The sequence below is a fragment of the Panicum virgatum genome, chromosome 7N (assembly GCF_016808335.1).
Source record: "Panicum virgatum strain AP13 chromosome 7N, P.virgatum_v5, whole genome shotgun sequence".
Taxonomy (NCBI): Eukaryota; Viridiplantae; Streptophyta; class Magnoliopsida; order Poales; family Poaceae; genus Panicum; species Panicum virgatum.
The window spans coordinates 32,286,536-32,358,624 of NC_053151.1; the positions used below are offsets into that span (position 1 = coordinate 32,286,536).

A 72,089-nucleotide genomic window follows, 5' to 3' on the forward strand; every position below is an offset into this window, starting at 1 on the left:
ACCTCCGTGAAGCCGACGAAGCAAGCTACGCCCCACCGTGGGGCGCAGCTGAAGGAACTGCTGCACTAGGGAAGATGAGAAAGGCTCTGAGCCCCTCATCTGGGCCAGCAGCATAAACTAGCCCAGCCCCAGCCACAGCACCAGTAGCAGCCAACTCCAACATCCGGAGAGAGGCCGCCAGCTGACGAGGACGATGAGGATCCCTCGTCGGCCGACGGAGACCTCCAACAGATGCCGGCTGGCTGGGGACTAGCAGTCCCCGAGTAGGAGCAGCAGCAGCCCTAAGAGCGCCGCTCCGACTGTGCGTGCAAGCTTGCAAACATCTGCCTCCCTCATAGTGGAAGAAGACGTCAAGCCGGCGACACAGCGGAGCAGAAGCTCCATCAACAGTTCGCGCTGTAGATTCCAACAACAGATGCGGATGCAGCGGGCATGGGTGATCTGAGGTAGAGTGCTCGCAGACGCACTGCTTCCGCTTCCCGGGAAACGAGCCCCCCTTCGACCCCACTCGGCTACACTCTAGTCAAAGGGGGATGCATGCAAAGAGGAGCTTCCCGGGCTGCTGCCGGAGACCTTGGAGGACCGCCTCCTCCGCGCTTCAAGGGCGTTGTGGCTGCCCAGACCCATGGCGCCGTTTCGACCCAACTCCACTACACTGGAAGGATGGGGTGCAGCAGCTCCCGGGCCTTTCTGCCGGCGGCGAAGAGCCTGATTGCAAGGGCAACCCCGGGAGGAGCTCCGGGGTCCCGCATGGAGCTTAAGTCTGGTGGCTTGGCCATCCTTGGGCTTGAGCTAGAAGAAGCACCCTGCCTGGCTATTTATAGCCCAGCAGAGGTCACGAGCGGTCCGACCGGGGTCTCTGCGTGGGACCCTAGAAGGATCCATGAGTTTTAAGGATCACTCACGCCCCTGCTCTCGCCCAGTCCCTCGGGCGGCACGGTGGCAGGGTGATGTGAGCACGACAGCTGCTCTAGCCCCGCCACGCGCCCCGGTCAACTGGATTGGCAGCGGAGCATGGGCGCCACGAGGGGCAAACACCTGGTCGGGTCCGGGGCATGCGCGCCACGATGGCCGCCACCCTGACTCGTCTCTCTCGTCACATCAAGTGGAGCGCTGCAGGCCTCATCGCTAACACCCCCGGGTGGTCCAGCACGGCGAAGGACGCGCGACACTCAAACAGCTCCCAAGGAGCATATCGATGAGCGATAAAAATATGAAGAATTAGGTGAGCTGGCCAGGTCACTCGCCGCAAAAAGAAAAGCACTTCGACAAAAAGAAGTTCTTTACAAGCGCTCACAGGCGCTAAAGGTCCCAGCAGAAGCAAAAGATACAAAAGATAAGGGCCCTAGTGGCCGGCACCCTGCTTGTCCTCCGGGTCCTCAGGCTGGGCTGCTGCGTGGCCAGCGGCCTTAGGCACGAAATAGGCACCAGGTTCTCTGCCAGGAGGCGGGTACGGTCGCGCGCCGAGGTCTCGAGGCCAAAGACGACGCCGTCCAACACCTCCTCTAGGAGAAGGTTGGGGATGCGGCTCCACAGGCTCGCCAGCACGAACTCCACCGCCTCTATGGCCAATGCCCGAGAGCTGTCCTCGACAGCCTGCCAGAGGGCACCATCGAGCTCCCCCAGCCGGTCACCCAGGTTGCGCATGCTCGGGAGGGGGTAAAGCTCATCCGGAGGGAAGTCACTATGCGGCAGAAGTTCGACCTCGCCAAGGCCCGTCGACTCCCAGACCTCCTTGAAGTGGCGTTCCAAGGCGCGCACTCCATCGGCGAGCTGGAAGAGCTGGCCCCGGACTGCGATAGCCTCCGAGGGCTCGGCCACATCCGGCTGGTGGCTGGTGCTGAGTGCCGCCTGCACCTCTTTCTCCAAACAGGCGTCCTTCTCCTCGGCGGCCGCAGCGCGAGTCAGCACGCCGGCCGTCGCCACCAATGCGTCCGCAGCACGACGGTTGACTTTGTGTAGCTCGGACATGAAGCCGGCGCGAGCCTCACTGACCTTGGTGGCGGCGGACAGCGACGCCGGGGCCTCCTCGCGCGCTGCCCGCTGAGCGGCAGCCACTCGCTCGTTGGCGGTTGCGGCGGCAGCCATCTCCTGCTGGACCACCTCCTCCCGGGCAGCCAGATCCTGGGCACGCCCGCCCAGTGATGCCTCATTAGAGGCGGCCTCCGCCTCCCTCTACAGAAGCTTGGCCTCCTGGGTGGCGAGGACCGCCGCCTCCTCTGCCAGGCGCCACTCCCGCGTCTCCATGGCCTCCTCCCGGTGGGCAGCGTCGACCTAGCCGAGCTACAGCTGGTCGCTTTGTCGATAGAGCTCCTCCTCGCGCTCCGAGAGATCGCGCTCCCATGCCGCCAGCCGGGAGGGATCGTCGAGCACGACCCCGCACGCCTGGAGTCCGCGCAGAACCTGGACCGCTGACTTGACTGCGACGGCGAGCTGCGCCATGGACAGGGGCGCTGCCAGTGCCTCACCCCAGATGACGCGCCTCCCGTGCCCCTTGGCTCCTGTGTCTCGACAGGTTGGGGCTACGCCATGGGGGCGGGGAGGGCCTCCCGAGGCCCCATTCCGTCGCTGACACTAGGAGCCGCCGCCACCTGCTCCACGGACAGTGCCAGCATGGGGGCATTCGCCTCGACGTCCAGAAGGGTCGACGCCCCGGTGTCGGCGATCTCGACGTCGGCGACGGCAGGAGGCACGGACGGAACCGTGGCCGGCGCAGCCACTATCTCCACCGAAGGCCTCGTCCGCTACGTGGTGGACGACGTGCCAGTCGGGGCACCACCGATGGTGCTCCTGCTCAGCCAAAGAAGACGATCAAGATGATGCCCTAATAAAAAGGGGGAAGAGACTAGGGTCCACGGCATACCTGGCTCCCGCCGGAGGGGGCCGCCTCCACTTTGAAGAAAGGACCGCCAGCCACTTTGGAGCAGGCGCTAGCCCCAAGGCGGCCGGTGCGGCGGTGGCGGAAGAAGAAGCCCCCTCCAGAGCGCGTCCCAGGGGTGATGGCGCGGGCGACGCCGACGAGGAGTCCACCGTGATGGGGGAAACCGCGCGCGAGCTCTTGACTCCCCCTCTCCCGGCTCGACTCTGGCATGCCCCCGCTCATTCCAGCAACACCATCTCCTCCCGAAGCCTGAGCGCGACCGCCACCGCCGGGAGGAGGGGGCGGCAGCTGGGCCAGTCCCCGCTCGTCCGTCACCAGGAGGCTGTCGAGCACGTCCTCCGCCGCCGGGTCTTCGTACAGGGGCACTACCCCCTCTAGGAGGAAGGCCACCACCTGATCCTTCTCCTCCAGGACCTGCTCTAGCCACTGTGCCATCGTGTCGGCATCGTGGTTGAACTCCGCGCCATGCACTAGGCGGGCGGCATCGTTGTCGCCGGTGTAGACCCAAGCCGGGTGGGGGCGGGCCTGGAGCGGAGCGATGCAGCGGCGGAAGAAATATGCGGCCATCATGGTCATGGTGAGGCCACCATGTGTTGTTTCAATTGGAGATTCCCTCAATCGGCTATGACCCTTCATATATATACGGTGGGAGGTCTGTTTCTACTAAAAGTTGAAACCCTAACAAATTCCGTGTCAAAATACAACCCTAACTCGGATTGGACTATTCAAACCGGTCTGACCGGTCTACCAACCGGTCTAACCACCCCTTGATCGGTCAAACTGAGGTGCAAGTTTTCTTGGTGGCATAACTTCCTCACCGGGAAGGGCAGGTAAGCGATCGCCGATATGTCGATGCCGATCAGCGGCAGGACGGCAACCATGATCCCAGTCTCCTGGAGGGCCTGCGGACAGAGCCTGGAGCGGCGAACAGGGGCGAATTGGAATGGGTGACGTTTGTGGCGATTATTCCAGATTGAGCGATTTGCGAGTCAGCGAACGAGGGCATCGAGTAGCCAAGCGATTGGTCTCCCTATATGTAACTTGTAACTGCAATTTGGTGGCCTCGTGGGATTGTGGGAAGCGGGCTTCACCCTCCCGTTTAGACTTGCTTAAGCTCTTTCCATATTTGGGTTTTATTGGATTGGAATTCTAGCAGAACCAGACCTTAGTGTATTTACTACATATATCTTTAGGCTTTATTTAGTTCCCTTCAAAATTCCAAAACTTTATAAGATTCCACATCACATTGAATCTTTGAATGCATGCATGAAATATTAAATGTAGTTAAACAAAATAACTAATTACACAGTTTGTCGATAATTTGACGAAAGTGCTACAGTACTTTACAAATTCACTTTTATGCATCTAAACAAGGCCTAGATAGGGTGCCTGACTTTTTGGGGTCCAGGACGGTCGTTCCGTTCGAACTGGATCAGGGCCAACCCTACGCAGACGACGATGATGATATCATGCGCGCCCGCTGCCCGCGATTGCCACGGAGAGATGTGATCGTCGAGATCTCGATCGGCCGGGCTCCTGCAACCTGGTAACGCCACCGCTAGCTCACTACCAGAAAATGGCTCATTAGTCCCTACACGTTAGGACCGGTCGCACTTTGGTCTGGTACTAATAGATCAATTTAGTACCGGGCGGAACACATAGTGCCCCTGGGAGCCTGTTAGTACCGGCTGGAACCCCGAGCCTGCACTAAAAAGCTCCACAGGCACGAGCAACACAATGGCCAGCGACCATTTAATACCGGCTTGTGGCTCCAGCCCGTATTAAATGACACCCAAAATATTTAGTACCGGGTAGAGTCTACACCCGGTACTAACACGAGCATGTCAAAAAGAATCTACGGGACGAGTGGCCACGAGCGGCTCTTTATCTGTTCATCTCCCTTCTCCTCTTTCCCTTATCTCTTCTCTCCTTCCATCTCCCTTCTCTCCTCTCTCAGCTCGAGCGACCAGGCCACCGCGGCGGAGACGCACTGGGTGTGGCCTCCCGCGCACTGGGGAGCCTGGGGGAGCGGGCCAGGGGCACGGCCTCCCGGCGGCGGAGCGGGCGCCGGGCCACCCCGGCGGCGGAGCGGCGCGGAGCAGGGCCGGGGGCGCGGCCTCCCGGCGGCGGAGCGGGTGGCGGGCCGCCCCGGCGGCGGAGCGGGGGCCGGGCCACCCCGGCAGCGGAGCAGGGCGGAGTCGGCCACGCGCGCGGCCTGCCGGCGACGGAGCAGGCTGGGGTGCGGCCTCCCGGCAGCGGAGCGACGGCCAGGCTGCCCCGGCGACGGAGCAGGCCGGGGGCGCGGCCTCCCAGAGGCGCACGGGCAGCGGAGCGGCCGAAAATTCGGCCGGGGAAGTCCTGTAATTATTGTGAATTCGGATCCTGTGATTCTTATGTAATGAAATCTTGTGATTGTTGTGTAATGTGTAGTCTTGTGATTCTTATAATTTGTCAAATGAATTCTTGATTCTTGTGAAATGGAATGTTGTGATTGTTGTGAGATTGTGATTTATAATTCTAAAGTTTGTGATGGCCGGCGCTCTTGGAAGAAAAAGGAAAGAAAATGAGTAAAGAAAAAGAAACAAAAAAAAGCCACGAGCATGGCAGGCATAACAATTTAGTACCGGTCACCGGTACTAAAGAGGCATTTTGGTCGGTACTAAATGCAGACGCATTTAGTACCGCCCAAGTGGTACCGGGCGTCCAACCGGTATTAACCGGGGTTCCGGCCGGGTACTAATATCTATTTTTCTAGTTGTGGCTACTTTATTTGCAGGCCACCTTTCAACCGATCTGTTTAATGCCAAATCATCTATCAACCCCCGGAGAAAACAAAGTTACTCTTTCCATCCAAAAAAAATACAATTATCATTTTTCGATAAGTTAAACAATTTAAATTTTAGTTAAAATTATATAAAAATAATAACATTAATGATGTAAAGTAAGTAACATTATATTAGTTATATCATATATTTTAATATTAAATTTATTTGGAGACATAAATGTTAATAGTATTTACTATAAATTTGATCATATTTTGAACTCGTTTGATAGGCTTGCGTTCTGCAATTGTAGCTAGCTTACATTATATTAGTTTTCTTGGACGGTATAGGTGGCGAGAAAAGCTCCCGCCACCCGCACACATGTATCTATCCGACGTCGATGCTTCTGGCCGCGTCGTTCCCGCAATCACATGCACGCACGCACGCACAGCGTGATCCTGTATTCTTGTTGGATGTTGGCATTGGGTGTTCGTACGCACACACAGCGTCATCCTGTTTGTTGGCCTGCACGCGCCGCTCGTGCACCACGTGCCTGCTCGATATGTAATAAGTTATCTCGTATCGCACAAGAAAAAGGAGCAACGGCAGTAGCTTCTTGGAAAATCTAACCAAACATAACCAAGTGCGTAGCTTCACCGTTAAACCTGCGACAGTGTTTGTTTCTGGCCCACTGTCGATTTAAACATCCTCGGCCCAGGTATAATTGATTTTTTACATTATAGTGTGTGTTAGTATTGTTGGGGAGCCCAAATTGGGCATGCCAGTCCCCGCGCTCGACGCGAGCGCCGTTAGGCTGCGGTCCGGGGTTGCCGGCGGCACGGTGGCCGTGGACGCGCCGACACTGTGGGGGCGATGAGGGGGCATGGTAGGAATGAAAGCAAGAACGCGAATATTCCCTATTAATCGACACCGTATCTCGTATATACCAATCGTATATCATATTATTAAAAAAATCAAAATAGGAAAAAATATAGAAAAACAGTCAGGATCGAAAACACGTAGACTATTTTCCGAACCATTTAGTCGGATCCCATATTCTGTCGGGATGGAAAACACGCAGACTATTTTCCGAACCATTTAGTGGGATCCCATATTCTGTCAGGAATTTCTAGTATTTCTTACCCAGTTTTCCCGTTGCTAGTCAATAACTGTTAACAAGCAGTTGCCAAAGCCTTGTTATGTAGAGTGTCTGTGCCTATTGCTGTTCTTGGCTTGGTGATATGGGACTAAAGGCAGAAGCACAGCAGCAGACCAGCAGTTTGCAGCGAAAGAGGCGCTGTGCTTGCTCTAGCTTTATGTTCAGCCCATTTAGTGGTGCTCTGTTGACCCACAACAATGGACGTGAGCAGCGGCTTTCTTTCTCGTTTCCATCTTGTGTTCTTTGTTTGTAAATATAAATAAATATTTTTGACTGGTCAATTTATATAAGGAAATGTTTGAAGTGGCCATATATTCGGCGTTTTCGTTTCGAGTTCCTGATTCCTGATCGTAATCGGTATATTTCCAGTCGAAATATTTCGTTATTGATATTCCGTAATATCGATTTCGTCTTCCTATCGGATTTTTCCCTTTCCGTTTCCATTTTCGATAAAAAAAATATAGTTATGAAAATGGTTGCAAAACCCTCCTCCACGACCTGCACTTAATGCCCACCTGTCGACTCGTTCGTGGACGGTTATGGCTCGTGCTCCAAGGTGAGTCTGTGGATGTTTCTAGTTGCGCTCACGTTTTGGATGGAATTCAGAATTTATGTGTTCATTAAATAGCATATAGACAATCTAGTAAACATCTTTGTATGAGTTATCTGTTCAGCTGTCTAACATAATATGTGTTTATAAACAGTAGCCGTCTAAACTGTTCTCGTGCGGCGTGTTGCGCGACGGCTGACGGCGGCGCACCCGTGCGGCATCTCTCCAACATTATTCCAACACCGTCTGGCTCCGCGGTGGGCCAAGCTGGATCGGCGGCCTAAATTCGCGTGGGCCGAAATGGGTCGCCATCTGATTTTTGATGGGCTAAATTCAACAGACTTCAAGCATGGTTTGGTTAACCTGTCGAGGGAGGTTCGCGTGGGCCGAAATGGGTCGCCATATGATTTTTGATGGGCTAAATTCAACCGACTTCAAGCATGGTTTGGTTAACCTGTCGAGGGAGGTTGGGCCCGCCCTCCTAGGTTTGGATGAATTCGTTTGGACGTTGCAGCTCAAACAAATTAAATTCGGAGTAGCCGTCAGTAGTAGTGCCAAATATTCTCTTTCATACCTTTTCGAAAACAAAATCTCTTTCACAGCCACGGGCGACTTTATCAGCCCTCTCTGACGTGACAGGGTAAAATAGCTCCATCATTGCCTTGGCGAAGCGAAACTCTGACGTGCATACTTGTCTGGTCTGGGTAGCCATGTCGAAACTGGAAGTTCAGAGACGAGAGTTTCCAGCAGTTTGATGTTAACCCTAGCACGCTAGCACGATGGAGATCCACCAGGATTGTATCTGATCTGCACACGGGCATTATAATAATTGCTCTGTTTGGCTGGGTATAGCTATAGTTGGCTATTTGGCCCAAAGCCGATGGAGGCACGAGGCCCGACCCAATTTAGCCCGACCTGAGCACGGTCCTGGCCCGGGGGTTTTTTTGGCTCTGGGCGGCACGGGCCCGATTGTCGGGCCGTGCTTGGGCCTCTTTGTCGGCCCGTTGGACACGTATAGGCACGACCCGAAATAGACGGCCCGATCAACCCGATGGGTAGCACGATAGACCCATTTAAATATCAGCCCACCCCATTATCAAAGCTAGATATCAAATCACTCAACCCCGTTCCCCATCCTTTCACCATGGAAGACGGTCGCCGCCAGCTCCCTTCTCCCTCCATGCTTGCGTCGTGCCAGCGCGGAGGGCTCCCTTCACCATGGCGGTGTCGAGTCGCAGCTGAGCGGGCGGAGGACGGCGGCTCGACCAAGCGGGCGGAGGACGGCGCCGGGGAGGTTCGGCCACGCAGGCGGAGGACGGCGATGGAAGGGGCGGCGGCGCGGGCGGAGGACGGCGCCGGGAAGGTGCGGCCCCGCGGGCGGAGGATGGCGGCGACGAGCTGCGGCCGAGCGGGCGGAGGACGACGCCGGAGAGGTGCGGCCAAGCGGGCGGAGGACGGCGACGGCAAGGCGCGGCCGCACCGGCGGAGGATGGCAACGGCAAGGTGCCCCCGCGCGGGCTTGGGTCGGCGGTGAGACGGGGCCACGCTGGCGAGGTCGGCGGTGATGTGTGGCTACGCGGGCGGTGAACAACGGCAAGGAGGCAGCCGCGGCACGATCAGGTTGTCGGGCCAAACGGGTCGACCCGGCACGCTTAAAGCACTTTCGGGCCGTGCCTGGGCCGGCAGTTCAGCCTATGGGCAGGCATGGCACGACCTATTTATTAACTCGTGTCTAAACGGGCCGTGCCTAAACAGGTCGTGCCTAAACAGGCTTGTACCGGGCCGTGTTGTGCCGCCCGTTTGGCCATCTATAGCTGTAGCTAGTAGTTAGTGCTGATTTATTGTTAGAGAAAAATATTGATTTGGTATGTAAACTGGCTGGCTGGTTGACAAGCTTGCTGAACCCGGTGAATAGAATCTGCTTATCGCCAGCGTGACCGCCTTGCTGTTCGTTGGGTGTAGTGTTCGATCTTGCTTGGCGCGAATGCAAGCTGCCGTTGGACCGTCCACATCGCTGCAGATCCCCGGCTAGCTAGTACTATCTCGTCTCATCTCCTGAGATGACTACCGACTGGTGCTGGATGCTCCATAATTCTCGGCCGTGTTTGGTTTGGTCCGAAAAAAATTTCGCGAAAACTTTTTGTATCTTTGACTAAAAATTTAGAGTAGTAAACGAAGTCTAATTACAAAACCACCTCCACAATCTCCCGTGAAAATCGCGAGACGAATCTAATGGGACCTTTGACCGCTTGATTAGAGAATGATTACTGTAGCATCACTGTAGCAAATCATCAATTAATTACCGTCATTAGATTCGTCTCGAAAAGTTACATTCATCCATAAAAAGATCTTACAAATAGACCTCATTTAGTACTACATGCATGTGAGATTCTTTTTTCGAAAAACGTGCGCGGAAAAAACGTGGCCAGCGCGCGCCCTCGTGGAGAGGGCACGAGTAAAGAAACTGCAGTAGCGCCGGTCTCGTGCTGCGTAGAATATGGCTTCTTCCCTGGCGCGGGATGTAGACGGGGTGTTGCTCTCGCTCTTGCAACTTGCAGCTAGGCATAATAATAATGTCCTCTTTCTTTATTTTTCTGTTTCTTTGAATTTGAACAATGTGTTTGGTTGTCCCTTCACTTGAAGATGATTTGGAGCTCAGAAAAAATCATCAAGACAACCCAAAAGTCCAATGCTTGTGCACAATTAATTTGGTGCTTGATCCAATGATTGAGAACACTTCAACGGGAACAGTGGCGGAGGACGAAAAAAAAATAAGGTACGGCGAAGTCGAATCGTTGAAAAGTGAAGATTTCTAATTAAAAGTAGTACTACGGAGTATAAAGCAACGTCATCTTTCATCAATTCAACATAGCAAATAAGAAAATAAATGAAAAGTAATTAATCGAATTGCAATGGTGCGAAATTCATTGTGTACCTCTAATCTTATCCCCTTAGCCTCGCACCTGCCCCATCCGATGAGTGCCAGTTTTGCTGCCACAATCGCTGGTCGTCCATGCACCGGCGTCCAACCCCTGCTGTGCTGCTGCCTGCGTCTGCTCGGCACGGCAAACCGTCGCCAGAAGCCCGGACGCTGATATGCTGGTGACTGTCTCATCGAACACCAAGCGCAGTTGTGGTATGGTTCGTCCTTTCCTTTCGTCTCCGTCTCTCCAAATGATGGATGGATGGATCCTGTGCGTGCGTATTGGTCACGGAGAGAGGGACATACTACAGATGCAAACAAGGCAGAGTTGGCCCGTTAACACAACAACAAAGGAGCTAGGCCCACAAGTTGGCCCAATTTGGAAAAAAAAACGTTCGACCTCAGTAATCTAGTCCGATGTGGCTTCTTCTTCCTCCGTGCGTCTATTTTCCTGGCGCTCAGGTCAGGATCGGATCTCTAATGGCGGCTGACAGAAAGTACAGTTCAAGATATACGGTTCTCGCAGAAAAATCAAGGTATGCCGACCGCCATATCTCGCCATACCGTGTCCTCCGCCCCTGAACGGGAAGTATAAATCATAAGAAAACCCTAGCCTCTCTCAGCCCCATCCTTAGATGTCACTTGAGAGTGAGGAGTGAGCAGAACACACAAGACAACTAGAGAGAAGAGAGGAAGAATAAGGAGAAGGAGATCTGATCAAATTTGGTGGCTATGAACCGATCGGCTTTAAGTCAAACGTGCTTGGATTTGCGCCAAACTTGGTGAGCTCGTTCTACACTTGATAAACTTTTCTTTGAAGAACTTTTCTTTAGAATAACAAATTACATTTCATTTTTAGAAGAGTGATTTGATAAACTTTAACTTTTCTAGGAAAGGTATTTTCACATTTTTTCCTAACACAGTTGGCCATATAATTTTAATCACCAGATAAAACGGCACCAAAAAGAAAAAGTAATTAACACACCACCGTACTTTTTCAGAACAAGTAGTTCCTTATTCAAATGAACATGATCAGATCCAGATCGTCCAGAATTCTGGCGACAGGTACAGTAATGACAAGCTGGCTGCTCTAATTGCACGATAGCAACAGAAACAGTATCTTAATCTTCCCCTCTAGACCTCTAGTAGCTCGCTCTACTGCTCTCTATATAAACAGCCCCTTCCTCACGCTGTCACACAAGACATACTGTGTACACAGCCGTCACAAGTTCACCTGCACGCCTGCACACCACTGCACGGCGCAGATCGATCGACATGGGCTCTGTCGCCGCCGACCGGCCGCACGCCGTGTGCGTGCCGTTCGCGGCGCAGGGCCACGTCACGCCGATGCTGAAGCTGGCCAAGGCCCTCCACTGCTGGGGCTTCCACGTCACCTTCGTGAACACGGAGTACAACCACCGCCGCCTCCTCCGCTCCCGCGCCGCCGGCGCGCTCGACGGCCTCCCGGGATTCAGCTTTGCCGCCATCCCGGAGGGCCTGCCGCCGTCCGACGTCGACGCCACCCAGGACGTGCCGTCGCTCTGCCGCGCCACCATGGAGAACTGCCTCCCGCACTTCAGGAGCCTCCTCGCGGAGCTCAACGCCTCCCCGGACGCGCCGCCGGTCACCTGCGTCGTCGGCGACAACGTCATGAGCTTCACCGTGGAAGCCGCCAGGGAGATCGGCGTGCCGTGCGCGCTTCTCTGGACGTCCAGCACCTGCGGCTACGTGGGCTACCGCTACTACCGCACCCTCATCGACGAGGGCGTCTTCCCTCTCAAAGGTGACAAGTTGCCAACACCTCTCGCACGGCGCACGGGCACGGCCACACCACACGCATCCTAGTCAAGTTCTCAGTGCTCACACGTATCTTTTTGGTGAGATGCAGAGGAGCAGCTGACGAACGGGTTCTTTGACACGCCGGTGGACAACGCGCCCGGGTTGAGCAAGCACACCCGGTTCAAGGACCTCCCAAGTTTCATCCGCTCGACGGACCCCGACGAGTTCATGGTCCACTTCGCCCTCAAGGTGACGGAGCAGATAGCCAGCGCGGACGCCGTCATCCTCAACACCTTGTACGAGCTCGAGCAGGAGGCGGTCGACGCCATGCGCGCCATGATCCCGCCTGCAGAGTCCATCTACGCCGTCGGCCCGCTCGCCTTGCTCGCCCAGCAGATCGTGCCCCAGGGCGGCCAGCTCGACGCGCTGGGCTCCAGCCTCTGGAAGGAGGACGTGTCCTGCCTCGACTGGCTCGACGGCAGGGAGCCCGGTTCTGTGGTGTACGTGAACTACGGGAGCATCACGGTGATGACGAACGAGGAGCTGGTGGAGTTCGCGTGGGGGCTGGCCAATAGCGGCCACGCCTTCCTGTGGGTCATCCGGCCGGACCTCGTCAACGGCGACGCCGCCGTGCTGCCGCCGGAGTTCCTGGAGGCCATCAGGGGCCGCGGCCACCTGGCGACCTGGTGCCCGCAGGAGGCGGTGCTGCGGCACGAGGCGGTGGGCGTGTTCCTGACGCACTCCGGGTGGAACTCGACGCTGGAGAGCCTTTGCGCCGGGGTGCCGATGCTGTGCTGGCCCTTCTTCGCGGAGCAGCAGACCAACTGCCGGTACAAGTGCGCGGAGTGGGGCGTGGCCATGGAGATCGGTCAGGACGTTCGGCGGGAGGCCGTGGAGGGGAAGATACGGGAGGCCATGGGCGGGGAGAAAGGGAAGGAGATGCGGCGCCGCGCGGCGGAGTGGCGGGAGGCCGCCGTGCACGCGACGCGGCCCGGCGGGGGCTCGTACGCCAGCCTCGAGAAGCTGGTGGCCGACGTGCTCCTGTCGGGTGGCAAGAGGTCTTAATTCATTGCCACAGGGGCTGTCCTGCCACCAGTGTGTGTTCGTGATCCGTGAAATGAATACGGCGCAACCGAATGTCAATTCAATCTGCAGCTGCGCGTGAACCCTAATGCGAGTAAATAAAGTGCTCTCTGTATTGCATTAGTGAAAGAAGAGAAATTATTTTCCTTGCCAAATAGAGTGTGGTATGCACTGTCAGATGATTATTGCAATACATAAGGCTTACAAAATTACTATGTTGTGTCCGACTATCGGTCTTCTACTCACACCAGATTTTCCAAAATTGAAGGAGACGGAAAGGACTTTTTCCTTTCTTTTTCTTTAAGGGTAGATCTTGGTGGTTTCAGGGATGGCAATTCCACCCGCGGATGCGGGTATCCGCGGATTTTAAACCCAATGGATACGGGTGCAGGTTTGATATTTCACCCGTGGGTGGACCCGCACCCGCACCCGCATATTGCGGGTGCGGGTGCGGATTTGAGATTCCACCCGCGGGTGGACCCGCATCCGTCCGGGAAAAAAAAACCACAACCCAAACTATTTAGATAAGGTCAATCCCAACTATCCTAACTACAAAATGAGCACATAACTTATGAATTTATTGTTAGTTTGTCCTTATTACTTTGAACTAATGGATTTGATGCTAGTTTGCTCTTATTACTTATAGAAATGTGTTATTTGACTGTTTAAATTGATGAATTTGTACATTTTTATTACATCTGTTGTTAGACCCGCGGGCACCCGAAACCCGCCCGAAATCCGCGGGTGCGGGTGCAAAAATGCACCCGCGGGTTTGCTCGCGGGCGGGTTTTTTCCAATCCCGCGGGTTTGCCTGCGGGCGGGTTTTCGCCAAACCCGCACCCACACCCGCGGGTGCCATCTCTAGGTGGTTTCGTGGTCTAGCTCGATCGCAGCATCACAAAAGGCTGCAGTCTGTGTATTCTTCGGCCCACGACGATCTAAAACCCATGCAGTTTTTGCTCCTTTCCTGGACCCTTTTTTCGGGATTTTTTTCATTTTTGTATTTAAAAAAATTAAAATTTCAAAAATATATGGCGGTTTCGAAAAATTTCAAAACTATACCCCTGTCGCCCTTTGCCTGGGCGACAGGGGGCATGTCGCCCTCTGGCTGGGCGACAGGACCTAAATGTAAAAAAAATTACATTTAGGTCCTGGCGCCCGGGACGCATTAAACAGCGAACTTGTAAAATAGATATAAAATCGTCGAAAAATCGGAAAAATACAAACTCAACTGTTCTGGATTCTATGAAACAAGATCTACAACTTTTGTTATATAAAGTTTTTCATTTTATCAATGTATCTTGCTCTATTTTAAATACTAGTTAAATGCACTTTTATTTAAATCTCATGATCCATCCTTTGGATGCATGTCATCTTTGGCCAGAGTGTTGCATATGGTAAGCATAGGCTTGTACAAAATTGGTAGGCCCAGAAAACATTTCTAGAATAAGTTTTTAAATTAAATCTTGCAACATGTCTAGTTTAAATGAGTTATTTATCCATGCTGCTATACTGAGTTTTAGAAGCCATAACTTTTACAGTACCATTATTTTATTTCCTAAGAGCTACAAAAAAAGTTTGGTAAATTTTAGATAAGCACAACTAGACCAAATAAATTATTTCAAATTTTTCTAGGTACAAGAACTATTTTTCTTGATTTAGTGCATTTACCTTAGTCATAATTCATTTGAAACTTTTTATATAGAGAAATAACAACAAAACAAGTGTCCTGTGAAATTTTGGTTAATTTTTGATTTAGTTATCTATATTTAAAATTATTTTTGCATGAAAATCAATATATTTAGTTTTAGTTTTAATTTGATCTTTAAATGCATAAAATAATAGGGTTTTTTTTGCATGAAATCATGAACCATAAATTGTTGCATTATTTTGGCAAATTATTTAGTTGGTAGTCACATGAAATAATAGGTTTTCTTGCATAAAATTCAATTTGTTGATATAAATTCAATTTGACATTAGAAACACATGAAATAATAGGTTTTCTTGCATAAAATCATGAAACTTGCAATTCTAATTATCTTTATTTAAGTTTGAAATTATAATTCATGAAATAATATGTATTTTAAATTCGTATCTTATTCTTTTTTTGTGTTTTGCATGTAAAAATATAATTGGCAGAAATTTTTTTGCCGAGTGTCTCGGCCTTTGCCGAGTGCCACCTGATCTGGCACTCGGCAACTTTGCCGAGTGCCCTGATCTGGCACTTGGCAAAGCCCGAGTTGCCGAGTGCCAGATCAGGGCACTCGGCAAAGCGTCGTAATAACCCCCCCTACCGGCTCACGCGCCCTCACTCATTCGCTTACTCAAACCTCGCTCACCCGCCGACCCGCCCCGCCCCGCCCCGCCGCCGCCGGACGCCTGGTGCCGCCTCGCTCCCGCCCCGCCGCCGCCGGACGCCCTCGCACCGTCGCCGCCTGGCGCTGTTGTTGTCGGTCAAAACCCACCGGCGAGTAGTGACAGGCAACACGAAGAGCCGGGAGGTCGCCGGGGCGCTGGCAGGCACTGCTCCCTCGTCAACGGCCCACAATTCCAGCACACGCCGCGGCTTTGTAAGACGCAGGGCGTGCCACCTGGCCTATACCCGATCAGGAAGGTGCGAACGTGCTTGTGACGATTTGCCTGCATACACAAACACGTGGAAACATAAGTCCGAGCCGTAGTCGGCTCCCCGGGACGACTCTTGCATCGGCTTTAAAGAGCCGATCGAGTTCCGGTGTCAGATTGGATCTGCTTGTATCCGGATATTGATAAATAAGGCAAATAACTGTAAAACTACTTCAATTAAATCTAGCTAATCTAATCCACGACGGTAAAAGCCTCACTGCTAGATCGGAACATCCTACACGTAATTGGGCCTAAGGAGCGTAATAAATAACTAAACCTTAACTAGAATAGAGGCCTAAGAACAAGCTAAAGCCGATTCCCGGATCAATTCCCTGTTAAGACTAAGGCAAAGCATCTAATACATCACCGGATCATCCAACCCGTTTGCAAGGCTTAACCTAGCAGATATTACGCCAATTCTTAAGCATAAGAACAAACCGTAACAGATTAGATCTACTAGATGGAAAAGAAGCACTGAGTACGACATCAGATTGACTGCGGCACCAGTGTCAACCAACATCCTGTTCACAGGCTTGCCATCGATGAGGCCCTTGAGATACAATCCTTTCAGGTGCTTGTAGCTTTTCTCCTTGGGCTTCTCGAAGATGAACGGCTGTGGGCCGAGATCCAGCTGCGCGATGGCCAATTCCTCCAGTTGGGGCACCCGAAACTCCGACGGGAGCACGAACACCATGTTCACATCAGCCGATCGCTTGCCATCGGCTCTTGGCTGCTTGGGGCGCCACTCCCTCCTTGGAGGGCGCCTTTCCACCCTCCGTGGGTGCCTGACTTGCTCTACGAGATCTGGACGCGCTTTCCTCAGCACTTCGAGGTACCTTGCTTCCGCCTCCTCGAGATTGCGTAAGCGCTGCACCCTGCGCTTCTGTGAGCGGCTGAGCCCGTCAGGACACCATCGTGGACGATGATACTTATTTTCCTCTTCTAGCTCAAGATCATCCCTGGATGGCCGCCTAACATGGTCGTCGTGACGTGTTCTGGGCCCCAAGCGCTGGAAGACAGATGTCTCGACTGGCTGGCGTCCCCGAGGCCTACACTCCAAGCAATTATCTATAGTAGGCAATCGGCTCATGCCGGAATTCCAACAGTACCGGAAGAACGGGCAATGCCAGTGGTTGTGTATAGCCTGGCGCCTCCCCAGCGTCCTTCCTGTGCGGTGCTCATACTCCTCCTCTTCTGATTCATATCGGCGGCGCAACTTGTGCTGGTACTGGTGTTTTCCAAAAGCCAATTAGAAGCTGGGAGTTGATTGCGGATGTGACACACTTGTTCTTCAGTAACATGTTGCTGCTCTGGCTCGTCTTCATCCTGAGGCCGTTTGCCAGAAGCGGCCTCTTTCCTCTGCTCGTCACGGCGGCGCATGAGTCCCGCCATGTTGATCTGGAATGCCAAGTTCCGGCCCTCAGGTCCAAGATCCGACAGCTCCACCATGTTAGCTTTTGGGAATGGTTGACTGTCCACCTTCATCGTGTGTTGGGCCAGAATTAATCGGCCTTGCTCGATAGCCGACTGGATCTGCCGACGTAGCTCCTTGCAGTCATTTGTGGCATGGGTGAACGAGTGGTGCCACTTGCAGTACAGCCTCCCCTGCAGCTCTTGCGTCATTGGCAGCTTGTGATTCTCTAGGAGCTTCAACTGCTTCTCCTTGAGCAGTAAGTCGAATATATGCTCTACCTTGGCCACGTCAAAGTCAAAGCCCTTCACAAGTCCCTTCTGTTTGACCCACTTGCACGAGACGGGGTTTGCCCCCCGAGTCCACTCTGCTACAGCCACTTCTTGTTCCTTGCCAGAATCATCGGAATCACCTGCTTGGGACATGTTGACATGGCGCTTGAATTTTTCCTGGTACAGATCAGGGTGGTAGTGTTCATAAGCCGTGAGCTTCTGCACCATGTGTGCCAGAGAAGTGAATTCCAATTGAAAAGCCAGATCCTTGATCGGCTTAGCGAGTCCCAGAACTGCCTCCTTCTCTGTGATGTGCGATGAGTAGCATCGATTTTTGACCTCTCTGGAATGTTGCACGTACTCCGACACACTTTCCCCTCGCTTCTGCTTGACTTGGGTGAGGTCAGCAATCCCAACTTCGGCAGCCTCTAAATGATACTGGGTGTGGAACTGATCTTCCAGCTGCCTCCAAGTCCGGATCGAATCTGGGGGTAGCGATATATACCATCCAAAAGCTGAACATGTGATAGACTGGGAGAAGAAACGGACCCTCAGAGGATCCGATACCGAAATCATCCCAAGCTGCGTTAGGTATCGGCTCACATGTTCAATGGAGCTGGCTCCTTCTGGTTCGCTGAATTTGGTGAACTCTGGGAGCCGATACTTGGGTGGCAATGGGATCAAGTCATAATCACTTAGATACGGCTTGGAATAGCTGATCGCCTTTCTCTTGGGCAGGATGCCAAAATGGTCCCTCAGTATTGCACTTACCTGCTCCACACTAAGAACTCCTGGGGCCGAGGGCTCAGCACTCGGCCCGGTAGCGTACTTCGCCAGCCATGCCTATTTCTCCGCGTCTGCCCCTGAGGCCCCTGTACTCCCCAGCTGCCCCGCGCATGTTGGGCTGATGCTGTTAGGTATGTACACGCACGTGTAGCCATACGGGATCTCCTTAGGCGGCTCGTTCAGGAACTGGCCTTCTCCAGGGTCACCGCCGATCTTGTAGACGACGTAGATCGGCGAACTCTGCGGTCCTGCTGCCGCGAGTGAGTACGATACTGGCGGCCTAGATTGCAATGCAGTTTCCCCCCTGTGGGTCCCCAGGAGTGGTCCCGATGGGGAGTACTGTTTCTTGATCACCTCCTGGACAACACGATGTGCCACGCGCTCGAGCTCGTTCACCAGGCTTTCTGAGTGCCGATGAAGCGTGTGAGCCACCATATAATTCATCTCCTGGCGAAGGGCTCTGGTGCGTTCCTCTGATGGCACGGACAGATCAACGTTGTCGAGAGCGCCCTCTGGTGAGAACCCCTTCCACCTGATGCCGTGGTTGCGGGTCCTCTCGAAAGAGCCGATGAGATCGGCTTCAAACTGAGCTTTGACCTCATCATATTTTTGCTTGTGTTCTGGAGTCAGCTCTTCATACGTGACAGGTTTGGTAACCGGCGGAATAGAAGCTTGGTCTTGAGGTCCAGTCATCTCTGCGGCGGGCGTTGTTGTTGATGAAGGTCCCACCGTGCGTGCCAGAATGTGTTGTCGGTCAAAACCCACCGACGAGTAGTGACAGGCAACACGAAGAGCCGGGAGGTCACCGGGGCGCTGGCAGGTACTGCTCCCTCGTCAACGGCCCACAATTCCAGCACACGCCGCGGCTTTGTAAGACGCAGGGCGTGCCACCTGACCTATACCCGATTAGGAAGGTGCGAACGTGCTTGCGACAATTTGCCTGCATACACAAACACGTGGAAACATAAGTCCGAGCCGTAGTCGGCTCCCCGGGACGACTCTTGCATCGGCTTTAAAGAGCCGATCGAGTCCCGGTGTCAGATTGGATCTGCTTTTATCCGGATATTGATAAATAAGGCAAATAACTGTAAAACTACTTCAATTAAATCTAGCTAATCTAATCCACGACGGTAAAAGCCTCACTGCTAGATCGGAACATCCTACACGTAATTGGGCCTAATGAGCGTAATAAATAAGTAAACCTTAACTAGAATAGAGGCCTAAGAACAAGCTAAAGCCGATTCCCGGATCAATTTCCTGTTAAGACTAAGACAAAGCATCTAATACATCACCGGATCATCCAACCCATTTGCAAGGCCTAACCTAGCAGATATTACGCCAATTTTTAAGCATAAGAACAAACCGTAACAGATTAGATCTACTAGATGGAAAAGAAGCAGGGTGTTGTCTCCGTGCAACTAATTCTATGCAACAAGAATTAGCATAAGATTTAAACGTGGCTGCACAGAAACAACATGATATTCGTAGGTGGTAAGCAACAAAAGCATAATGAATCTACTAAAAGCCATGCTACGAACATCAAGATAACTAGTACTACTCGCCATCAAAAATGCTTCAGTACGAGTAATACCAAGGTAAAAGTAAGAACAATGCTGCCCTGATCGCAAGAAGCGATCAGGGCAGCATGGCGCTTAATTGGATGAAACCCTAGAATTAGGGGTGCGATGCGCCGAGAGTTGTTGATTGCAAACGTGATGACGTTCTTCTTTACAAATACCATAGGATACATATTTATAGTCCGGAGACTAGGGAAACAATCTAAACTAATGTGTACATATCAGACTCTATCTCTAACTCAATCTGAACTAAATCTAAGGATACATGGCCCACATGGCCCAAATGCTCACGCAGGAGCCGATTCGTAAGCCTTCTTCAATTTCTTCATTAAGCCCAACTCATTCGCGGCCCATTAATTAACCTGTTAAATTATGGCGATAACAGCTGCCTCGCGCCGCCGCCGTCCCCGCCTCACGCCGCGGCGAGAAGCCGCCGGCGGCTCCCTGCCTGTAGCCCCGCCTCCACGCCGGTGGCCTGCCCGAGGCTCGAGGCCCGGCGCCTCCACGCCACCGCCGACGCCGCGCTTCGGCTCGTCGGCGCCCAAGGGCGCCTCCCCGCCGCGCCGCCCCGCCCCCTCCCCGCCGCCGCCAACTTCTCCCCAGCCGAGGCACCAAGGTATTTTTTTAAATTATTTAGTTCAATATTTAGATGTTGTTTATTTAATTTATTTAAAATGATTTTGTATATAGTATATTTAGAGTGGTTTAGTTTAGGTGCATATAGATTTTATATGTTAATTGTTTATAATACTTTTAAGGCTGCTTTAGTTTATTGAGTTAGGTTATTTTAGATTATATAGATATCGACAAATGTATTTTATATTTAGTTAGTTTATTGATGATTATATTTTGAAGAGTAACCCGCGAATATGTTAGAGCACATACACCAGTTAGGCGTCTCCCGTTCAAAAAAGATACGGTTGGAAGTATGCAGATATTTGCATATTGATGGTCGTATCTATTTCGAATTGTCCACGTTTTTTGACAGCCCGAGGATGCGTAGATGGGGTTAGTTTATATGGTCCACTCCGATCCGAGGCAGAGTTTTGGCATCATCTCCCTGTTGTTCTTCGGATACACAATCTCTCTTTCGAGACGTGTATCTGGAGAACAGCGGGGAGGTGCTGCCGAAATTTTGTCTTGGATAGAAGTGGATCATATAAACTGACCTCATCTACGCATGGTCGGGTGGGATTAGGACCTATCTTTACCTACTAGAGTCTAAGTCGAACGTCTACATGCATTTAAATTTGATAGTAGTCGCTGATATCTTGGAAGATGGATGACGGTGAGTGGATGTACACCGGCCGGGTAACTCGAGCTAGCATGACCAATGAATGGATTGAGAAGACTAACGAGTTCTTGGAAGGGGCATGGGCGCAAGTTGAAGGGTCGAGATTCATGTGGTGTCCCTGCAAGAGTTGTGGAAACCAGAAACGAAAGACAAAGAATGTCATGGGTGAACATCTTGGCAATTATGGATTTACGCCAGACTATACCTGGTGGATCTTTCACGGTGAAGCCCACCGTATGAGGGACGAGGTCGTGAGGCAACGCATCGATGAATGCGATGCTGCTGGTGGGATTGGAGACATGTTAGACGACTATGAGGAGGCACATTTCGGTGAAGGACCGCAGGAGGAGGAGCCAGAGGCAAGCACAAAGGCGTTTTACGAGATGTTGGAGGCGGCACAGAAACCTCTTCACGGCCAAACAAAGGTTTCTCAGCTGGACGGCATTGGACGCCTTATGGCCTTAAAGTCCCAGTTTGGCCTGAGCCGAGACGCCTTTGATAGTATGTTGACCGTTTTTGGGAGCATGCTTCCGAAAGATCACATTCTGCCCAAGACAATGTATCAGGCGACGAAAATCCTTAGTGCACTGAAGATGCCATATGAGCAGATACATTCTTGTCCTAATGGGTGCATCTTATTTAGGAAAGAGCACGAGGCTGAAACTTACTGTCCAAAATGCAAAGCCTCAAGATTCCTGGAGGTGGATGCTGGTGACGGTCAGGCTAAGAGGCAGCTCACGATTCCTGTGAAAATCGTACGTTACCTTCCGTTCATTCAGATGATCCAAAGACTCTATATGACCGAGGAAACCGCGAAACAGATGACATGGCACAAAAAAGGTGTTCGATACAACCCAGATAAGATGGTGCATCCCTCTGACGGTGAGTCATGGACTCATTTTGATGAGATTCATCATAAGAAAGCTAAAGAAGCTCATAATGTACATGTTGCGCTAGCAACCGATGGGTTCAATCCTTATGGTATGATGGCCGCATCGTACTCATGTTGGCCCGTGTTCGTTATTCCCTTAAATCTCCCCCCCGGCGTTCTCTTTCAACGACAAACCATATTCGTGTCTTTGATTATTCCTGAGCGCCCAGGGAATAAAATGAGTGTTTACATGGAGCCTCTAATCGATGAGTTGATCAAAGCATGGGAGGAGGGGGTGTGGACGTACGACCGAGCGACAAAGACAAACTTCGGAATGTATGTGTGGTACCACTACTCTCTGCATGACCTCCCAGCATATGACATTTTCTGCGGGTGGTGTACTCATGGAAAGTTCCCATGCCCAACATGCAAGTCAACTCTGCAGTTCATTTGGTTGAGAAAGGGGGGCAAGTATTCGTCGTTTGACAAACATCGACAATTCCTTCCTGCTGACCATCCATTTAGAAGAGACATTAAGAACTTCACGAAAGGTGTCGTAGTTACACAATCTGCACCGCAGATGCTGACGGGTGCCGTGCTTCATGCTCAGATAGATGCTCTCCAGGTCAATGATGCAGGTAGTTTTGTGGGATATGGCCAAGAACATTCCTGGACTCAGGTCTCTGGCTTGTGGAGGCTTCCCTATATTAATGATCTCCTCCTTCCACGCAATATTGATGCCATGCACAATGAAAAGAATTGGGGCGGGGCTCTTTTTGGAACTGTCATGGACATTCCTGATAAGACGAAGGACAACGTCAAGCCTCGAGTGGATCTGTCAACGTTGTGCGATAGACCAAGATACGAAATGAAGATTCCGAGAACCATGAAGAGTGGTGCCGTATCATGCTATACGTGTTGACCAACCTTTCCGAGGTGGAGTCGTATATTGTGTAAGTACTCAACATTGTGCCCAATTCACGAGTTTCCGTTTCACAAGTTTTCACTACTTAGCATCCAACCCCCTTTGTCATTTTTGATACAGGGAATTTCAACAACTATTTTGGCGTCGCTCAAGGGCTCCAACCCCGATGGAAATGGAGAGTCTTCTTAAAAATGGCGCGGGAAATTCACAACCCGATTTCATTTATTGGTTTCAACAGAAGGTAGTCTTGAATTCATAGTTCTATTCTATTTCGTTGTCCTCAAACTATATGACAAACTATCATGCATACGCTTGCAGGGCCAAACTGATTAGTCCATGAGTGCCGAGTTGAGACAGGTTGCCGATGGTTGTAGCTACAGGGTCAAGTCGTTTAACGTTTATGACGTGAATGGATATCGCTTCCACACAATGACATACGAGCAGAGTCGACCCAATCGAAAAACCACTAATACCGGCATTTTTACGCCAGGTCAAGACGGAGTCGAGTATTACGGAAGAGTTGAAAAAATATACGAACTCAAGTTTCATGGTTCTGTACCGCTCACTCCAGTCATTTTCAAATGCCATTGGTTTGATCCAACATTAGAAAGACATACCCCTAGTGTTGGTCTAGTCGAAATTCGACAGGATTCAACATTACAAGGTGAAGATGTGTACATTGTGGCTCAACGAGCCATACAAGTTTATTATCTCTCATACCCGTGCCAAACCGACCACCGTCTTCGGGGTTGGGATATTGTGTATAAAGTATCGCCACACGGCAAACTAACTCTCCCAAACAACGAAGATTACAAAAATGATAGATAGTTTTTTCAAGAAGAGGGGCTACAATGGAGTTTTGAGATAGACTTATCTGACGAGATTGGAATGGAAGTCGACAATGAAAGGGAAGTTGACGAGGAAGGTGGAGATGAGGTTCAAAATATTCAGGACTTACAATTACTAGAGCGACTACGTTTAGGCAGAGACAGTGAAGACGACATTCCTCCTTCGGATTCTGCTGGTTATGTTGACATAGCTGATAGTGATGATGAGGATTACGATCCAGCTAATCCCGATTATGATGACTACTTCTAAAACATGTAGGACTCGCAATATTTAATATGTATTATGCTAATTTGTAGTTATATTTTCTTTATTTTCATTTATTTGCAAGTATTGTTTATCCTGACTAATTCGTTCACTCCTTTTGATTTCAGGTAACTAAACAAAGATGCCAGACGGTCACAAGATGACTTGGCTGAGCTCCTTGTACAAAGGCAGTGGTGGAGGAGGCGGTAGTGGGTCCGACGCACCCGAGGGGTCCGGGAGCCGTAGTGTTTGCAAAGGTGGTAGAGGAGGGGGAGGGAAAGGGAGACAGAGAGGGAGGGGTGGAGGAGGAGGTAGTGGGAGTGGTGGAGGAGGTAAGGTGAGGAGGGGGAGGAGGGAGAGGACCCCTTCTCCTGTAGAGGAGGAGGAGGAGGAGGAGAGGGTGGAGGACCAGGGGAGCGAGGAGGAGGAGGAGCACATGGAGGGGGACGAGGAGGAGGTCGAGGAGGGGGTGGCAGGAGATGAGCGGGTGGTGTGGTTGCGTGGACCGTCGCAACTCCCGCGGCGTCCGATACCTCTAGCGAGACGCCCGATGATTCGGCCACTAGAGCCTAAGTAAGTATGTTTGTACTTATTTATTATGGATTACATATATTTAAAATTGCAATACTAACTAAAATTTTACCTTAAACACTCTTGCAGGGGGTGGTTTTTTTGTGCAGCCTGGTGAGCACAAACGGAAGCCCAATGGTATCTTGGGTCTTTTGTGCCGGCTGCACTTCCCCGAGCTCGTGATGCATGCCGGGGTGCTGGAGCTGGCATACACATGGGACCACTACATGGCCAGCCCGGACGCTACTGATCGCGAAGGAAGGAACTTTACCACCAAAGCGAGGCGGGTGGTCGGGGAGTTGTGTGTAAGTCATCCTCGCACAAAAATGGTTGAAATATCACATTCTGTTTCAATTTTTGGAATAATGATTGCAATTATCTTGTGGGTATATATGCAGGATTTCTACAGGTGCGAGGAAGGCTATGAGGCCCGGGCAAACGAGCGGGCTCACCAAGCTTGCTACAAGCTGGTGAAGGACATGCACTACGAGGCGCGTGTCCAGGCCGTCGTTGTGTAATGCGCCGAGTTCGAGAAGAGGAGTGTCAAGAAACCAGCCGCAAGGGACATCTTTCTCACGCGAGATCAGTACTTAAGGGTAAATAAATGCCATCTCTACTCATTTATCTTGTATTTGATATTACAATATGTCATGCACTTCATTACGTTTAGGTGCCTCCGAACTGGTGCGCAAACAAGGCCGAGTGCTGGTCTATGATGGTGGACAAGTGGATCAGCGAGGATTGGGCCCGCCAGCACGCCTTATGCCGGGAGCGCCGCTTGATGATGCCGGGTCCGGCACATCATCAAGGGAGCCTTAGCCTCGACGAGTACAAGAATACTTGGGTAAGTTCACTAATTTCTTCATTCTTTCTAAAGCTATATTTTTAATTCTTACTAATCATCATGTTGACTTCTTGGCAGTCAGAGTCTCATCAGGCCAGTCTTGCAACGACTTCACGGCGTACGCCATGTCTCACATGGGTAGGGCGACGTCGGACTTGGCCTACAACCCGGCGGCTCCACTAGAGGCCTACACAAACCCAAGCATCCATACGCGCATCAATGCATACACGGAGGTGGGAAAGACACTCCACGGGGAGACTTGGGATCCGACCACCGCGCCACTCTCCGGAGAAGCCATCATGAGGGCGGGACAAGGTTAGAAACACGGGTGGTACTTGATCGCCAACAACTTCGTCGACACGGCGAGTACGCCCAGTCTCTCGCAGCTTAGGGCAAGTACCACCGACTCGACCCCGCCGATACGCCCATGGCCTGAGACTTCAGTGGCCAGCGTGCACCAGAGACAGGTTAGTTTAGATTTAGTTGCCGTTCTATGATTAAAATGAAACTTTGCTTCGTATTATAACATAGAGGTTTAAATCTTGTAGGCCGAGATGGAGGCTAAGTTTGAGGAGGAGAGGAGGTGGCGAATGGAGATCGAGGCCAAGCTGGAGCAGGAGCGGAAGCTGAGGGAGGAGCAGTCGGTTATGTTGCACAGCATGGTCACCTGGATGCAAGGACTTGGCGCGTCAATGAACTATGCGACGCCGCCTCCTCCCTTCGCCTTACCAGCTCAGCCTTACTTTACTGCAGGACCTTCTAACACTCCTGTGAGTATGCTTTGTTTGTAGATATTAATTATTATATCTTTGTTATTCTTACTCAAATTATGTGTTTCTATTTGCAGAATCAGTCGTGGAACGCATCGAACGACCCTCCTCCGGACCAGAACTCGCCGGCGGCTCCGTAGCAATCTTGCCCCCCTCCCACCTGACCGTGAGTGACACCTGCTCGTAGCTTGTACACTAGTGGACTTGGCGCGTCGATGGACTCTTAGCTTGTGGACATATTTTATGTATTGGACTTTATATATGTGATGGACTCGTTCTATGTGATGTATTGTCTATCGGACTTGTGATATATTTGATGGACTCGTTATTTGTATCGATGCTATTCTCATATTTGTCAATTATATATTTATTGTTATAACTGCCTGTAATGTCCCTGCATTTATATATATTGTTGTTGTATTTATATTGAAAAACAGAGAAAAAAGAAAAAAATGTGTCAACTTTGCCTAGTGCTTATGCAAAAACACTCGGCAAAGTGGCCTTCACACGTCAGCAGAACATCCACTTTGCCGAGTGCTAAAGTCCTGGCACTCGGCAAAGATTTAAAAGTTTGCCGAGTGCCCGGACTCAGCACTCGGCAAAGCGACCACGTGGCGGGACCCTGGGCGGCCGTTTTGCCGAGTGCCTGCCGTTAGGCACTCGGCAAAGATTTGAAAGTTTGCCGAGTGCGACCCAGCACTCGGCAAAGCGACCACGTGGCGGGACCCTGGGCGGCTGTTTTGCCGAGTGCCTGCCGTTAGGCACTCGGCAAAGATGCCGCCCAGGATTGTGCCACGTGGCTCCTATGCCGAGTGCCAAGGCTCTCGGCAAAGTCTTTGCCGAGTGCCCGAAATCTGACACTCGGTAAAGACCACTGTGCCGTGTGAGGCTTTGCCGAGTGGTGTTTGCCGAGTGCAAACTGGCCTTTGCCGAGTGTAACCGGCACTCGGCAAAGCCAGTGAATCCGGTAGTGTTAGATATATATACTCCTATATAGGTTTCGACATTGGAGAATCCGTGCATGGTCAGACACCACGTACTGGCCTACGTATATATATAGAGCTCGACAACGACGTCCTGGTTACTACATGCTACTACTATATGGTGGAGGACGTGTTGTTACTTGCTAGTTTAGCACGTGATAAAACTTGACATTTTACCGTACGTCTTGCGAGTGGCAATTAATTTGATGCTAAGAGCAACTTCATTGGAGTGACTAAGTTTAAGCGACTAAAACTCATTTTAGTCATACACTTTTCAAGTTTAGTCATTTAAAATATAGTCGCCACTCTAGCAGCACTTAGCATTGAGAGGGTGGGAGAAGAAATTTAGTCACCCCTTCGTTTTAGTCACCCAAAAAGAAGCTCTGCTGGAGATGGAAATTTAAGCAAAATGACTAAAATTTAGATTTAGTATCCAAATAAGAGCCCTGCTTGCTCTAAGCCTAAACGATGTCGAAGTCACAACCATCCATCTCATCCTGCTGGATCGATGCTCCCAAATCCCAACAAGCAAGTCCGATCCCCACCGGCCGGCCGCGTCATACGCGGACGACGACCGCTCATCCTGCGCGCTCGACCTCGTTCGGATCGCAAACGGGATAATCGTCACCTGCCTGCCTCAAGCCTTACCGCGTATCGTGTCGTGTCGTGTCGCCCCTGTCAACGCTGTTTATTAGTTGCCCTGTGCCCGGCCCTCTGCCGCCCGGCCGTACTGGCAACCGTGTCTTTTGCTCACGGGCTCAGCCTTGGGTGCACGCACGCCGCCGCCGCGCCGCTTGCGCGTGCAAGGAAGGTTGTGTACTAGTGTTGGTTGGTGGCTATCTATGAGGAGCGTATAGCACTCGTGCGTCACGTTGCCCCCCTCGCTCGCGCGGCAAAGGTAGGTATATATATTGGGCGTGTCAGAGCCTCCTGGTTGCACCAGCAGAAAGCTACGTACAGAGGTTAGCCGAACCGCGCAGCGAGGAGCCCCACGGGTAAAGGGCGCGCGCAACAAGGTCGATCAAGGCGCAGCTTGGTGGCGGCGCGGCTTGCGCGCACGGTTCATCAGCCATGGCGTTGGATGCCGATCAGGCTCTGCGGGCGGCGGCGGAGGCGGCCGGTGGTGCTGGCCTCGGTGGCGGTGGTGCCGGCACCGCGGTGCCGTGGTCGTCTAGGGACGGCGACGGCGCTTCGCCGTTGGCGAGTGGCCGTTGGTCGTCTAGGGACGGCGACGGCGCTTCGCCGTTGGCGAGTGGCCGTTGGTCGTCTAGGGACGGCGACGGCGTTCCGCCGGTGGTGCTCTGGAGCGGCGACGACAGGAGGACGAAGCAGGAGCTGGTGGCGTGGGCCAGGGCCGTGGCGTCCATGGTCGTCAGGGACTACTCCATGCGTTGCTGAGGCATGTGGCTAGTTTGGCCTAGCACAGTAGCACTGGGGACGAGCGATCCATCCATGGCCATGGTGCTGCTTGGGCGCGCGCGCGGTCGCCATGATTTTCTGACCCACCCATTCCTGCTACGCCATTGGTGGCACACTTGTTTATCTCTTTTTTTTTTCTTCACGAGTCGTTTTCTTCTTGGAGGAGTGAATCAACGAATTAATGATCACAAAAAAGATTGCTCGTGTTCACAGAGGGTTGTACATACTTCCGGAAAGAACAGGATGACGCGTGCGCTTGTGGGCATTTTGCCTGCATGGTGTGGTACCACAAAATAAAAGAAACTTTTTTTCCTGATAGAGAGGAATGTACTTTGATGTTTATAGGTAAATGAATGTGGTGATGATATATCTAATGTAATGTTCTCGTTTGCTACTTGCAGCTGATCCAGGATATTTAATTAGAGCTAAAATGTAAAATCATAGTTTCTGTAATTTAGGATTGAAATCATTATTGACAGCCAAATCTGACATGAAAATAGGATGGCCGTCATGACTTTTTTTGGTTGACAGCATATTGGAGTTTCCGACGAATATCAACTGAAGGGTTTTAATATTTTTTGTAACGACTTTCGATTACAAAATGGTCCAGTCCCGGCCGGTGGCCCTTCTTGTCCCCGCATCTGTAAGGATCGGAGCTCCTATGTATCACGATATTCGGGCAATCTCAACCTATAATGTCTACGGATATAGTGTTTATGCTACCATATCATTAAAACACTTTTTAGAAACTGTAGTGTATACAATTTATAATTTTCTTAGTGTGGATTATTCATAATGAATTCAATTGTTCTCCATCCATATCATGGAGACACTAACCTCTCCAAATATAAAACTTGATAGCGTCTATCTGTTTCTCTTTTCATTGTCTCTCTCATTTATTATAGCACAACATAAGCCAAAAAAGATCGTATGTCACCCGTTGTGCCTTTGTTTTCTTCAGTGTTTTTTCCTGTAATGTGCTGGTTTATAATTCCAAAGCAAAAAAAAAGCAGATGTGGAAATAAACAAAGCGACCCTGTTTCGAAAAAGAAACAAAGCGACCCTGTACTCCGTGGTCTTAGGGCCGGAGGAAATGTATACACACAAGAGATTTGACAACGTATGCGATACACTCAATCGATCAGCCGCCATCGTCTCTCACCTTGACAAGAGCTGGCAAATTAAATTAGAAACCTAGCAGGGTCCATGCCAGTCACACCTAGCCCTGCAAATGGGTTGTAAATCAAATTATATCCATATCAATTCATTCTCATTAAAGAAATTAATATTACCCACACCACTCCAAACCACCACCACTACAAACCAATCCAACCCAAACCATTTTCAAAAAAGAATTTATAGTGTAGATTTTGCCACACCACTTTGCACAAAGTAGCTATAAGTTATACTGAGTCATCTCCAACAAATTTCGGTTAATTTCGATAAAAATTTATAGTGTGAACGCGAGGTTTTATTTCTAGGGTCCGGCTCTTGACGTGGGATCCACGTGTGATTCCAGCCACACTGCTTTGCACAAAGTAGCTGCTAGTCATACCGAGTCATCTCCAACAAATTTCAGTCGATTTCGATAAAATTTTATAGTGTAAACACGAGGTTTTATTTCTAGGGTCCGGCTCTTGACGAGGGACTCACCTGTAATTCTAGCCATGCTGCTTTGCACAGAGTAACTCCTAGTCATACTTAGTCGTCTGCAACAAATTTCAGTTCGTTTCGATAAAATTTTATAGTGTGAACGCGAGATTTTGTTTTTAGAATCCGGCTCTTGACGTTGGACCCACGTGTAATTCTAGCCACACTGCTTTGCATAAAGTAACTGCTAGTCATATTGAGCCATCTTCAATAAATTTCAGTCGATTTCGATAAAATTTTATAATATGAACGCGAGGTTTTATTTTTAGGGTCCAGCTCTACGGGACCGACATTTATATATAGTCATACTGTTTTGCATAAAGAATACATTTCAGCCTAACCCAATCCACTCGAATCTATATTTTCATACAACCCACTCCACCCCACCCTATTAGCTAATACAAGCCATTTGAATCCACCCAAACACAATTCATATCAAAACCCAATCCATTAAATTCATTTCAACTCAAACCGTTATCAGGGGTAGTCACACCTTATCATTAGTAAAACAAGATTATCCCCAGTCGCGTGGGCGGCACTGGATCGGGATCGGACCTCTCGAGCTGCCAACGGCGGCCTCGGTTCACACAACCACTCCTGGACCTGGTGGCGCCACGCTCAACGATTGAGACGGACGGACGCGTCGGTCGATGACCCCAACGCCCCTGCGTGGCCTCGTCTCCGCTCCGGGGGAGAAAAAGGTGATGGCGAAAGGGAAGGAAAGCGCCACCAGCGTGTTCGGCCGCGCAAGCATCGACGCGTCCCCCGGACAGCGTGCGGGCACGTCCCAGTAGGATACTATAGCATTACGTTTGCGCTGATGGGAGCACGTGCTGCTCGTACAACACATGTGGTGACTGCTCGCGCACCCCTGGGCCTGGTTGGTATATATAGAGCGCCGCGATTGTCCCGCTGGACTCGCATCCAACCGAAGAATAGGCAGAGGCCTACTACTTCAGCTTATCAGACGCAGCGCGGAGCCTCCAGATCGAGTGCTGCAGATAGACTAGAGCTAGCTTGCTTCCTCTGTGACCCCGATTCATTCCCAAGGACGACTCGGTGGTGGTGCCACTGGTGCGGCGGCTTCAGACTCTCAGTTCAGATCATCAGCCATGGCTCTGGACGCGAGGTCGTCCCTGCCAGCGGTGTCCTTCGGCCCCGTCCTGGACGCCAGCGGCGGCGCAGCGAGGGCGTGGTCCGGGAACGGCAGCGGCGGCGGCGCTCCGTCCGCGACGGCGGCCGCGTCCGTGGACGTGCCGGCGCTGTGGAGCGACGAGGGGCGGATGAAGCGGGAGCTGGTGGCGTGGGCCAAGGCCGTGGCGTCCATGGCCGTCAGGGAATCGACGATGCACGGCTAAAATTTCCAAGGAATTAAACATTTTCGTGGCAGCGAGGTAGGAGCGGATCAATTTTCGCGACGAAGCATCGTCGTCTGACGCGCGGCGGTGCCCCTGCTTCCCGAACGTGCTTGTTTGCTCGATCGATTCCCGATCGGCTTGTACATGACTTCTTTTTAAAAAGGATGGAAGAGAATTTTGGCCGCAGATGTGTAATATATCTTCAGGCCTTTGTTTTTAACGAGATGATTAATTTGACTACAAACTCCCTGTCAAGCCGCGTCACAGCCATCTAAACGTTGTAAGCGCCACCAGTGCAGCAACGGCCACATCGGTGTGCCAGCTTTGGTTCGGTCATGTATCATGTATGGCTCTGGAGTCTGGACGTCAGTTGAGTTCCCTGCTACCGGCCGGTGGTCCCCTTCCCCGCCCTCGATGCTGGTGCCAGCTGCCAGAAGCACGCCGTAGCCGTGGTCCGGGAACAGCGGTCGGCGGTGGCCGGCCGGGGCTGTGTCGGTGCTGTTCGGCGACGGCGAGACGCTGAAACAGTGAAACGGGAGCTGGTGGCGTGGGTCCGTAGCTGTCAGGGCAGGGGCGGAGACAGAGGGCGGACTGGGGCTTGGCTCACATGGTCCCCAAATTTACATTAGAAATTTAAATTTTGATATAAATTTGTATGATTGGCTCCCTCTAATAATGAAAAAATCAACGCTCCGCCCCTGCGTTAGGGAATCAACACAGCTGTTGCCATGCTAATTGTGCAGTCTGCACAAGGACTGGAATTGTGCTGCGGATCACTTCTCATTCTCAGTACCGACTGTCGGGAGCGCCATCGAAATACTATTTCATTTGCACCTCGCGATCTGTTTGTTTCCCCGCGATCGAAGTCCCGATGGGCCAAACTGGGTCACATTGCTACCCGATTTCTAAATGGACTAAAATTAATGCAAGATCAGTCCTCTGCCGCGGGCTGCTGGTCTGGTCTGAGTTTTTGTTTTTGTTTTTGTTTTACTACTCAGGTTGCAGGCGGGGTGGATTTTTATAGGAGCCCGCAAATCCGTTCCGCAAAATAGTTGTTCGCGACACAAGTAGCCTAGTTTGTGGCCCATCACTGTCCATCTCACCAAGCCCACCGGACAAAAGAAAAACCCGCGAAGTCTCGCGTCGCCGCCGCCGCTCTCCTACACGACTCCGTCTGTCTTCCCGGGAGCGCATGCACAACCTTCCGCTGCTCTAGCCCCAGACGGCACCCACAGCATCGGCCGCACCGCGTCGGATGTTTCTGCCCCTGCTCGTCGGCACTTGAAGTCTCCAGTCCGGCGCATCCTCCCTCTTCCCCAAGGTGAGTGTTGGATCTGCTCATCTAGATCCCGCAAGCGTGATTGGCTCATGGAGCAGCCGCTGGGATTTCCAATTTCCAAATCTGTTGTTGCCTGCTCGTCTACACCTGTTCTTGCTTCTGCGAAGAATGTGTGAGGAGCAGATACTACTTGTTGCATCTCGCAGGGAGCCAGGGACTCGAATTGAAGTGTGGGCTTCGATTGGTGGAGTGTGTAAAATATGAGATGGATGTTATGCTAGAGAGATTGCCTCGTTCGGTTTGTGCTGTGCTAATAAATAGTGATATTTTGACCACTAATTACGGTGTCAAACAAAGCCAGTTCACAAAACCAACTTCAGAACCCCGCGCTAGTGATCCTGAAGAATCTAACGGGGTCTTTGATCGTGCGATTAGAGAATGATTACTGTAGCATCACTGTAGCCAATAATCGATTAATTACTATTATTAGATTCGTCGCGAAAAGTTACACTTATCCCTGAAAAAATTGTGCTGGAGCTAGATGCGGAAGCTGCCGACGGATGCGATGCAGACGGCAATCGGCTACGACGACCGGGTCACTTGCCATGGATGCAAGCACGGACGAGGGGATGCCGCTGGGGCGCCATAGGCGGCGAGCGGGGACGATGGTGGACCATGGGCCCCACTGGCGGAAACCCCCAACGCCAAAACAACGGCAGCGGCGGAGCTTGTGAGTTGTGACCCTCGCACGCGCGGTCCTGGGGAGCGGCCGGGGCCCCTGCCAGCCACGCCGTGCATGGCGGCCGCGGCTGCGAGCCTAGCGTGGTCTCCGTGTTGCAGCGCAGCACGCATCTTGGCCGAGTGACGCGAGCGAGACCAGCGCCTAGCGGAAGCTGCCGTGCGCGTCCGCGAGGCGGAGGAAGTCATCTAGCAGCCGGTCCGCGAGTGGCGACCGCACGAGACGGCGCAGCGGCTCCTGGGCGCCTGTGGGTGGTGTAGCAGTTCGAAGAGCGAGACGGGAGACGAGCGAGCGGAATGTTTGCGGATCATGCGGGTAATATGTATCTCCCGCAAATCACGTAATACTAGTGAGCGGGACAGTAAAATTAATGGACAACCACTGGCCCACGTGATTAGTTTGCGGCCACCATTGCGGTCTTGCGGACCGTCCACAGCCCGCCCCACCTGCAAACTGATTTACTACTAAATATGCCGAAACCAATATGATTATAATAACATGTTACATTTTATGTTTTATGTATTTTTATATAAATTTTTGCATAACTAGAGAGTAATAAATGATTGTAATTTCACTGCTGTAAATTTTTGTGTGGTTTTCTGCATAATGGATAAAGGCGATATTAAGTGATATTTTATCTTTAATTTTATATGAAAGTAAATATAAGTAGGTACCGAGCATTATAATAAAAAACTAAACCAATATATATGACATGTATTTCAGTCTCCTCTCCAACCGATCTCTCTCGTATGTGCCTCCCTATTTTCCGTTTATCTATATTTCATATTATCTTCTAACCAACTTGCTAACTGTCTTATATGCAAATGGTAATATTTATTGAATTACTATATTTGCGGTACTAATTTCAATTATCTATTTTTATTGCATAAGTTTCATAGTTATAGAGCCATTAAAATAAATTGTTGCAAATGTAGTAACGATAGTAACCGCGATCGAAGTCCTGGTGGGCCAAACTGGGTCACATTGCTATCCGATTTCTAAATGGACCAAAAGATCGGGCCGGCCAAGGGCTGCTGCTGTGGGTTTATGGACGGACGAAGGTCAACAATGGACTTTTGCAAAATCTTCTGGTTGATTATTATCTTTAAAAAAACTTTCCTGGGAAAAAATATATCTTAAAAACTATCAAAATGTCGAATCTCAAATCTACTTTCACAAATTCACAATGGACCGCAGGGTTAGCTTCCAATATCTGCAACCATTATTTAAAGTCTTACAGATGATAGCTATGTACATAGCTCTAAGGCCTCCTCACAATTGTACCTTTGAATCGCCAAACGAAGAATCCTATCATATTTATGTATGAACATGCAATGGAGCCGACAAATCATTTATACAACCAAACAACCCAGTAATTAACTAATTATTCTTGTCTTTGGACTACCACAACCATCGTCAGGCAGCCTCTAAGTTGTGCCATACAAATCATGTTTCTGGCTTTTCTGCTCTTGATCACAACCCTCTCGTGTGTCAGCGCTGCAATCGATTTACTCCTTGAACCGAACATCAATAATATGATCTGAGCCACGAGGAGAGATAATTTTGGCCATTTTTGTTTTTAACGAATTTGGCCAGGTTTCATTATTCTTTATCCGGCAAATTAAAGTCCCTCACCCCCACGATCACAAGCAAGTTTCAGTCTAGGATGGTGATTGACAGTGTTATATCGTTCTCCTTTGAGAAGACTCTAGTTTAAATCACACGACCTATCTTGTATTAGATTGTATCTTTGTTTTCTTTTTACAATCTCAATTGTGTTACGCTATTAGCTATATTTCTACTTTCCTTATTTTTTTAAGAGAACTATGTTCCTTGTTTTGTTAATTTTTTTTATAAAAACTCATGTGCAAACATAGTTAAATTTAAATCATTGTATTTTTGAAGAATTTTTATTAATAAAGTAAGCCAAAAAAGTGATATTTTGCACAATTTTTTGAATAAGATAAGTAGTCAAATTTTGGAGCAAAAAAAGTCAAACGAATTATAATTTGGAATAGAGGTAGTATATACTTAAAGAATATTCTAACCTAATGAACAATGTAAAATTCACCCAGAAGAGGAGGTTTTATATACTAATAAAAAATGTAAGACATTATACTTCTTTTGAAGGTATACAAGCAATTATTCCAGGTACATATTCGTGCGTGCCCATAAACGCACAAATGGGCGGGTTTGACGATGTCGTTTTATTCATCAATATAACTTCTCCACTAGCAAGTCCAATGCGATACATTAATACATAATTAGGTGATATATGCTTGGGCTAATGGAAAGTTGTTTTAAGTTCGACGACGTACGACCAACTGCCTCGTCATGGGCAGAATGTGACCTGATAGTTGTTTTTGCCGCTGCAAGCATGGGTCTTGCCGTCTTGGTGTTATCGTTGGGGAAGAGGTAGGCGTCGGGGCAGCTGGAGCTCCTGCACACCAGGCCGACGCCGGTGCTGCAGGAGAAGGCCATGGCCAGGTTATAGCCGTCGATCACTGAAATGTCGTAGAAGTCCTGGTTGCCGCCGCCGCCGATGGTGAACTCGGCCAGCGTCAGGGGGGCTGCCCGGAGAGGGTGCAGGAGAGCGCGCCGGCGCAGTCGCCGGTCGCGCACCTCCCGCTGTTGCTGTTGAAGGAGCAACCAGTGCGGCCCCACACCCTGCCAGAGCTGGTGCCGGCAGGCACGCCGAAGGTCCACGTCCCGCCCGGGTTGAGCTGCGTGCCGCCGCCGACGGGGGTGGCCGCTGGCCACACCGTGAAGCCGCAGTTGTTTCTCACGGTGAAGGTGGCCGCGTTGGTGCCGGCTGCAAAGGCCGCGATGAGAAGGAAGAGGACCGACGAGGCAGCCATTGATGCTGTTTTTTTTTTATATATGGATGATGGTTTAGGTGGTGAAATGGTTTGTGGAGTGCTAGGAGGGAGTGCTAGGAGGGAGAGAGCATGCGTATTTATAGGTAGTCAAGAAGGATAAAAGGTTAGAAAAGTAAAGGCTAGCGAGATGACATAATTACCCCTGACTGTTTGGACGACAATGAGATTTGAGATGTGCAAACTGAAAATTGACATATGGTATTGTTTTCCGCGACTACCCTTCCGACGAGCCACTCCACAGACCGACAAACAAACAAAAGCTTAGATATGTGCTAGCAAGTGGGATTTTTTATTTGACCTCTACGCACCACACAACTCACGCAAAACTTTAGCTCCAAGTTGTTGCGTAAACCAGAAATTTGTTGCGCTGCCGTGTTATGTTATACTTATTTAGATTTTTTCTCAGATGGTTATTTATCTACATGTACTGTAGAAAAATTAATCCAACTTGACAAGGACAACACACATGACATCTAGATGTGCTGAACATTTAATCCAAATTGTCAGATGGTACGGTTCGTCTAGACGCGCTGAAAATCTCAGTCTATATATGCCATAATAAAAAAATATGACATACAAGGACTCGAGGAGTAATTAGCATATTTTACGGTGCCATGTTTGTCTACATACTACCTCCGTTCTTAAACATGTGACATTTAGGACAAGCTAATAATTAGTTTAAACATGAACTAAATTGGTTTATTATATATTAGATAGAGAACAGGAGGGGAAATAATTCGTTGATCCAAAATAGCCATCAATCCACACCGTCAAATTGTATCCTTGAGCATCCTCATCGTGATAAAATTTGTGAGAAAATATGGCTAGCGGACAAGTCCACAAGTCAGCAGTCCACCATCTGGAGACCAAAAGCTGGTGGTCGCCGCGCATGCATCATATATATATTCATGTCATTTTCCATCGGTGCATGTGCATATATGCCCAATTATATATACATACATCGACTTTTCACAATATATTCATATAATTATATATTAGATGCTCGATCCTTGCGTTGGTATATCCTACACCTACAGGCATGCATATATATATATATATATATTCGATCCATCTCGAATATTTTCGTAATATAATAAATATATCTTTGAACCTTAGAATATGCCTCTTGCGACATTGAGAGGCTATATATCGATATCAATAATCGATTTGTACTATTCAGTGACCTGTGTGGCCGCTAGTTTTGTGTAGCATGCGGCCCCCTTCTTCGAAGCCTCCAAGAATTGACTGTTTCCTCACAATGCAAGTGTGTGTGCCTTTATTTTCTTCTGGTGGAGCTGGCTTGATTGAGCCACCAGTACACAGTGGTCTCTTCCTTGGCTAGGCCGGGCATACGTATAGTACGGCACAAGAGGTAATAAGCGAACGAACTGAGCGTAGCTAGATGGTAAGATTTCTTGTGATGGAATCCCCTCACTAGGGTTCGAGTCCTCGAGTCAGCACCAGTGTTCGCATTTTTCTGGATGGCGCTATTTTTTCAGTAGTATCAGTGGTAGGCGACGTGCCCCTCGGTATCAGTGATGATTTCGTCAACCTCAAGAATCTACCGGCTCAATCTCTCTGAGATGCTCATAAAGTAGAGTTGCGTGTATGTATTCGTAGAGGTAAGTATGTGTACGTTTGTGAGCGTGTGTATTGTGTTTCTTAAAAAAAAGGTAATAAGCGACTTGTAGGGGGCGACGGATCAGAAGACATGCCGGGTTTCCCGCAATCGTGGAGATGACGTTGCCGTGTAATAGCATGGATGGGCATGGCGCTCTCCTCTCAAGACGCCCGATCGAGAGAACGCATGTTCGTCGGCAAGCTAAGGCCCAGCTCAAGGCGACTGCACGCACGAGTCAAGGCGTTGCTCGGCCGGCCATACTCCGTTTCCCCGCGTAGCACGGATGCGCGGCCGGGAAATAATCGCCGCCGCTTCAGCGACGGATAGACATGGGACCCGTCACTGAAGGCCCATGATAGTTCAACGGCGTCCTCATGGCCTAGAAGCGAGCGAATTTCAAAAATATATGTCCGTTTTGAAAAATTTCAAAAATATACCCTGGTCGCCCTATGGGGGACGATAGTTCCTAAATATAATTTTTTTCTTCAAATTTGCAACAAGGTCCCTGGCCGGGGGGCGCGCGAATGAAGGGGGCCTGTCGCCCCCCTCGAGCGACCGGGGGGCCATCCCCCCCCCCCCCCCCCCCCGCGGGCGACCGGGTCTTACCCCCTATATAAGCATTCTACCCCCATTTTCTCCTCATTTGAGCCCAAAAATTCCACCAAAAATACAGAAAAAAGAGAGGGGGTGAGGAGAAGGGAAGCGGCGAAGCCCTGCCGGATTGCGCACTTGTGATCTGCAGGTTAGTACATTTAGCTTATGTATTTTTCCATTAGTATTGTAGAGTAATTTAATTTAATTAGTGCTATAGTAGAACCATTTAAGTAGGAGTTTAATGATACTTTAGTTACGTAGAAAATTAGTACTACGCGTTTATTATTACAATTGCAGTAATATTAGAGACGTGTTTATAAATTAATTACGATTTAGAATAGAATTTCGCATATGCAGTATAGAATTTGAGTGTCATCACGTAGTTATGAATACTTATATGTTGTAGTTGAAATGCATACCTAGTTTTTACGGATTATTGAATAAGATAGTGAAGTAAAGAGTATAACTCGATAAGTATTCTGTGATATACAGATATGTCGAGCAAGATGCAGTTTCAAATATTTTATGGTGACTACAATGTTTTGTACGGGCCAAATGGAGTAGACCTTTCTGCCTTTAAGTGCACATCTAGCGCCATAGATAAACCTCTGGAAAGGAGTTTTGGTTCCATACGTAAGTGGCTGCAGTGTGAGTTCCGTGTTGATCAGTTGACACATGTGATGACCATCCAGTCTCTTGTTAATTGGGAGGTAGAAAGTGATTTATGAGAATTGATGATGATACACAGCACTGATGACTGGCAGAAGTACATGCAATCAGCTCTAGAGCGTGGGTGGCCTCTGGCCATTCTTGTTCAAATCCGGGAGAAGACACAAAATGAAATCCAACATGGTGCAAATCAAGCAACTCCGAGTATTCGAAGAGAGACCAACTATGTTGAGCAAGATGAGTCAAAAAAGATAGATAACCAAAACATCGGACCACATGGCCTTGCTGATGAGGGAGAGAGGATACATAGCATTGTGGACGAGATGGATGCAGAAGACCAAACTGCAATACAGATGGAAGAATATGAGGGGTCATCTGATGACGAGCAGTACTCATTGCCAAAAAGAGTGGAAGGAGCATGATTTTGGCAATCATGTCGCAGAAGACGTATGAAATCAGGAGTGGGAGTACAGAGGGAATGAGGTAGTGCAAGGTGCAACATATCCAAACATTGAAGCCGTAAAAGATGCTGTGAGAATATGGGCAATATCATTGAAACGAGAATTTAGAGTCGTAAAGTCTGGCAATAAAGAATATGAGGTGAAGTGTGTGAATGATGGATGTCCATGGCGAGTACATGCATTCAAGGAAAAATGGAAATCGAACTGGAAATGTTCCATTGTGACAGAGCACACTTGTTTGCTGTCAGAAGTTCTTCCCTCGTATCGCAATATATCATGTGACTTCGTTGCAAAGCAAATATATGGATCGGTTATGGACAATCTAAATTATGAGCCAAAAATAATTATTCGACACATTGAGCAGACTTACCAGTACACCATTAGTTATTTGAAGGCATGGCGGGCTAAACAAAGGGTGTTCGAGATGAGGTTTGGCACATATGAGACATCATATGATAACCTACCTCGTATGTTATCCCAGGTTGCTGCTAGAAATCCTGGAAGCTTTTATGACACATACCTCGTACCAGCCGTGACTAGGGGGCAAAGCATTCTACAACGAGCCTTTTTTTTTTGCCTATGTGCCTGTGTTAGGGCATTTCAGTGTTGTCTTCCGGTGATATGCATTGATGGCACATTTCTGACTAGAAGGTATAAAGGTCAGATACTCACCGCAATCGGGGTAGATTGCAACAACTAAATAGTTCCGCTCGCATTTGCATTTGTTGAGAATGAGAACTTAGACAGTTGGTATTGGTTCCTTGAACGAGTGAAGGTTCTTGTTGTTGCTGCACGTTCAGATGTGTGCCTTATTAGTGATAGGCATACAGGTCTGCTGCAATCAATACTGAAATTGCAACGTGGAACTGCGACAACGCCTCCATTGTGGCCCGATGTCCAAAACAGGTGGTGCATTAGGCATATGGGTGCAAACTTCTATGACCACTTTAAGAACAAGGATCTTAAGAACATGTTTAAGAGGTTGTGCACCCAAAATCAACAGAGGAAATTCAATGCATTATGGCAGATGCTTAATCAGTTGACTGCAGAGCTAGTCAAGGTAAGGGCATCAGGAGCAAGCACGAGTCAGGCTGCAGAGGCTAGGGATTCAATTGAGAAGCCATTTTCACACTGGATTCGAGGTGCACCTAAGGAGAAATGGTCATTCCTTTATGATACCAACGGAATACGGTATGATATTCAGACAACGAACCATGCATAGTGTTTCAATATGGTTATGCGTTTTTGTCGTGCATTTTCTCTTGTGGGAATTGTTGAGTTCATAATGTATGGGTGCATGAAGTATTTCAGAGAGCGTTACACGGCTGCAAGTATAAACATCAGCAACTCCCAAATTCAGTTTTGCACAAGAGTGACACAATATATGCAACAGAAGATTGAAAAGGCCAAACTGCACCGCGTCATATCGACAGGTACAATGGAGCACATATTTGAGGTTCTATGCAAGGATAGAACTGGTCGTGGTATCCGTAGAGATAGGGTGGTACAGGAGAGTTTGATTACAGTAGTTGGTAAAGCCTTCTGCTTCTGCATGAAGCCTAAGTTATTGCATTTGCCATGCTCGCATCTCATTGCGGCATGTGCAGAGTCTGGGTTGCAGCCAGGAGTATTTGTTTCAGCTTACTTCAGCAAGGAAGCAGCTGTATCCACCTAGGGACATGAGGTATACGGGATTAGAATTGTGGGACCTTTCATTCAGAATAATGAGAATAAGATGTTCATTCCTGATCCAGCCACTAAGAAAGGCAAATGCCGCCGTCAGACACGTCGTATTCGGAATGGTATGGACGAGTCCGAAGCAAGCAAGGCACAAAAGCGTTGCAGCCAATGTGGAGCATTAGGTCACAACTACAAGAAGTGTCCTCGGAATGCACTTCACGATGCTAATGACGTCGGTCCTTTCGGAAATCGCAGAGATGGAGCACCTCCTACGTTCAGATGACCATTGGTGAGAATTGCTCATGGAAGACACTCGGTGTTATGATCCACCAGTGTGCAGTTTGTACCTATATACTAATCGTGCGTGGAGTTTGTATCGAACATATCTGTAATATGTAGTAATCGTGCGTCCAGTTTGTATGTAACATATCTGTAATGCATAAATATCGTGCGTAGAGTTTGTATCGAACCTATCTGTAATACGTAGTAATCGTGCGTGGAGTTTGTATCGAACCTATCTATAATGTATAAATATTACGCGTCCAGTTTGTATGGAACATATATGTACCTATGTGTTCTCATATATTTTTGAATGCAGGTATGGAGATGAACTCCTTGCTAGACCCAGTTATCGACTCGAGCCATAGGTCTTACTTTGCAGCAGTTGAGCACCGAGCCCTAGAGGTGCTACGTCCTCGTCCACCCGGGGAGGCGATCTCTGTATACCATGATTGGGTTGACATGTATGTAATGAAATATTATTGTTTATCACTTATGTATTTGTCGGTATTCCTTTGTTTTGACAATTTTGTTTATTGCAGGTTACGTGAGTCCGGTCTACTGACTCTGGGCCGTCTTGTCGAGGGTGGGCCTATTTAGCTCGACCGGTCCCTCCTGACGGCGCTCGTTGACACATGGAGGCCGGAGACACACACGTTCCACCTCCCGCGTGGGGAGATGACTCCTACGCTGCAGGACGTGGCCTACCTCCTCGGCCTCCCTATTGTCGGGGAGGCTGTAGGTCCGCGTGTGGTGGCGGCCTCGTGGAAGGATGACCTGGAGGCCTGTTTTGCCCTAGTCGACCTCGTGAAAGAAGCAGGTCCGATCGACCCGCACCCGCGAGCAGCAGGTCCTTCGAAGACCTAGTTCCTAAAATTTACAGTACGTATTCATTGCATATTTAAGTTTAATTATTATAATTCACATGTTGCATTGTCAGTTGAAACCATTGATCTTAATTATTTATGCAGCCTGCCCTGTTGGCTGCGGATGCCGACGAGTACAGTGTGACCATATCGCTGGAGGCGTACATACTTTGTTTGTTTGGTTACATCATGTTCAACAAGACTCATGGCAACTCGGTCGATAGGATTCTCCTTCCGTATGCACGAGAGATTGCTGATGGGGACGAGGATGTACCGGCCTACAGCTGGGGTGAGGCGGTACTTGCAGCCACTTACCGTGGACTGTGCGACGGCTGCATGAAGACACATGGGAATGCTATTCTGGCGGGGTGCTCACTACTGCTACAACTTTGGTCGTACGAGAGGCTAGCCGTTGGTCGGCCCATCGTCAGCCACGAGCCTTACATGAAATTTGTTTTGCAGTCTTCCGATGCTCCAGAAAACTGTAGTTTTACTAGGTGGGTCGATCCTGCACCAATTGATTCAGTTCAGGAGTTCATCGAGTACCTCCAGATAAAGATTTTTGATCTGGAATGCAAGGTGAACCATTACGAGGAAGTGAGCGAGGGTAACAAAGACGACGAAGATGACGATACCAGCAATGCTGCCGGTTCACAGGATGAACCATGCACTATTCCTTACTGCAACTGTCCTTGTCACAAGAAGTGTCATGCGCCTCCGGCACCACCGCCTGCACCACCTGCAATGGGTGGATACTGCGGAGAAGGCTCAACGCAGTTTGCTACGTGGGGGTACAGCTACTAGGACTACCCTAGTGCTAGTAACATGCTGCATCGTTGTGTTTGTTGTGTTTTTTTAAATTACCTAAGGCATGTTAGGTTAGTCCAGAATCTGTTTACCGTAGTTTGCAACGGGTTCTGCCATGCCACTGCATGTGTGATGTGTGTTTCATTAGCATTGTATTATGATGTAAACTTGATGGTTCACATTATGTAATGTATTTCTTAGTTCTTAGTTCTTATCGTTATATTAATTAAATGTGTGCTTTTTAGTATTCTAGTGACATGAAAAGCCCCGAAAATATTAAGGACAAGTTCAAAGATTTCATAGATTCCCGGCTACAACTGCAAATTAATGGTAAAAGTTACAATACACGGAGTCAAGCACTCAACTAAAAACATAAACAACTAATTGCAATGGCATGTGCACGCGACAAGGTAATTTCTTGTTGCATCTAAACCTACCATGCTTTATGGAATGTAAAATGCCGGGATTACATGGTACTACTCTACTGAGTGCACTGAGGATATTTGCCCTTCCTAATTGCTTCGGGCCCGGCTTCCTTCGCACGGCGTGCCCTCTCTCGCTTTCTCTCCCTGTCAGCTTCAGGTTCTGCCGCCGCCTTACGATCCACCTCGTCCATCCTCTTGCAGATCTCTTCTTGCTCTTTCTTGCGCTTCTCCTCTTGCTGTTCCTCGTGCTTCATTCGGCGCCAACGTTCTGCAGCCCACCTTGCTTGTTGTTCCACAAAGTCCTTTGCCTACTGCGACTGCACGGTGTCGAACCACTGCATAAAATCACAAAGAGGCGGAGGAGACTTTGTCCAATAAAAGTTAGAATCATAACTCAATGTTAGGTCACAAAGAAAAATAACGTATGTTGTCCTGCTACCTTGGCCCGGTCTTTGCCGTATCGCTTAGGTGGATCATATTCGTAGTTCTCACACATAAAAAACCTCATACCGTAGTCATCTCCTAAAATCTCAGATTGCATAAACTTGCATAACGAACCGCAGAAGCACATTGGCACATCAATTCCTTCGGGTACGGTGGCTTCACACTTATTCCACGGAATGTAGGTTGATCCTGACGAAGACATTGACACTATAGTGTGGTGCGCCAAATGACGAACAATGATTTCAATAATGCACCTATCGTATACCAAATCGATGCGTGAAAATATAGGTACTGTCATAATTCTATTGCCTTATGCTGCAATATCAATAGGGTACTGTCATAATTCTATTCTAATTCATAATTAATTTAAAAACAAGTCTGTAATAGTACTGAAATTGTAATACTAAACGAGTGTTCTAAAGCACCAAATCTAATTCAGCTAATACGCTAATTAAATTAAATTGTTATACAATATCAACGGATTCATACAGAAGTTACCGGTAGATCACAAGTGCGGAATTCGGCAGAGCTTCGCCGCTTTTCTTCTCCTCACCTCTCTCTTATTTTCTGAATTTTTGGTGCAATTTTTGGGCTCAAATGAGAAGGGAATGGAGGCCAGAGCTTATATAGGGTGGGAGACCCCCGTCGCCCGTGGGGGGCCCTGGGGGGCGACAGGCCCCCTCCCCCGGCTAAGGACCTCTTTGCAAATTCAAAAAAAAAATTACATTAGGGTCCTGTCGCCCGTTGCTTGGGTGACAGGACCCCTGTCGCCCCTGGGCGGGGCGGCCGAGGTGTATTTTCGAAAATTTTCAAAACGGACATATATTTTTGAAATTTTTATTTTTTAAAAAATATAAAAAAGAAAAAAACGCCAGAAGCGAGCAGCAAGCAGCAGGCCAGACAGCCCATATCAATGATGGGCCTCAGAAGCGGAAGGCCCAAGGAGGCCGGGCAGCTCCGAAAATTCTATCCATGTTCCACTAGATTTGTAGTCCACATATCTTCTAGTGTTGGAGATTCGTACTACGATTATAATTACATCCGAGATTGCGCCGCACGTGGGCGCCAGACATATACCTACACACAGCAGCATGCGTTTGGAGCAGGGGGGCAATGATGGAATATCCACGTGTCGAGAGAGAGAGGATGGGAAGTTTAACAGATTCTCAAACTTCAATCTACGTTTTCTTTTCAACTATAGATCTAATTAAACGTCCGTTTGAACCATAGTATCCGTTGGAATTAATCCAATAAAATGAGATCCAATATGCTATTTTTATTTTTTTTAATTGAACAATTCAACATTTTAATATACTAGTTCAACAATTTAATATATAATTATAACATTTGCAACATATTGTTTCAACATTTTTCTAAGAAATGTTGAATTAATTTTTCCAAAGTGTCAAATTATTTTATCTAAAATGTTGAATCGGCTTGACAATATTGTTGAATCCATTAAAAGAGTTAAGTAAAAGAACAAAGTACTAGACTAGTCTAGTTTCCGTGCTCGATGATAATACCATCACTGTTTGTTGGCTACCACTTTACCGTTGCAATGCCTTCTCTCTCCTCTCTCATTGTTCAGTTGCTCTCAATACATGCGCAAGAGGATTGAGTTGAGCTGGGCCGTGAGGGCAGGTGAGCCGATCTGGGCTGTGCGACAAGTCGATTAACTATCTTCCGGATGACACATAAGAGGGCATAGCTAATTCGCGCGCGCGCCCCCGCAGAACAACTAGCAAACGATCGGACAACCTAGTATATTCCATTTTGGACATCCTATTAATTCCCTTTCTCTTTTTAGATCTTCCACAGCAAATGCCGCCCACATTGATTTTCCTTCCCTTTTCACTACGCATGTCCTTTCCTTGTTGGGCCGTGGGCACAATTCTCTTTCAGGGCGCATAATTTTTTTTTCCGAGAATGTGGGAAAGAGGGAGTAGTACGGGTGGAGGAAGTGAAATAAAAGTTAGATTCAAACCAAAAAATTATTTTTAGAAAAATGAGAAAAACAATAATTTTAGTAAAATATTAATTTCTATTTATCCAGGATGCACTAGAAAAAAGTTACATATATAAGTTATAGGAAAAGTTGTGTAGACAAATTTTTATATAAATCGTTCATTCTACGTATGTAGCATAAGTTATATATCTAAATATGTTCGAACAAAAAGATATATACATAATTTTCTATACCGGCAAAGTTAATATGGGTTATAAGAAAAAGTTCTGTATACAAATTTTTATATCAACTGTTCACTGTTCTGCGTATGTAGCATAAGTTATATATCTAAATATGTTCGAGTAAAAGTTATATACATAATTTTCTATTTTTTCTTGGATGCACTACAAAGTTAATATGGGTTATAAGAAAAAGTTGTGTATACAAATTTTTATATCAATCATTCACTGTTCTGCGTATGTAGTATAAAGTTATATATCTAAATATGTTCAAGTAAAAGTTATATACATAAATTTTTTTAGTGGATAAGTTATTACATCCTTTTTGCATAAGTTTAATATATAGAATGATAACACAACGTGCTGGCTGACGTAAAATAGTATCATATATAAGTACGTAGAGAAAAACCAAAACAGGTGATAATTTTTCACACATATTATCATTCTCATTAATGTAGACCACCCGGTTATTGCTATTCGAACTCAAAATGATTGCATCATTTTGTGACAAATCTGGGAAAAAAAACACAAAGTATGTCAATACCAAAGAAAAATTTACATTTTTACATAAGTTATGTGTGATAAAATACAAAGTTATATATGATAAAAAATATAAAAAGCGTGTCAATACTTTTTTGCGAAAAGTAATTTATGAAAACACAAAGTATGACACATAACTATGTAAAACAAAAACTTATGTCGTGTTAAGAAAAAATAAAAGCTAAGTATAATTAAATGTAATGATAACTTATGTGTCACATAACTTGTATGTAAAAAATTTCTGGTGTCAATAAGTTATATGTGGTAAAATATAAAGTTATGTATGTAACATGTCAATACTTTTTTTCAAAAGTTATTTATGAAAAAACACAAAAGTATGTCACATAACTATGTACAAATTAAATATATTGATAACTTATGTGTCACATAACTTAAATGTAAAAAAAATTTGGTGTTAAGAGAAGGTTACTAACAAGATTATGGGAAAAAATAGATTAGTAATTTAAGAGGGAAAAGAAAGCACAGATTTTAAAAATCCACCGCCATGTGTGGTCTTTGAGCGCTTGATATTTGTGGATCCCACATATTTTTAATTTTTAATATCCCTAAAAATTTGGTTGACTACTTGGGGCAGAAGCCACGACGCTAGCAACAAAGTGGGCTGAAAAAAATGAATTGATGACGGGCCACGCCGCCAGCAACAAACTGGGCCGAAAAAAATGAAAATGATGGTGAATTGGGCCAAACAAAAAAACGGAACACGGAAAGGGAAAGAGAGCGCGCTCCCGCGCGCCGGATCCCGCGGCTGCCAGATCGATTGCTGGAAAGAGAACTAGCGCGCGATGGCCAAAATGGAATCGCGCACATAAGACCCCCGGGCAGCTCTCCTTCGTCGTCCGCACCGCGCACGGGATCGACCCAAACAAACTTTCCACTTTCCGCTTCCTATCCTACCTCAATTAGCTTCCCAACTTCCGGCAGGGCTTTTTTTTTTTCAAAAGCACCGCCCACCATTTTGACGTCTTGTTTGTTTCCATCGCCAGTTTTCAGAGAGGAGGCGATAGCGGCAGGTTCTCTCACTGCCGGATCGAGAGAAGGCGATAGCGGCAGGTTCTCTCATCGCCATTTTGACGTCTTGTTTGTTTCCATCGCCAGTTTTCACGAGCAAACCGGCGACCATCCCGGCCGGCCGCCGTGTCTGTTGGCCTCACCGAGGCGCGCTACCAGGGGTGGGGAGCAGCTTCTTGGTGGTATCGAGGTAATCAGGCACCTCCCTCGATTAACTAGATGAGCTTACTTTTTATAGGGCTTTGTTTGTGCTGTTTAGTGTGTGGTGCGTGTGTGTGTGTTGGGGGTAGGGTTAGTGGCTTGCATTGCAGATTAGCATCTTCATTAGGGTCTAGGGTTTGCTCGTGGTGTTTTTGCAAATTTAGGTAAATTTTTGGATTTGGGGTTGTGTATGGGGGTAGGGATTGACTGGAATAGTGGTGTGGTGTGGTACAGATTCGTGGCATGGATATATTCGATTTGTTGTCTGATTAGATTCGAATTGGGGATTTTCCAGTTTACGAGGGTTTCATTTATGCATATCACCTAGTCTCCGCCTAAAAGTTTCTATCAAAATTATTCTCCATTTCTTCACTATGCAGGAAAGTAGCAATGGCTTCTTCAATTCAATCGCTCGCCTGGTTGTGATTTTGTTTCTCTGAATGTCTAGTAGTTTAGTTCAGAACAGCTCAACGTGGATTCATTTTCTGTAGAATAATAGTAGAATTAGCTAGCCTTTTAGTGCTTTTGACCCGTAGGATACATGACCGCTTGTGTTTAGAGAACAAATCTTGACCTCCATTCTGGTGGTTTTAAGTGTTCTATCACTTTTCACCACTGATTTTGCAATTAAAGCCAAATTTAACAGCTACCCTGCAAACGTTGTTTTAATCAGAGCTACAGTGCAGCTATGTGAAGTCTTAGTTTTTATTAGCCAATATTAGTGAGGGCCCTCTTTTTGCTTTTTGCTTCTGCGATGTTTTATAGGTGGCCACCGCTACCACCTCTGTAATTCTAATATAATTGTACTACAACTTTCTATCTTATTTAAATTTTTGAAGGAAATGTCTTATTTACATTTGACATGGACTATTCATAATGGGTAGTAGACAAAACTTTGTGCTTGGTCACATGTAGCTAGTGTGAGATGTTTGTCTCATCGATTTTTACTTGTAGCTACTGTTTTTGTTCATATTTTAGTTTCTATCCATGGCCTGATTGTCTTTTACACTTTGGATAGTTACTATTTTACAAAGGTGTTGTCGTTGTTTTCTAGAGTCGATATATGGCTGATTCGCGGTGGGCTGACATGAGTCGATATTTTAGGATTTGTTGGTGTGCTGTTATTGGATCCCACTTAAATTCAAAGTCAAATGGGAGTAACCTCGCACTGATCCCTGGCAGTTTGGAAGCAGATAGTATGCCTGGGAACTTGGACAAACGTGCTAACTGAAAAGACAAACTGATTGGTTTTGATGAATTCAGAACAGCCTAGTGGCACTGTGATTTTCTCATGTTGGCAGCTAAAGTTCCTGTGTAATTTTCATAATACTCATGTGTAATTTTTATACACATAGTAGATTATATGTATGATTTATTTGGTCCAGTGAAATTACAGAGTAGAGTATTATGGGCTTGCTTGTTAATGATGACCAAGTAGTTAAATATACTTTTACGATGTTTCTTTTTAACCAACTAAACTTTCCTTTCCCAATTTCTTTTTGGCTGATCAAATAGTTCCTGTGTGCATGTTAATATATTATTTTCTTATCGGTATATTTCACCCATTTTTAAATGATGATATTTAAGGTTAGCTATTTTGTTCATCGAACAACTTAACTTGTTCTTAACGTCACATACTTTTAATTGGAGAGAGTATTTGTTAACTATGTATGAGTTTAGTGCTTTTTTTGCTCAACAATTATTTGAATAGATGTGTCATGTATATCTTAGGATGATCTTCAACGTATTTTTTTCTCAAATTCACACTCTTTAGCATTCATATCTGAAGGCATCTATATGTTGAAACCAAAGTTAACAGTTGAACTCTTACAGGTATTATATGAAATTTTACAATGAACTAACTTATATAATTTTAGTACATTCAGGCTGCGACTTTTGCAACTAAGTCAGAGATATTAAGGTGTTTTGTCTTCTACGAGTGTCTAATTTTGGTTTTGTTTGTCTATAATTATTTTATTGAGTTATATTGTGGCTTGATTTGTTGATTTTCCTATAGGTTTTTATCTGATTTGTGTTCTGTAATGGCTTGATTGAATAATATTGGGGCTCGATTTGTTGATTCCTAGTAGGCTTGTTTTGTCTGAATTTTCCTTCTCGTCACAAATGGCATAGGAGGATCACTTTGTGTCGATTCTCAATTCTTGGTGGCTTATGTTACTTATCTGACACATTGCCCCATCAGAGGTAGCAAGGTGATCTTGTGCTTTTCATGATAAGTGTAAACATGTAAGTCAGAGGAGGTCAGAGGTATTATTTTAATTTAGCTTGTCATGCCTTTGATCAGTGTATTTGTTATCCATTGAAATTGTTCTTTGGTTTTTGTTTTGCAATATGATATTATGAGCAATACACACTGGTGATGTTACTCATTTCAAATCTTAATCTGTGTTTTCATGATCCTGAATCTCATCATAGCAAACTTTTTGTTCTTTCTCGCTGCTGGTATGTATTCTTAATGTGGATCTCATTCTAATTTGGTTTTGATAGAAAAAATTGAAAGATTTTCCTTTTTCTCAGCTGATATATGAAACACTAATTACAGTATATATCTATGTGTAGTTGTGTACTGTGTTTGTATGTTTAATGTGAATTTTGAAAATATTTATAGTCAATTAATTATCTGTAGGATACAAAATAATGAACTGTCATAAATCTGCAAGCTGCTTTATTTTTAGTGCTTTGCTCTTCTGCAAATTTTAGCTACCATGTTCAAGTGGCATTTTTCTTTGCTGTAATAGGTGACCACCTATTTTCCAGCAGATTTTGTACCCATTACCTGCTTTTCTGTGTGTCAATTGCATGCAAAACAAAAAGTATACCCAGGCATGTGTACAACTCAGCAACCTGTTCCTTATTATGGCTTTGGAGGTTTTCTAATTGCTAAGCATTATGTGTGGACATTACAGTGTAAGCTGCTTTAGTGAAAAGATCGATCTAGTAGTCTGATTCAGCATCTTATATATATGTGGTTAATTTGTCAATTTTCTTTCAGGAAAGCGGAGCTTTTTTTTCTCTGCATTTTTGTCTTTTGTGATTTAACATGTCCAAGGTTCAAAAAAGCGCTACGCGCTGAGCGCGCGCTCGAGCAGTGAAAAAGCTTAAGCGTGCTTAAGCGTTATTATGCGCGATTAAGTGTTTTTGCTAATATTGTTAAAAATCTAATTATATAGTTTAAAAAAGGGGATAGGTGTCTTACAGCAGTAATTTCTTGTCTCTTGTCCTCTTCTTTTCTTGACAGCAGGTGTACCTACACAAAGTGCAACAAATTAATTAGTTTCTTTGCATGATCTCATCTCATAGCCATAGCACTTAATCAAGAAACAATTTTGAGCAATTAGGAATACATTAACAACAGCAAACAAACAAGTAGTAGTAGCAGCAAACAAACAAGTAGTAGTAGATAGCACATGGCACAGCACATATATGATATATGACTGAACATAGGTAGCTGGTACTTCAAAGTTCAAATGAGAAGCAAATAAAAGGTCTTGGTAGCATGGCTAGCAGTAGCAGCTAGCATTACAATATATTGGACATCACACATGATAATTGATAACACACAAATTGCCACAGCCCACAGCCTCAATCCTCAAAGGAATTTGCTCCTAAGATTTCATCTTCATCATCCTCAAAAGGAATCAGAAGCACAAGCAGAGCTCAGATACCGTCAAGAGCACCAAGGTGAAGATCTATGAGAAGGAAGGCATCCGCCCCATACATCAACGCATCATCTTTGCCCGCCTCCAGCTGGAGGACTCGCACACCCTGGCGTACCGCGTACTATAACATTAAGGATGAGTCTACCCTCCAGTTGGTGCTCCGCCTTTGTGGTTGCTGAGACTGATGCCATGCGTCGTCATCCAACAATAGTTCTTTTGCTGAAGTTCATCTTATTGTTTCTTTTTCTTCTTTCTACAGTGGTGTGTTATCAGTAAAACTACCATTAATTGCAGTGCGTTAGTTTGCTACAGTCTTCTTTCTTTTGCCCGTAGCTTATTGTGTGTTATCGTCGGTAAAATTTTCATTGCGGTAACGTTAATGTGTGAGATCTTTGCATCATCAGTTGATTCTCAATTCTTGGTCCTGATGTTCGACTAAACTGCTGAACTGCTTACTGTTTTGATCATATCTCTTGATTTTCTTCTTAACTAAATGTAGCAAGTAAATACATCTTGTACATCTACACAAAATTTCCTACAACTTTCATTTAGGTAGCGTTTGGTTAGAGAGCAAAATAGGATGGAGTGGATCCATTCCGGATTCTAAGTATGGGATGGCTCCATACGTAGTGTTTGGAGAATGGAATGGTTCCGTTCTGTTTGTTGGTTGGAGAGCTCCCATTAGAGTGGAGCCCACACATCAGCCAAACCATCTCTCTTTCCTTTTGCATGATGTATCCTCCTTGACGTCGTCCTCCATCGGTGCCCCTACCCAGCTACCCTGCATCCAGCGCCGCCTTGAGCAGCCATGGCCGCCGCAGCTCAGCCCTACGCGCCTCTCGCCGGCCACCGCCTCAAGGTGGGCTGGTGGTCGCCGCGCCCTGCTCTGCCTCTCCGGTTGTCTGGGCTGCGCTCACCCTTCTCAGAATTTTATATTTTTAATTTTTAAAAATATTTTAAGTTTAATCTGGCCAGCTTTTATTTGCACCAAATAACCCGTTTGGTCGCGCCACTAGGGTTTGCGCGACAGGAAGGTTCTGTCGCGCCGTTGCATGTGGCGCAACAAGGTCGCAGCGCTGGCCGGTCGGCTAGGCTGCGACATGGGGGAGGTGACGTGGCCAACCTTGTCACACCACATGCACCGGCGCGACAAGGCTGTCGCGACAAAGGCAATATCCTAGCCCGCGCCAACCTCTTCTCCCCTACTCTCCTATTCTTCCTTTCCTCCACCCTGATCCGAGCTCCGATTCTTGCGCGCTACAGTGGCCAGACATAAAATCATTAGTATGTCCAGATTGTGAAGAGCTGCCGGCCTTTTTTTTCCCCCAAAACAGACATGTTAGCACAACAAGTGAACATAAATCACAGTATGCACACATTGGGAGGAGCTCCGAGCGACTAGTGTTTTTTCTTGCATAGCAAAGGACAGTGTAATTACTTAGTTTGCATATCTTTTTTTAAAGAGAATTACTTCAGATACAGCCCAATTTGGATAACTCGGTGGGCGCATTGATTCATGCCCATTGTGGTACCACGACTGGCAAGAACTTTCGTAATTATACATATCAAGACTATTCACAGTAACAATAGAAGACAAGCTCAAATGCAGTTTGACCAAAGCAAACTGATTCAAAGAGATAATTAACTTTTTCCTAATCCAGGGATGGGAAAAAAACATATTGCCATGCATATTTTCGAAGTAAGCAGATGCTGGTTTTCACTAGTTGTATGACGCCACCCAGTCCTAACAGAAGATTAAACAAGTATGCACAGGATATGTTGGGGATCACCGTCTCGCAGGTCAGAGGTTTCCCAAAGTTACAAGGCGGAGGAACCAAGTCAGCCGAAGGTGGCTTGGATACGGTCGAAGGTGCCAAGAACCCGAAGGTCGACTCCGTCAAGCGAAGGTCACGAGAAGCATCTGAAGGTCCATGGAAGCACCCGAAGGTCCCGAGGTGCATCCGAAGGTCCCCGGAAGCACCCGAAGGTCCACCGTGTTAGAATCTATTAACACATCTAGGAGTAGATCGAATGGGAGTAGTCTTTATAGAGGGAGAAAACATTGCCGACTTCCTTGGCGCCGCCGTGGAGGTCGAAGTCCGCTATAGTAGTGGAAGCAGTGGTGGCGGCGACGGTCGGTGTAGCTGGTCCCTCCGGGACGCCGGAGTCGTAGATGATGACGGTAGCAGCGTGACGCAAGGGTGGCGGAGGCGTGGTGCAGTGACGCCCAGATGGCGACGGCGAGCCGGTGGCGCATCCCGTCGCTTCAGCACATCCCTGATCGGCTAGGGTTTCTGTTGGTGGGGGCAAAAGGGCGACGAACTTTTGGGCGGTGTGCCACTGACCCCCACCTCTTCCTTTTATATGTGTGCTGCGCGACGGGGGCCCACCAGTCTTCCACGGGCTGGGCGCCCCCGATCAGGGCGCGAGTCAAGGCCCGTTTGGTCCGTTGGGCCCAAACGGTGGAGATCAACACTAACATTCTCCCCCTTGATCTCATCTCATCGTTTAACTTATCTAACTTATCTCAATCTTTACTTTCTTCATTCTCAATTCCTTATCTACCTACTCCATCATGGATTAGTGCATATGAGCATGCCTCATAGTCACGGTCAATAGCCGATGGACTTAACAGCTACAACACACCTCTCGGTTCTGAAATAGATACTTTAACTTTGGGCCCTTTATCGTCCGGAAAACATAGGCTATACCATAAACCTGTGTCGACTGTGTGTTTTCTGTACACACTGGGCGGCAAGCCTTTAGTAAGTGGATCCTATTGACACCGTTTTTTGGCACGTGTCAAATGATTGGTGAAGGAAAGGGATACCGGGTTGGAAGATGGTGATGTGTGTGGTAGGATCGGTCGTGATTTGGTACCATTCTGATATATTGGCGCTTATGGATGGATTTGGTACGAAGAGGTCTCGGTTTGGAAGGTGTCGTTTTGTTTGTTAGGATAGTTTTGTTGCTTTAGATAGAATCATGCTTTTGCCGTAATCGGCTAGGACTGTGTTAGCGTAGGGTATAAATATGAGCCCATGGCTATTGTAAAGATTGATACACATCCAACAAACACAAATTTACTCTACTTGCAATATACTTTCTCGTCGGCGGCTTCGCCATCCTTTTCTTTTCCGCGAGTTCTTTCAAGCAGATCAAGGACACCTCACATTCGAGCGACTTGGTTTGCTGGTAAATTTTCGTTTACCGAATAAATATGAGCTTTAGCTTCCGGGCGCATCGCTGTGGCTTCGTTCAGATCTATTCAAAATTTATCGAATTTATCTAAGCTTTGATCTCGGGCGCATCACTGTTTTCTCGTGTAGATTCATTCACAAACTACCCGGCTTAGTGATCTATTTAATCGGCTGTACGCTCCTTGTTTATCATGATAAACCTTGTAAAGCCGATTAGATTAATCATAACCTTAGCTTTATCCAGATCCATACATTCGTGGGTTTGTACACTGTTACCTGGCACGTGTCGGCTTTAGATCTAGCCGTCTAGTTGCTTATCAGCATCGGCAGCTCATTGCCGATCCCTTGTAGATCGCTTTTATTATACGTTTATCACACCCGATCTATTGTCGTCTTCTGTATCGGCAGGGCCTTGCCGATACCCCGTGTAAGAGTGATTCGGAGATCCAGCCGATACACTCTTGAATTTGACAGTTTGATGTTTTCTTATCAATTTACAGGTCAAATTGACTAGCACGCCTTGGTTCAAATCAAGTGCAGTCCGGGCTTGGTGTACGGGGCTCCTGGGCTTGGTGTGTGATCATATCGCGTCAACACATCTTTTGGAACACCCGGTGGGACCAGAAACATCAAGATGTCAACTGACAGGAAAGCAGAGGTTTCTGAGCATAACCAGATCTCGATCGACAAGGATAAGCTGAAGGAAGAACAAAAGGCAGAACTCCAGGCGATCGTGGAAGCTTTTGAGCGGCAGTGCCTCTTATCCTACAGTACCAACAGGAGTGGAGAGGTAATCAAAAAGTACAATTTTCCTACTCTTCCACCCCACAATGAGTCACAGAAGGAGGACAAGATGATACACCAGATGAATCAGGCGATCGGACACACTTTTGTGAATCATGCTCCAATCATGGCTAACTATGTCCACAATGCTGTGCTCAAGACACTGCAAGATATGGGGACACCTGGCTTTGTGGGACCGGCCTATCAACAGGCTAGCCAGATGGTTTTTTCTCCTACTGGATCGGCTACTGGGACATCACAGATTCATCTTCAAGCTGAAGCAGATGAGGGTGTCATAGATGCACAGCCGATTAGTACTGTGGCGTCAACTCAGTTTCCTCCTATGTACACCAATTCCGCACCAATGGCTACATATGCACAAGGAAGCTTTATGGGAGGATACCCAACTGGTTGGGATCCTACTACTGGACTTGGTATGCCTCCAAAATATATGATTCCATCTCCAATAGGGCAACCAAGTACATCGGCTTCTCAGCCGATGAGTCAGCAAGTCAATGCGTCGGCTCCACAGCCGACCCAGCTTCAAGATGCCGCACCGGCTTCACAGCCATCGGTTACGCCTGCGTCAGTACCTTCGCCAGCAAGCCCAAACAACGTGTCGGCCCCATGGCCGACACCTCAACAATAGAATCTGGCAATGATACTAAGCCCAAGTCTCCTATAGAAGTCTTGGCAAATAGGATTTCCCATGCCAACAGAGTCACCTGAGTTTTCCATGATCTTGCGACTGGTTTTATGCGCCACGTGAACATGCGTCTTGTGGCACAATAGCAACCTATCCAGAGGACAATGCAGAGCAGTCACGATAATGAGATGGGGCTCTACCAATCGCCATCCAATCAATCCCCTCAGCAAGTCACACAGGCTGAATCGGCTGCTCAGCCGATGACTACACCGAATGTCCAGCCAGCATCGGCAGCTTTGCCGACGACTCCACCAGCACCACAGGCAGCATCAGCTGATGGTCAGCAGATTGACTGGGCGTCCAAGATTGCTGAGGTGATGAGAGATCAGTTTGGTTTGAAACCAAAGCAGCAGAATCTAATGTACAGAACTCCATATATGGCTGCTTATGACCAACTGTCATTGCCCCACAAGTACAAACTTTCAGATTTCACCAAGTTTTCTGGACAGAGGGGCGTCTCCACAGTGGAACACATCAACAGATTCATCATACAGTGTGGAAAAGCGGCTCAAAACGACGCATTGAAGGTGTGTTTATTCTCCATGTCTTTGTCTGGATCGGCCTTTACATGGTTTACGACATTGCCAGCCAACTCCATAATATTTTGGGATGATCTGGAGAAACAGTTGTAACGAAAATGGCCTCTCATGCCATATTTCAATATAATGTTTTGGTGATTGATATAGACAACACAACACTTGGACTAATATGATTGTTAAGATGATCATTCGGTCCAAAGGACAAAGAATTGAAGAGACCCTCAAAGAAACCAAGTCAAAGAAATCAAGACAGAGATACTTTAGTATCACCGGTTAAACCGACGCTGAGAAAATCACATACGTCGGTGCATTGACTTGGAGCACACCAGGAATTTTGGTTTCACCGGTTGAACCGACATTAGGGAATTTGAATACGTCGGTGCAATGGACACAATAGCTGAGGCAAGGTCTATACACCGGATGAACCGACGATTGTGTCTTGGTAAACATCGGTGCAGTTGTCCAGAGAGTTTGTTTTTCAGAGTTCACAGGACAACTACACTCACCGGTTAAACCGACGCAGCATCGGTTGATTGCCCATACACGTAACGGCTAGTTTTTTAGGCGGGCAGTTTAGTATCACCGGTTGAACCGACGATGGCTTCTGGAGGTGCGTCGGATTAACCGGCGTTAAGTGTTTTTCTGGCAGCTTTTCTCCAACGGCTATATTTACTTGGGCTGCCTATATATACCCCCAAGGCCGGGTCTTTTGAGGTTGCTGGAGACTATGGAAGCATAAAAGAGTTAAAGATTATCTCCAACCATCATAGAGCTTCATTGTACATCATATAGGCTTAATCACACTTGTGAGAGTGCTTAGTGCTTATTTAGGCTTAGTTCTTGAGAGAACTAGCTTGAGAGAAAGTCTTGCTGTGGCAAGAATCTTGTGTACTCGTCGTGTGACCCTCCGACTTGGTGTGGAGAGGCAACGACACTTTGTGCGGGGAAGGAGACCCCTCTTGGTGAGAAGCTCCGATAGTGAAGACGGTGTCGTTGGTGACGCTTCGAGAGAGAGACGCCGGCGGTGGCCTTGTCTTGGTGACTTGGGGTCACTTAGCCTTTGCTTGCTGGGAGCCTTGGTGGCGAACGCAAGACGGTGATCAAGCGAAGAGACTCGGCATCACAATTGTTCGTGTTGGACAAGTGGCCGCGGACGTAGGGAGGGACTTGGTGTCCTAACCGAACCACGTTAAATCGTGTGACTTGGTGTCTTCACGAGAGTTTGCATATTCTCTCCCTTACCTCTTTACTTACCATATTACGTTTTCACATTTACTCTATCTTGCATGCCTTTACTTTCCTAGTTAGTTTGATTAGGATTGGCTATAGGTTGCAAGTCTTTTAGGGGTAAGTAGAGAGTAGCATAGATAAACCTTAGTCATAACTAGCATGTGCAGGACTTGTTAGGTTTATCTCATGCAAATAGATTGAGCCCTAGGATAGAAAGCGATTAGCGACCCTATTCACCCCCTCCCCCTCTAGGGTCAGACACCCCGGTGATCCTTACAACACTTCCACCAGTTCTTCTACTCTGGTAAAAAAGAGATGAAACTGACCGATTTGACCAGCCTGAGGCAAAGGAATGATGAATCAGTCATTGCCTTCATTCAGAGGTTCAGAGATGTTAAGAAAAGGTGCTTTAGTCTGGTTCTATCTGATCAGCAGCTTGCAGAGGTTGCCTTTTAAGGACTCCTGCCACACATCAAGGAAAAGTATGCTTCCCAGGAGTTCTACAGCATCAGTCAGATGGTCAACATGATGACAGGGGAGGCCAGACCGTATGAGCAGAAAAAAGCAATTTCAAGAAGAAAGTCAATTTCGTTGACTGCTCAGATACTTCTGATTCAGATGATGACCAGATGGTCGGATTGGCTGAATGGGTTCAGAACAATAAGAAGCCGATGTCATGTCCTTTTGGTAATAAAGAACCTGAGAAGTATGGGTTTGATATTACTAAGGCTGACAAGATCTTCGACCTGTTGCTGTCAGAGGGGCAGATTAAGCTAAAGCCATATCACAAGATCCCGACAGATCAAGAGTTGAAGAATATCAAGTATTGCAAATGGCACAATGTGACATCTCATGATACAAATGAGTGTAAAGTGTTTCGTCAGCAGATACAATCGGCTATAGAACAGGGTAGACTCAAGTTTGAGACACCCAAAAAGCCGATGAAGATTCATGGGCATCCGTTTCCAGCAAATATGGTGGATGTTGGAAAGAAAGGGAATGCATTACAAACAAAGATGCTCACATCGCAATCGGCCAAGGACTCTAGAGCTGTTGATCCCAAAGCACAGATAACGGCCGATGAAGTCAAGGGTAAGGAGCCACAACAGAAAGAAGAATCAGTGGTGCCAAAGAAGAAGGTCACGTCCCAGATGTTGCTAAACAAGTTCCAATGTGATCAAGAAAGGAGGCAGTACAGAAAAGAGTCTGCATGACGACATAAGGGCACTGGAGATGTCCTTTCTTTGTGTATTGTTGGGAGGAAGGCTTGACTCTGCCAACAGTGGATAATTGTCCAGAGTGCAATGGTTTCTACCGTGAGGACCGATCACACAAGAAGCTACATTTCGACCAGAGGCCTCAAGGGCCTATCATCAGAGAAAGAGATGATTGCAGACGCATCTCTGTACATGATCGGCTAGGGGGCAGGGTTTCAGTGCATGATCGGCTGGGAGGCAGAACCAAGCTATGTGATCCTGTAGGAGGGAGGATTTCTACTGATGAGCGAGTTGAACAAGCTGTTGCTGCTCAAGTTCCAGATGAGTCAGGGGCGGAGCTGCGTGGTTGCGTCGGGGTCAGCTGACCCCGACGGATTTCTACAAAATCAATGAGAATCATTGTTCTACACTATTTCTTAAAGCTAAAGACCCCGGCAAGAAATAGGAAAGACCCCGACAACATTATCATCTGGCTTCGCCCCTGAGATGAGTACCCACATCTCAGGGATCCAGAGAGAGAGAGCCTGTTCATGATAATATTGATCAGCCTCGATGGTGTCCGAGAGGTTTGACCAGATCGCAGAAGAGACGAGTCCAGAGGCTGCGTCAGACAGATGCACTGGAGGATGAGGAGAGAAGGTAGGCTCCCGGGAGAGGAGTCAGTTCAGAGGTTTGGCGTGTCAAGCCAAGGGCCGATGATGGACATCAATCAGGGTCATCGGCTGTGCCTATTAATATGATCTTCATGCTACTTAGTGAATTCATGACTCCAAATGATGATTGTGAGGAGCAAGACTAGGAAGAAGCTATGGCTCAGCTAAATTTGGAACCTATACCGGCTACATTTGAGAAGCCAGAAGATGAAAACGTAAGCATCTCAAAGCTTTATTTCTGAAGGGGTTTATTGATGGTAAACCTGTCACAAAGATGCTGGTAGATGGAGGAGCAGTAGTGAATATAATGCCCTATGCCATGTTACGCAAGCTTGGAAAGGGTAGTGAGGATCTGACCAAAATGGATATGATGCTCAAGGATTTTGAGGGAGTTGTATCTCCGGCAGTTGGAGCATTGTGTGTTAATTTGACCATCGGCAGTAAGACTCTCCCTACTACTTTCTTCGTCATTAATGGGAAGGGGTCATACAGTTTGCTGTTGGGACGAGATTAGATTCATGCCAATTGTTGCATACCATCTACTATGCATCAATGCCTTATACAATGGATTGGCGATGTTGTTGAAGTTGTTGCTGCCGATTCATCGTTCAGTATTGCATCGGCAGAGGCCTGTGAAGAAAGCTATGAAAAGGTGAAATGTTTTTCTGGTCAAGCATGGGAGACAAAATTCTTGAAGGTTGCCGATTATGAGATGTCATTGAGCTCTGCAATTGGATTTGCAGATGAATCTTAAGTGGCATTGTAAAAGCTGATGATCTGAGCATCGGCTGAGTTTGGTATAGCCGAGATGATATATGTCGCCTTTAGAGCAAAAAATATAAGAGAAAGCCAATAGTGTTTTGATAACATTAGCTACTGATGGCCGATATAATTTTGTATCGACCTTAGGGCAATAAAATCTGAAAGGAAGAGGATGTATTGGCTAGACAAAGGTTGTAAGTTAAACATTGTTTACAATACATCAGATTGAAGTTTTTCCACCACGACAAGAACAAGTAGCAGTTTACAAGGATCCAAGGGCATTCTGGATCACGAAAATCACACGCAAGCGAATGTCATCAGCATCTTGGATCTCTTTAATGTCAGCCTCGGCAGAACATGTTACTATTTTGATGCTTTTGTGGAGTTGATAGGTCTGGCGAGCTTGTTCTTGATTTACTTGTTACAGTTCTTTGATGAGGCACTCCCGTTTCACTTCCAAGTCTCTCTTAGATTGTTCCATATCTGCCTTGGACTGAGTCAGAGAGACAATCTTCCTGCGGGTTGTTTCCACAAGATTCTTCAGGTCATCTCTTTGTTTGATCGTTTGCTCTTGGTGAAGCCGATCAGAGAGACGCTTCTGGGCTTTGAGTACTGAGATCTGGTGGCTCTCAATGTAAGCAGCGGGATGCAGTGCTTCCTCAAGAGATTCAGAGAGAGTGCCCTTCAGAGACTTCAGGATGGTGCGAATCGGCTCAGCATCTTGAACCAGTTGGCCAATGTCTTGATTTAAAAACTGTAGAATTTCCTGATGTTTGGCCTTGGTTTCTTCAGATAGTGAAGCCAATTCTGCTAATGATATGGTTTCATCCTCTGCACCGATGGTCCCAAGTTGAAAAGAAAACAGACTATTGTCTGAACTATCTTGTGCCTGGTTAAGAAGGAAGGAATGTTAATTGGATGTTCCCTTTCTGAGTTTTTGAAAAAATGAAATATCTTACTTGTATTTGAGGAACTTCATCGGTAATCAGTGCAGAAGAGGATGCAAGTAGCAATGCCGGGACACTAGAATCAGGGAGAACATCTTGTAGGATAACTGATGGTTCTTGCACGACAGTTGATATTTGCTGGATAGAAAAACTAATGTCAGATGTAAGGTTGAATCAGAACAAGAAAATGGTTATGTTACCTGAACTGGTGAGGCAGTTGTTCTAGCTCTTTTGGAGGGCAGGCGTTGAACCTGGTTTTAAAATACAAATGTTTGATGAATACTGGAGGATGGTGGATGGACGAGTAAAATACCTGAACTATTGGAGATGTTTGAGAAGCAGTTTCTTGGATGTCTTCCTCGTCTGTATCTTCGGCAGCTATATCTTAAAATGCCGAACAATGTGATCAGTAAGGGATGCACTATAGTCAGTAAAGGAGATAAAAGTTGTTTATTACCTTCTGAGCGAGGAGGAGTAGCATCTGTTGGAGCATCGGCATTTGGTGCCGACGCAATGATCAAGACCTGACTATAAGAGCCGTGGATCTTCTGAGCTGTTTTCTTAGTATTGGTCATCTTGCGTTTTTTGCCAGCAGCGACATCAGAAAGGGTTGGTGCATCATAGCCGAAGAGAGGATGGTTTGTTGGAGGGGAATATTTGATTGGTTGCCCGCTTCTGCTGACCATTGGAGGTGGGGTACTGTCAACCTGTTGCAAGTATTTGTCAGAATATGAAAAGGGAGATGCAACGAAAGAAATTTTTGTGCGTACCTCATCATCAGCACCTTGGTAGTCTTCGTCCAAGGCAATGCAGTAAACCTTCAGTGATCCACAGAAGAGATGTTCTTGCCACTCTGACCACCATTGTGTGAAGGGTATGGTAGTAAGAGGTGCTACTTGCCAATCGGCTAGTTGTGTCATATCAATGACAAGTTCCAAACTTTTCAGCCGATTGTATGCAAGAGCATTGCCGATTGGGTTCCTTGCCTGAACTTTATCGACAAAATAAGGGAGAGGAGGTACTTGGACAAATCCCAGTTGCCTGGCTACAACTGATGGGTAGCAGAACTCATAACCGATCGCACTCTTTCCAGAGCTGAAGTTGGCAGGCAGAATTCTTGGGGATATGGCCTCTCTCATGATGTTTGTGGCTTCTTCGTCATCTCTCCAGGAATCAAAATTGAACTTGAAGGGGTTTTCATATTCCTTGTTATCGTCGTGGTATGCAAACTAGATGGCGGAATTCTCGGTGAAGCCATTGTAGAAGCATTTGAAGAAGTCAATTTTGCCAAAGACATTGGGGTCATTGGCAATCATGATAGCAGCTTCACCAAAGGAAGCGCAACGACGAGTAATTGGATTTTCCTCTTCGCCAAAGTCTTATGATGGAAAGAACATTTCTGACAATCTGATGCCCATGGTTTTATGCATATACATATTTAGCCATAATTGTATGAACCACCACGGACCACCCAGATTAGAGATTGGTTGATCGGCCCTAAGTTTGGCCGATACTTGGTGAAGCATATGATAAATTGATCCAAGAAGATGTTTACCAAGCGGTACTGGGTTTCCACTAGCCAGAGTTTCAGCCATCTTCAAGGTGTTGTTTGTTGGACCCACTGTTTTGCCGCAAAAGATGAATTTTTCTAGCCACATATTGAGAAAAGCGGTGTGTTCTCTGAGAGATACAGAACCAGTTTTCATGTTCGTGGTAATATATACCTTCCACCCACCGATGGACCTAGTCTCTATTTTGAAAGAAGCATTGTCCAGGAAGTTAAAGGACTGGTCGGAGGAAGTGATATTTAGACCGGTCAGCATCATGACATCTAGCAAGGTTGGGGTCATTGGACCATGACCAAACAAGAAGGCGTTGATGGCATCAGACCAAAAGAAGGAAGCCGATATGAGCATCGGCTCGTTCCTAATCATTTCAGATAAAGATAAATTGAGACATTGGCTGATATCATATTGCTCCCAAGTGGCTCGGTGACTGCCTGCTACTCTGCGAAACCAATTTCTCCACCTTGGAGTGATGCTTGGCCAAGATCTGAAGGCGAGGGACCAGTCTGACATCATATTTGAGGCCTTGAGGGGGATTCTGCCGGTTTCCATATTGATTATGCTAGTCGGATCTGGGTTACCCATGGGACCTAGACAGACCATACTAGGTTGCTCGGACATAGGGATAAAGATTGAGTTCCTAAGGGCCTAGAAATAATGGCAAAAAAGGGGAAAATCAAGAACAGTCGGAAATCTCAGATTGAAATAGCAGCACAAAAGAGGATGAGAGTTATTGTACCTGGGGAATTTCGAAAATGGAAGCCATTTGCAGAACCTAGGAGAAGCTTCTTGCGGTCAAGGAGGATGCGCTGAAATCCGAAGGCGGCGGAGCAGATGAGTTTTTGAACAGGGGAAAAGATGGCCTGAGTGCAAGAAGTGTAGAAGAGGAAGGGGAAGTATGCTGACGTATTTATAAGGTGATCCCACCTCAGAAATCGGGATTCTGGATTGATGAGCCGTTTTCATTAGAACGGCACGGAGTGCTTTTGAGGCAACCGTTTGAAGGAAATAATTATGATTGAGAAATAATTTCGGAGTAAAAGGATATTTCACTCCGAAACTGGGGGGCATGTGTTGACATCGTTTTTTGGCGCGTGTCAAAGGATTGGTGAAGGAATGGGATACCGGGTTGGAAGATGGTGTTGTGTGTGGCAGGATCGGTCGTGATTTGGTACCGTTCTAATATATTGGCGCTTATGGATGGATTTGGTACGAAGAGGTCTCGGTTTGGAAGGTGTCGTTTTGTTTGTTAGGATAGTTTTGTTGCTTTAGATATAATCATGCTTTTGCCGTAATCGGCTAGGACTGTGTTAGCGTGGGGGTATAAATATGAGCCCCCAGCTATTGTAAAGATTGATACACATCCAACAAACACAAATATACTCTACTTGCAATTTACTTTCTCGTCGGTGGCTTCGCCATCCTTTTCTTTTCCGCGAGTTCTTTCAAGCTGATCAAGGACGCCTCACATTCGAGCGACTTGGTTTGCTGGTAAGTTTTGGTTTACCGAATAAATATGAGCTTTAGCTTCTCGGGCGCATCACTGTTTTCTCGTTTAGATTCATTCACAAACTACCCAGCTTAGTGATCTGTTTAATCGGCTGTAAGCTCCTTGTTTATCACGATAAACCTCGTAAAGCCCATTAGATTAATTATAAGCTTCGCTTTGTCCAGATCCATACATTCGTGGGTTTGTACACTATTACCTAGCACATGTTGGCTTTAGATCTAGCCGTCCAGTTACTTATCGGCATCGGCAGCTCATTGCCGATCCCTTGTAGATCGCTTTTATTATATGTTTATCACACACGATCTATTGTCGTCTTCTGTATCGGCAGGGCCTTGCCGATACCCCGTGTAAGAGTGATTCAGAAATCCAGCAGATACACTATTGAGTTTGACGGTTTGCTTTTTCCTTGTCAATTTACAGGTCAAATTGACTGGCACGCCTTGGTTCAAATCAAGTGCAGTCCGGGCTTGGCGTACGGGGCTCCTGGGCTTGGTGTGTGATCATCTCGCGTCAACAGATCCGCAAACACTTTCTGTCATTTATACTCACAATGCATTTCATCATGATTCCGGACTTTCTCCTTTACAACATATAACTTTGTTTCAATGTGTTTGGCACCACACTTGACTCGTTGTCATAGGAGTAAAAACTATTTAAATGGTTATCGCTGCTGTCAACCATTATCAACTCCAGGTATATATTCCTTTAACCATTTTACCTGTCCCTCAGCTGTCAGACCCGGGGCAGCGGGACTGCTTATAGGCATAGAATGTTCTAGAGTAAGGGATAGCTCATGGATATACCTTACTTCTCTTGTAACTACCCAGATATGCGTAGAACTAGCTGCAATACAAAGGAAACTACCCGATCATACTGTAGTAGGACTCCGACTGTATTCGGCTAGGACTTTCCATGTAAACCTGTCCCCCCGGATATATAAGAGTGGGCAGGTACCCCCTCAAAACACATCAAACACTTAAGGCAATACAAACCACCACACAGGACTCTTCTTGCTCAACCCATTCTCGGTTTGCGCAATTCATCATCTACTTACAAACAGATGATCAGATCCATCTATGAAAATAGCTTAGATTATCTCCTCTGCGTCGAAAACCACTCAGTCACCGCTAGCCAGGAGGCACCCGTTTTCGACGTATACCCAGATCCAGTCGAGTCATCTCAAGACAGCATGGATTTCATCACCAACGCGCTGGCAAAAATACTCTTGAGTCACGCCAGAGTCATACTCTTGCAGAACTACTCGATAACCTCCGGGAAGTTGCCAGCATTGACGATCTTCCGTTTCAACACGGTACTCCCCTCGTAACCGAGAGGGAAACTGGGTCCGGAGAAACTGTCCTAGCTGATTACGACTCAGACCTGGAATGTTTTTCCCCCGAACATTTGGTTCCAGTGATCATCCAACAACCTGAAGCTAGTCAGCACGACCCAAGCGAAGCCTTGGATCAGATTTCAGCAGACAATCTGATCCAAGACACTCCACAAGATGAAGATGAAGCTACTCACACAGCTCGCAGGGCAGGAAATTAACGTAAAGGGGAGCGCAGGGTTCAAGCTGCCGAATGCGCCCGTCTTCCTCCGCGCAACCTCAACAACGAATTCAACAACATTGCGGATCTAGTTTTCAGAACCCCAATCGCCACGATGACAGAAGCAACCTTGCGACTCATGCAGATGCCTCAAAACCCATAGATGGAGCGTGTCATACACCATGCCAAGAACGCCGTTGAACAACTCGAGAGACAAAACCCGTTGTCCTCACTCCACGGCACCCGGTCGAGGGCTACCGCAATAGTCATACCTCAAGCAAGTTGTACTCCTGGAGGCCATCATCGCCAACAACAGCTGCAGCAGCAAAATCAAAGAAACCAGGAGGATCAGGAAGTCACAAGCAACCATCGACCCAGGGGTGGCCAACCACCGGCAAACCAAGCTCCTGGGCCTCAGCCGAATCATAACAACAACTGCGGGAACAACAGGGAAGAGGTAGCCGATTCCATAATGGACGCACGTGACATTATCAACGCAAGACGCAGATCATAGCTTGCAGACAATTCTGATCGCTTCTAAGCTCTCAGCAGGGTCTTCGATAACATCGAGTACCCGAAGGATTTCAAGCCTATGAACATCCAAAAGTATGACGGATAGCAAGACCCCGCTCAATGGTTACGTTTATACTTGACCGCTATTTGTGTTGCAGGGGAAGACACCAACACCAAGGTCCTCTACTTCCCAATGGCCCTGGAGCCCGCACCCCTCACATGTCTCGAAAGCTTGGTGCGCAAGTCCATACACTCGTGGGATGACCTCAAGAAGGCCTTCATTGACAACTTCTAAGGGTCGCTTCACCGAGTAGCCACTCGACACACCCCGTCCATGTGCCAGCAGGAGCAAGGCGAGTCGATCAGATCCAACGTCAAGCGCTTCTTCGACATAAGAGCCACCATCCCCAACGTCGCCGACGACGACGTCATCGACTACTCCCAGAGCAGCATCGCCGTCCAGTCTCTATACTATGACTTCGGGCGTAATCGCCCCAAAATAGTAGTGGAGCTATGAGACATGATGCAATGCTGGGCGGACGAAGAAGAGCAAGAACGCAGTCGCTTCCCACGCCGTAACAACGACAACAATGGGAAGCGCCATAACGACCGTGGAGGGCCCAATAACCAGCGGGATCCTGCGCGTAAACGCAAGCCTAACGACACAGTCGGCACTATGGATCGCACCCCGCGTGGTAAGAAGGGCGACAAGCCGCAGGACCAGTTCGACAAGATTCTTCACAACAAGAGATGTCCAATCCACCCCAAGAGCAACCACTCGATGTGGGAATGCACGATCTTGTGTAAATTCTTCCAGTCGGCACCTGCAGACGCTCCTAAGAAAAAACAAAACAAAGATGACGAAGACGACAAGAAAGACCCTGATGGTTTTCAACAGCAATAGAATGTCATCAATGTCATATTTGGAGGAGATCCCAGCTTCTCCAAGCGAACCCAGAAACTCCTACTTAGAGAGATCCTCTCAGTCGAGCCAGCAATTCCAGAGGCCACTGAAATACAACGAGGTCCCCATTACCTTCTCCAGGGAAGATCAATGGACCAGCTTCTCTGAACCTGAAAAATTCCCGCTAGTACTCGACCTAGTCGTCTAAGGCTCCATGCTCACTCGAGTACTCATCGACGGTGGAAGCGGGCTCAACCTGATCTTCGCAAGTACATTAGCCAAGATGGGCCTCAACTACATGAGTCTACTCACTCCGAGCAAGGCCCCATTCTATGGCATCGTCCCCGGAAATTCTTCCACACCAATTGGCTCAGTCACCCTTCCGGTCAGATTTGGCACAGAATAGAACTTCCGGACAGAATACATCAAATTCGAAGTAGCCGACTTCGAATCTTCCTACTATGCTATTCTGGGAAGACCAGCACTAGCCAAGTTCATGGCAGTACCACATTACGTGTACCTGCTCCTCAAGATGCCAGGCAACACAAGAGTACTTTCCTTATGTGGAGACCTCCTCAAATCCTTCGAGTGCGACAAGGAAGCAATAGATCATACTACCACAATCCGGGTTCCTAGCTCTGTCAGTGAAATACTTGTTGCCACTAAGGAACTCTCGCACAAAGAGTTAATGCCCTCCAAGAAGCCAAGCCAGTCGTTGGTCAAGCCAACTGGGGACGTAGGCACCAAAACTATTCAGCTACAAGAGGGAGACGACTCCAAAACTGCTGTCATCGGAGCAGGCCTGGGTGACAAATAGGAAATCGAGCTCGTCAACTTCCTTAGGGCCAACCGAGACATATTCGTGTGGAAACCAGTGGATATGCCAGGGGTGCTCAAGGAGTTGATCGAGCATGCCATGAAAGTCAACCCTAAAGCCACACCCAAAAAGCAACGGTTGTGGCGCTTTCACTGGACAAGAGAGAAGCCATCATGAAAGAGCTGGCGAAACTACTCGCAGCAGGGTTTATAAAGGAAGTCTACCATCCCGAGTAGTTGGCTAACCCTATACTCGTCCAGAAGAAGAACAACAACGAGTGGAGGATGTGCGTCGACTACACTGATCTAAACAAACATTGCCCAAAGGATCCTTTCGGGCTACCACATATTGATCAAGTAATCGACTCTACAGTAGGATGTGTCCTGTTATCCTTCCTCGACTGCTACTCAGGGTATCATCAGATCGCCTTGAAAGAAGAAGACCAAATCAAGACAGCCTTCATCACCCCTGACCGGGCATACACCTACAAGATTATGTCTTTCGGGTTGAAGAACGCTAGTGCTACCTACCAGCGTGCGATACAGCTGTGCTTTGCCGACCAGCTACATCGCAATGTTGAAGCCTATGTCGACGATGTTGTCGTCAAAATCAAGACCCAGGATCAATTCATTACTGACCTGGAAGAGTCCTTCAATATCCTCCGAAAATTTCGCTGGAAACTCAACCCAACCAAGTGCATCTTTGGCGTACCCTCTGGAAAACTACTTGGATTCATCGTCAGCAATCGAGGAATCGAGGCCAATCCAGAGAAGATCAACGCCATCATGGCCATGGACGCTCCAGCTACTATCAAGGATGTCCAGAAGCTTACAGACTGCATGGCAACTCTGAACCGATTCCTGTCCAGGCTTGGTGAACGGGGCTTACCCTTCTTCAAGCTTCTAAAGCGACAAGACAAATTCGAGTGGACTACAGAAGCCGCGGAAGCACTCGAGAACCTCAAGCATAATCTCCGGTCACCGCTAACTCTAACAGCTCCACTACCTGGTGAGGAACTGCTCCTCTACATCGCTGCGACTACTCATGTAGTCAGTACGGTGATAGTAGTCGAACGCCCGGAAGAAGGCCACGCTTATGACGTTCAGAGACCAGTTTACTTCAACAGTGAAGTACTCTCTAAATCAAAGGTTAGATATCCATCAATTCAGAAACTTCTGTATGGAATTCTAATCACCTCCAAGAAGCTTCGACATTACTTCAACAAGTACAAGATCTCAGTAGTAACTAACTTCCCATTGGGAGATATACTCCACAATCGGGATGCCATTGGACGAATTTCAAAGTGGGCAGTTGAACTGGGAGCCTTGGAGATCAACTTTAAGCCAAGAACAGCAGTCAAGTCATAGGCACTAGTCGACTTCTTAGCTGAATGGCGGGAAAATCAAATTCCAGCGCCTCATAACGTTCCAGAGCATTGGGTAATGTACTTTGACGGCTCACTCAAGCTCGACGGAGGCGGCGCGGGAGTTCTGTTCATCTCCCAAAAGGGAGAGCAATTGAAGTATGTGTTCCAAATCTTGTTCAAGGTGTCCAACTATGAAGCTGAATGCGAGGCACTGCTACATGGCCTTCGACTAGCAGTTTCTCTCAGCATCAAGCGACTATTTGTTTACGACGACTCTCTACTCGTCGTCCAGCAAGTCAACAAAGAATGGGACATCAACAAGGATACAATGGATGCATACGTCGAGGAAATCAGGAAGCTCCAAAACAAGTTCTCAGGATTGGAAATCCACCACGAAGACCGTGATAACAACGTGGGAGCCGATGTCCTTTCCAAACTTGGATCAACTCGAGCAGCCGTTCCACCTGGAGTTTTTGTCCATGAACTTCATCATCCATCAGTCAAGGTACAAAGCCAACAAGCCACTGACACGAAGGCCCCAGCCACAGTCAGGGAAGTACTGATCATCGAAGAAGATTGGTGGATCCAATTTATCCACTTCATCAAGGAGTTCAAGCTTCCACCACATGTCGATCCTAAAAGCGCTGAAGCTGCCCGTATCATCAGGCGTAGCAAAGGTTTTGTCCTTGTTGGCGACAACCTATACAAGCGCTCTGCTTCTGGCATCCTCATGAAGTGCGTTACCCTTGAAGAAGGCAAAGACATCCTCAGAGAGATACACGAAGGAGTTTGCGGCAACCACGCCGTGTCAAGGACACTAGTCGGCAAGGCTTATAGGTCAGGCTTCTTCTGGCCAACAGCTGTTTCAGACGCAGAAGACCTTGTCAGACAATGCCCTGGCTGCCAATTCTTTGGCAAAAAGACTCACGTCCCATCACAAAACCTGATAACAATACCTCCATCATGGTCGTTCGCCTATTGGAGTTTGGACATGATCGGACCATTAACCGTAGCTACAGGAGGATTCAATCATGTACTGGTAGCAGTCGATAAGTTCACCAAGTGGATCGAATACAAGCCCATTGTCAAGATCTCATCTGATAGAGCAGTGGATTTTATCTCTGACATCATTCACCGGTTCGGATTTACTCACACCATCATTACGGATCTTGGCTCTAACTTCGCATCACAATCTATGACAATTCATGCATTAAGGTCAAATATGCTTCAGTAGCTCACCCTCGAGCAAATGGTCAAGTAGAGAACATCAATGGCTTAGTACTCGACGGATTGAAGAAAAGACTCTATGACGCTAACACCAAGAAAGGTGGCAAGTGGATTCAAGAACTACCCCCATGTGGTCTGGGGGGCTGCGAACGCAACCCAGCAAAGCAACTGGACAATCTTCTTTCTTTCTCACTTATGGGTCAGAGGCTATACTACCCGCTGATATCATATGGAAATCTCCAAGAGTAGAAGCATATCAAGAAGGAGAAGCAGATGAAGCTCGACAACTTGAGCTAGATTCAGTCGAAGAAGCCAGAATTAATGCTTTAACCCAATCGGCTAGATATCTTCAAGGAGTCAGACGCTATCACGATCGCAATGTCCAGCAAAGATCTTTCAACATTGGAGATTTAGTATTACGAAGGATTCAAGATGAAAAAGGATAGTATAAGTTAAATTCTAGATGGGAGGATCCTTTCATCGTAACTAAGGTTACAAGACCTGGATCATACATAATTTCTAATGCATATGGTAATGAGGTACTCAATTCCTGGAATATTGAGCACTTGCATAGATTTCATCCTTGATCAAAGTAACATGATGATGTCAGTTGATCTCTTTAATAAAGCAAAGGTTTTC

General features: G+C 47.4%; 2 protein-coding genes and 1 pseudogene across 2 annotated transcripts; 2 read left to right on the forward strand and 1 right to left on the reverse strand.

The window, feature by feature from the left end:
• The first annotated feature begins 11,460 nt into the window (after nucleotides 1-11,460).
• On the forward strand, nucleotides 11,461-13,349 carry LOC120684074 (7-deoxyloganetin glucosyltransferase-like). Its single transcript, XM_039966174.1, has 2 exons — nucleotides 11,461-12,058; nucleotides 12,164-13,349. Exons 1-2 carry the CDS (start codon nucleotides 11,551-11,553, stop codon nucleotides 13,117-13,119), a joined length of 1,464 nt encoding a protein of 487 aa, XP_039822108.1. The 5' UTR covers nucleotides 11,461-11,550; the 3' UTR covers nucleotides 13,120-13,349.
• Nucleotides 13,350-31,135: 17,786 nt separating this feature from the next.
• Nucleotides 31,136-31,828, forward strand: LOC120684073. The gene has a single exon (XM_039966173.1). The coding sequence runs from the start codon at nucleotides 31,339-31,341 to the stop codon at nucleotides 31,582-31,584; it is 246 nt and encodes an 81-aa protein (XP_039822107.1). The 5' UTR covers nucleotides 31,136-31,338; the 3' UTR covers nucleotides 31,585-31,828.
• A 3,871-nt stretch (nucleotides 31,829-35,699) lies between these two features.
• LOC120682755 lies at nucleotides 35,700-36,511 on the reverse strand (annotated as a pseudogene).
• Between the last annotated feature and the right edge of the window lie 35,578 nt (nucleotides 36,512-72,089).

Bases quoted from the DNA above. Each gene is read 5' to 3' on its own strand.
- LOC120684074 (XM_039966174.1), top strand. From the start codon at position 11,551: ATGGGCTCTGTCGCCGCCGACCGGCCGCACGCCGTGTGCGTGCCGTTC. The intron at 12,059-12,163 runs GTGACAAGTTGC...GGTGAGATGCAG, and splicing joins GGGCGTCTTCCCTCTCAAAG to AGGAGCAGCTGACGAACGGG.
- LOC120684073 (XM_039966173.1), top strand. From the start codon at position 31,339: ATGGCTCTGGACGCGAGGTCGTCCCTGCCAGCGGTGTCCTTCGGCCCC.